The 72089-nt window shown below is 31.6% G+C and overlaps 2 protein-coding genes and 1 long non-coding RNA gene across 3 annotated transcripts; all 3 read left to right on the forward strand.

Annotated features, from left to right (window-relative positions):
• The first annotated feature begins 9796 nt into the window (after nt 1-9796).
• LOC139900162 (uncharacterized) lies at nt 9797-20828 on the forward strand. The gene is made up of 16 exons (XM_071882957.1): nt 9797-9925; nt 10026-10293; nt 10417-10522; nt 10611-10744; nt 11271-11494; nt 11577-11740; nt 11887-12007; nt 12090-12266; nt 12369-12446; nt 12655-12784; nt 18650-18745; nt 19188-19283; nt 19370-19513; nt 19607-19870; nt 20012-20045; nt 20129-20828. The coding sequence occupies exons 1-16, from the start codon at nt 9797-9799 to the stop codon at nt 20826-20828; spliced, it is 2865 nt and encodes a 954-aa protein (XP_071739058.1).
• A 27-nt stretch (nt 20829-20855) lies between these two features.
• LOC139900163 (uncharacterized) lies at nt 20856-28170 on the forward strand. The gene is made up of 7 exons (XM_071882958.1): nt 20856-21042; nt 21178-21745; nt 21890-22545; nt 23510-25152; nt 25312-25374; nt 27713-27733; nt 27823-28170. Exons 1-7 carry the CDS (start codon nt 20856-20858, stop codon nt 28168-28170), a joined length of 3486 nt encoding a protein of 1161 aa, XP_071739059.1.
• Nucleotides 28171-32209: 4039 nt separating this feature from the next.
• LOC139896446 (uncharacterized) lies at nt 32210-34972 on the forward strand. Its single transcript, XR_011776232.1, has 3 exons — nt 32210-32601; nt 32682-32714; nt 33086-34972. It is a non-coding gene; the product is annotated as an uncharacterized lncRNA (long non-coding RNA).
• Nucleotides 34973-72089: the final 37117 nt, after the last annotated feature.

Consider the following 72089-nt stretch of genomic DNA (forward strand, 5'->3'; position numbering starts at 1 on the left):
TATAAAGGGTAAAAAGGCAAATGAAACTCACCATACTGTATTTCGTAGTAAAAATATATATAACGTCATTGAACAAGTGCAAGGTTGGCCTCGGATTCACGAACCTAAATTAATTATATATATTTATGTGTTGGTCAATATTTGTCTAACAAATTAGGTCAAGTCATAGTGTACCACAATCCTAATGCTCGAGACTAATATGCAAAAGTCAACAAAAGTAAATTTGACTCAAAATAATTTCCAAAAATCTATACATGATTAATATATAGTTTAAATATCGTCGTTTTATATTTTTAAATATTTTTTAAAAGATTTATTAGAGTAAATAATATAATTTATTTATTAATAAATAAAATTTTATATTATATTTATATAATAAAATATACTTTTATATATATTAAGTAATAAAATTTATAGGGTTCATTTAATATTATAAAGATAATATGATAGGTATTATTAAAGTAAGTTATTACACGTAGTAAAATATGTTTGTATCAAATATTTATTTGATAAAATAATATCTATAATGATAGTAAGTAAAAGTTGTATTATTTTGTAATAATAATTATTATTATAAAAATATCAATATTTGTAATTACTAAGATGACATTATGATAAACGATAATTCTAATTATGATAACTTTAATATTTATGATAATTTTTAATATTATCTTTAAAATAATAATTCTATTTAAAATAATAATAATAATGATATTTTAGAGTAACAATGACATTTCTATTAAAATGATAATTTTTGTTAAAATGATAGTTTTAATACTAACGATAATTTTAATAATAATAGTAATGATAAAAATAATAAGAACGGTAATTTTATCTAAATTAATATCTTATAATATTTTAATTTCATCATGATACTCTTACCCATTATTTCCTAATCGTTTCGTTTAATTGCTTTTAATCGTCTTTTATATCGTGTTCGTAATAATGATAATAATAGTAATCAAAATAATTAGGTGTTACAAATATTTGTTTTAATTACACTAATATTAATAATGATAGTTACTATAACATTATTAACGATAATACTAATAATTATCTTAATGATAATATAGTAATAATAATATTAACAATAACAATAACCATTTTTAAATAATGATATATATATTAATAAAGATAATAATAATAATAATACCAATAATAATAATAATAATTAGATAATAATAATAATACTAATTATAACTTTAACGATAATAACGATAGTAATAATAAAAAAAAATAACAATTTTTTTAATGATAAATCCTTTTATTGATAAAGATAATAATAATAATAAGATAAAACTAGAACGACGATAATAACGACGATAATAATAATCATTTTTAATAATAATACAAAAATTCGATGGACTATAACTTCAAATCCGTTCATCGAAATCATTCGATATCTAAATGAAAAGTTCTTAATTTTTCGCTAGCTTTTCAACGACATGCATATCTTATACCTTATCTCAGTCGCATATATAACTAATTCAGGATTCAACATAACCTAACTAAAGGCAATATCAAAAGTACAAATATGCATAATCCTATATACTCGAGCACTAGTCAAGGATACACTATTAGTATGTAAAAGTTAAATTATGAGTACTCACGTATCAATATTGAGATTCAATATTGCAGGAAAGGTACGTAGACGCAACGGAGATGATAAACACTATATTAACCTCACGAGCATACCCATGAACCATACCCAATCACCTCCATAGCTATAACCCATAATTTCCTTAATCCAATCCCACTCGAAAAATAATTTCAAAATCACTCGGACAGCACTCTGACGTAATATTTTATGTATACTAATAATATCTTGAAATAATACGGAGTAAATATATATATGTAAATCGATTGAGAGAGTTTAGAGAAAAATATTTTCAAGTTTCTATGAAATAATGAAACCTATTGAATTCTATTTATAATAGATTTTTGAATTATTAAAGTGAATTATTAAAGTATGAATTATTAAAGTGAATTATTAAAGTATGAATTATTAAAGTGAATTATTAAAGTATGAATTATTAAAGTGAATTATTAAAGTATGAATTATTAAAGTGAATTATTAAAGTATGAATTATTAAAGTGAATTATTAAAGTTAAAGTAAAGTAAAAATAAAGTAAAGGTAAAGTTTAAGTATAGTAAAAGTATAAAACTATGTACGTATAATACGCGTATAAATATATATAATATTAATTTAAATCGTTATATATATTTAATAAAATAAAATATAAATATCGTTATCTTTATCATACTGGTTAAGTAATGAGTTGTCAAAAATGGTTCTAGAAATTTATAAAAGTTATATACGTTTTAATAATAAAGTTCTTTTTAAACTGAAAACGTTTTTGTACGTTTAAAACTAAATCAAATAAATATAATAATTTTGTTTTCCAAAACCAAATATATTTTTAAGAATCATTTTGTTTAAAGGTTAAAATAATGGAAATCGTTATATCATAAAATGTTTTAGAAAAGTAGAATCATATATATTCATAATAGGTTTCAAGTTTTTAAATTACAGTTTGTTGGTGAAGCATGAGATAAAGTTCAAAGGTTAAATAAACGTATGAAATCATCTTAATAAAAAATGTCGAGTTACTTAACTTGTCGATATCCAACATCTAAGTTATTTACACTTCACGTTCTTACTTATAAATCACTTTACCATTTTCCGAATGTTGTCAAAAAGAATAGATTTCTTAAATCACAGTGGACCTCATAACATAGACCCGTAATCATATCATAATGTATCTGATAAATCAACAATTTGATATTATCTTCTAATTCCATCGATAAACATATTGAAATAAATACGATCATGTAAAGTATTATACGTTTAATACTTTATTAATATTCTCAAGTTATAATATATATATATACATATATATACATATTTATTTATATATAACAGTTCGTGAATCGTCTGAATTTGGTCGAGGTTATAATGAATGTATGAACACAATTTAAAATTCTTGAGATTTAACTTAACAAACTTTGCTTATCGTGTCAGAATAATATAAAGATAAAGTTTAAATTTGATTGGAAATTTCCGGGTTGTCACAGTACCTACCCGTTAAAGAAATTTCGTCCCGAAATTCGAGTGGAAAGGTCGTGAATGATAATAAGTATGTTTTCATGATGCATACAGGCTGAAAATTAGAGTTTTATCATCAGCGAATAATTTGGATAAACAATCCATTTATATGAAGAGTACGAATGAAGCTAACATAGAAGAGTGAAATGAGTAAGTGTAGATTCATCTTATCATTTGACATAGATATGATTGATTTCCAGATTTCAAGGGATTTGAAGAAAATCTTTGTAATAAGATTTGATTCTCCGGTAACAAAAGGAATTAGGATCCGCTTTAAATGCGATCGTCCATTTTAATTGTTCTGTCGGAGATTTTCTTATAAATTCACCTCCTTCCTTTTCTTACAACTCACACCTTCTGTTGATGCATTTTATGCAAGTCCCTAGACATCTACCCACGTCCATTGTAGGTACAACAGTTTACAGGCCACCATGATCGTTCGTTATTATCCTATCCGTGTTTGTATGTGGTTACAGCAACTACAGGAATGAGATGTGGATGCTTGACAATGTTAGACTTAGTCAGACGTCCGAGTGAAGCCTCACTCGTACGGCTGATAGGCTCATACGCACGGTTGATACTAAGCTAAGTCACAATTACAACCTAAATGAGAAGACACAAGTGACTGATCACCCGTACGGCTGATGAAGCTAACTCGTATGTGTGATGGATGAATCGTACGGGTGAGTCAACAGCAGGGGTATATAAAGTCTTATGTTCATCATTTTAGGTTAAGCCTCTCATTTGTTACGCACACTCAGATCTGGTGAGCTCCTCCGATTCTCTCTCAACCCAAATCACCCAGGTGGTGAATAATAGCTCTAGTTGTTGATCTAATCACACTTGATTTAGTTATGGTATGACTAAATTAATCCCAAAAAGCTTAGCTTATTTACTAGAGGGTTTGATTCACTTATTCCGTCATTGTGTGAGTTAAATCTGTTGATTTCTAAGTTCCTAGTCATGTTTCATCACCTTCTATTCTTTCCCCCTCAACTCATATTTTAAAGTATTCATCAATATGCTCCATCCAGTTCTGATTCTCGATATACTTATAACTTTCATATCGGTCATTCTTCTTTTTCATCTATCACCGGAAGAATCTATTTACTTCTACTATACTCTTGGGTTTATAGTGTTTCTAGTTCTCCCGTGTCTTTATATTGCTATATGCATCGATATATATGGTTTATAATTTTTGGTTTGTCGTTGGGCTTTATATCTTCCCTTATATTTCAAAGTCTCTGTTTCTATCTTCTATAATCATTGTCATCCACAGTTAATGCTCTCTTTTATTTGCTGCAATTTATACCCCAATTTCTATTTCGGAGTTTTGTCCTTTCGTTTCTTCTTCTTGCGATTAAGCACCGCTTGTAATGGTCCAGAATTCACAAATATGATTTTCGGAATGAACATTGTTAATGTTCTAGGAAGGAAATTGTGATGGCACGATCTTGACTTGTCAAATTACTAGAATACCTTGGAAAAGGCCAAATCATCAAGAAATATTTTCTTGATATTTTAGAGGTTAAATAGAATACAAGAGTCGTATAACATGGCACATGATGATGTTATGATCTGTGAATCATCACGTTCCATTTAGAAACTCAGCATGAATTACTGTAATATAATCACGTTGATCAAGTGTCATTATATTATACTAACTCATGCTTCAGTTTCCAACACTACTTCAAAAACATTCATATTTTAAACTCAAAGGTTTACAGAGTACAGGAACTAAACAGTTTCCTTTTTGATGTAATACAGATAGCGCAAAGAGATAAATGATTCCAGATAAGAATAGTTATGGAAATATCTTCAGAAATATGGAGGATATTTATAATGAAAGATACGATGATATCTTAGAATTTCTAATATCAGAGGATGATGAAGAATATTGTCTGTAAGGGTTTAGTGTCAGGAGCAAGGTATTCGTTAATGACTTCAGCAGACACTGAATCATTTGGATTCTTTGAAGGCAGGTTCAGTCTTTGTGATTTGTCCACAGCCTCCTTCATACTTTGCTCAATCCGTTTTCCAGTTCCAAAACTTCTCTATTTCTGAGCTTTGTTAATACACTAATCTTTATCATCAAACTTTTTACTGCTAAGGTCGTTTACAGTTTTTGTTGCTTCATCAGCATTTCGAGAACTAGTTCGCGGTTCAGAGTGTTTTTCAGAAACTTCACATTCGAAGTATGTAAGCCTTGGAAATAGACGTTATGTATAACTGTTGGCGTCAACATGCTGTGAGATTTCAAAATACTGATTGCTAACTCCCAATGATTCGTATGACAATTCTCGTTACAAGAGGCAGATGAGTAAATGATGAGGTTTCGATAAATATAAAGATTCTTCGAAATGCCCAAGATCAGTGAAGTTGTTGGTAAGTTTATTGCTAATGTGGTGGAATATGAAAGGTTCTCCGGTAACAAAAGGGTAATCACATATATCAAAATTATGATAAGGCTACTCCGAATGAAAAAATCGAAGTTGTCTTGCTGGAGCTGTGATATAATTTGCTACTTTGCAAAGGAATTGCAAGGTTATTTTTGCTAATAAATGCCAAAAGATCTGACACAGATATGTGTTGAATTATGACTTTGGTTTCGAGAGCTTTTTAAGTACATAACTGTGGGTAATATGTGGTTGGATCATCATCTCGATTGCTCATTATTTGAAGTGTCTTCAGAGATTTTCGAAGGGTTTGAACACAAATTGTAATTGTTTGTATACATTTGATGTCCTAACACACTTTTGAAGTCAAAGTATAGCTTTGAAAGATGTAGGAATCTAAAAGTGATGGTACCGGTTATATCTCGAATTGAATTCTGAGATTTTAAAATCAGAATACTTAATTGGGTTTGAATGAGTATGGTTGTTTTGATTTCTATGAAAGAATGTATATTATTGTGAAAGTAGGAAGTATAATTGATAATTTGCTTAATCTGATTCGAAGAATGTAACATATTAATTGTGAATTTATATATATCTCTCGAGTATTACCTACCCGTTAAAAAAATTTCACAATTAATATTTTGTACATAAGAATTTTATTACAGTCTTTATGAAAATATATATGTATATATTCTCCTCAGATGTAACATAAATTTTAATGAGTTAATACTAAATTAAACTCATTCGATTTACGGTTGGAACTAGAATTGAATAATTTCTTGAAGGTTTAGAGGTTACATAAGTATTTCTTCAATAATATTGAAATTATGAATCAATACTTCATTATTTGTTGAGATGTGATGTTGGTTTTCGTTAAATTCTTGTGAACTTCACAAAGTACGAATGATGTTATCTGAAAAGTTTCAGTTACATCAATGATGAAGTGTAAAATCAAATATATACTTGATTTATTAGGAATTGGAATTTGTTGAATTGAGACAGAGATTGTAGTTAACGATGGTTAAGTCGCGGGTGAGGGACGTACATTATTGTATATTTGTAATATGAATTAACTGAGTAGTTAAGATTCACACACAATAGCTTAGCACGGAAAGATTTATTTTTTATTTCAAAATATATATATATATATATATATATATATATATATATATAAAATATATATATAATTTCTTCAGAGGGAATGAGTTAATTCTTCATAACTTGTTGATACAATATACACGTTATTGATTCGTAATGATGTCCACAGTGATTCTTGAACTGACGGAGTTTGTGATGTTATAGGTGTTGTTGATTCTGATGTTGACTGTACTGACGATGCTGGAGACGTTGACGGTACTGTTGATGTTGTTGGTAAAACAAGTTTAACTTGTTAATCACACACCATTTTTGTCAGGGTTTCTACTCTTCCTTCTATCATTTTGGTTCGCTTAACTGATTTATGGTTAGGGCTAGATTATATGTCATAACCCGTCCTTAACTATAAGAACGTGTTAGATAACGTATGATTTCATTGCGAGGTATTGACCTCTATATGCGACATTTTTTTAAAGAAAAACTGCATATATTATACATTACAAACCATGATCCTTATTTTTGATACAAGCTTTGGACAAAATAAAGATGATTATCGTTTAGCGATAATCTTCGACTTACAAACTTTACAAATGATAATAACAACCCGATTTCTAGCATATTTTACAACACAAGTTCTTGGATATGCAGTCTTATTTTTGACACAAATATGCGTACGCAAGATCCTGCTTAGATTCAACATGATGCAGCGGAAGCTTCTAATTATCACCTGAGAATAGACATGTTTAAAACGTCAACATAAAGTTGGTGAGATATAGGTTTAATGCCGGCAGCGATATAAATATAGACCACAAGATTTCATATATAAACATTTTAATAAAAATATTCTAAGTGGTTGAGCACTTGGTAACCATACTTAACATTTAATCACGTCGCATATTCCCTTTATTATGAAATCTTACTACACCGTACCAAGTGTAGTCACGAAACGAAGTACTGTGCAACCGTTGAATACTGGTCGTCCAGTCCGGTTGGGGTTGTCAGGCCCGATAGATCTATCAACAGGATTCGGGTTTACAATACCGCTGTAAATAACAGTTACCAAGCTACAGGGAAGTATGCCAGTGGTACAACTCAACGTAGAATATATTTTTCAGTTACTTGTGTCCATATCGTAAAACATAAAATACATGTATTCTCATCCCGAAATATTTAGAGTTTAAAAGTGGGACTATATACTCACTGTTGTCTTGAAGATATATATAATTTGACTTGGTCTCCGGTTGATATCACGAACCTATCCATATATAATATATCAATACCTTTTCTTTTTAAACAAACGTCACATATATATACTTGTTATACTTTTAATACTTTGAATAATTCCTTAGTCCGTAGTTAGCAGTTCGTTGTTAGTAATTCAATTTTAATGGTTCATTTTTAGATGTTTAATATACCTGCAATGAAATAAATAAAACCCCCTAACGAAATAAATAAAACCCCATCGTATATGTATTGGTCGAGATTAATCTTGACCCACGGTACCGGTGTTGTCAAATGACGTGTTGCGTACATAAAGTACCGTTGTTGTCAAATGACGTGTTGCGTACAAACATGGGATCTTATGATTAATCTTCTCGTGTTGTTTGCGGGTGATCCTGAACCATATAAAATTGAATTATAAGTACATATATATAAAATATCATGTTATCTTAGAAATATGTGATTTTATTTAATTTTTCCCAATTAATCCCGAAGTTAAACAAGTCTTAGATATCCGATCTCGTTTTGGTCATAGTTTCTTCGTTACAACTCCGTTTTCGTTGATTCAACTTGTCACTTCCTTGGATCGAGTCCCTCTTTAAGACTATGAACTGTAAATACCTTAGTTTGTATTCGAAATCACAGGTCATAGGTCAAACTTTAGTGAAACTTATGAAGTTAATCATTTTCCATCATGTAAACAACCTTAAATGATTATTTTTCTAAAAATATTATACTTTGAGTTAAATCATGATTATCATTATTATGATTATTCATTATTATCATCATTATTATTATTATTACTACAATATTATTATTATTATTATATTATTATTATTATTATTATTATTATTATTATTATTATTATTATTATTATTATTATTATTATTATTATTATTATTAATACTTTTAATTTAGAGTTCCGTTAAAAAATTAACGATACTCTATGTTTTTAAGTAAATCATATTGTTCTCGTATTGTATTTTGCTTGAATTCGTTTTCTTTTAAAAAGAGTTCTTATTTCTATACGAGTACCCGTTTCAAGAACAAAGGCGCTTTGTTAGTTTGTTAAAATCACTTCATTATTTTGGTCAGTATGTGTTTAGCTTTGATTAACGGCTTATACCATAAAAAAATAAAATAAAAATTGCTTCATTATTATGATTATTCATTATTATTTTTATTATCATTATTATTATTATTATTATTATTATAATAATAATAATATTATTATTATTATTATTATTATTATTATTATTATTATTATTATTATTATTATTATTTGTATTTGTATTATCATCTATACTTAATATTCAAACAGAAATCTGATGATGTCATCTAACGAAAATAAAACCCTATCTAAAAAAATTATCTGCACGTGGCATCTTCACAGATCCGGTTCATGATGTCATTACTATAACAATTTAAAATCACCGCATTTTTTTTTAAAACTACTACAAATTTTAAATGAGTGCAACAATGGTCCCAACCAAATAGTATAATTTAATCACAAATTCCTTTAATTAGATTGTGTATTACGGAGGAGGAGTAATCATCTCTTCTTCCATAAATGTTGTTTACCACTAAAAATTGAAATGATCTCATGGACCACATTACCTTTTCCATCATTACTCTCATTGTTAAAGGAACAATATTAATTAAACAAAAAACAATTTTATTTCAATCCCCCGTTAAATGTGTGGACATATTGCCTATTCAAATTCACTGTAACCACTAGAAATTCCATGATCTAATGGACCACATTTAACTTTTCCATCATTAATTTTCCTTTTGCATTTGTTTGATTAGCGGGTTTTTTCTTTCAAATTCAAAATAATCGTAAACAGTTCATGGAGCGAATTCATGGAGCGAATAACTCACTTCACCCTTTATTCTTAACTCTATAAATGAAAACATTATCAAAGCACAATTTCTCAAATTGCAATTCTTCAAATACAATACACCATTTATCCTACTATGGTGAATACACATTATAATTACATTCAAGATTTGAATGTGAAAAAAGATTCATGGATACTAAAAGTTAAGATACTTAGTTTTTGGAAGACAAATTGGAACTTTGAAATGATTATCATGGATGAGAAGGTATACGTATTATAAACTAACTACTATTTTTATTTAATTATCAAATTTATTTTGTCCATCCTTATTTGTAACTAATTAAATTTAACTCTCTTTACTATAGAATGACAAGATTCTTGCTACTATCAAGCATGAGTGGATCCACTCATTCGAGAAAAAACTACGGGAAGGATTTGTTGTAATCATAAGCAAATTCATGGTAATAGACAACATAGTTAAGTTTCCCGCTACCACGCATAAATACAAGATTACTCTGCTTCGTGGTTCAGTTGTCAATCAATGTGACAATTTTGAAGGTTCCGATAACGGATTCGATTTTTTTTCGTTCTCTGAATTAATGAACCATAAAAACGATGAACATCTTCCAGTTGGTAAGCAATTATAGTATTTCACTTTAATATTATGCAAAGTTCTGTATGTCATTTAAAAATGAAAATTGTTGCTAACAATGACTGACTAATACACCTTTGTTGACTATTTACTTGATGTGTTAGATATCATTGGATGTGTTGTCGATTGTGGTGATCTTACTAACTACAACAAAGACAAGGAAGGAAAAATTAAGGGCAAGCGTATTAATCTTGAACTTCAAGATTTGGAGTATGTTACCTACTTGCTTATCAATCTATTAGCTTATAATTACAACGTATTACGTTTTGAATTTAACTTGCTCGGATATCTTGTGTAGTGGCGTGAAGGTTGGGTGTACTTTCTGGGACAAATATGCGGAACGACTCCATGAACATGTGAACGCTGAAAGAACGGACAGCAACGTCTTCATTCTACTACAATTTGGTAGAATCAAAACTTGGGTAGAAAAAGGTATATATTATTTTTATCATCTTATAATGTGAATTTTAATTATGTCATGGATGTAATATATTATGATCAATGGCTCACAAAAAGTATGTTTTGATTTGTTACACAAACACATCTATGGAACTTTTAACCATAAATCAGTAATTCAATTATCATACTTTTTCTTAGTGTAGTTACTTTGTATATATATAACATACTCGGTGGATAGAATACATATACTCAATAGGCATCTTCAAACTTTTTAGCTAAAATAATATATTATATGAGTAGCCAACAGTTTCAATTTATCAACTTACGCAATCAGTATGTTTGTAAATTAATATAATGTTCTTTTTTATAACATCATATATATATATATATATATATATATATATATATATATATATATATATATATATATATATATATATATAGCACCATAGATGGATATATAATAACTTTTAATGATACTTATATTTCAATTAGTATATTAGTATATGCTACTTTTCAATTAGTATATGCTACTTCATAAGATCTTGAATACTACCAGGTGTTACCACTTTCCAAAATGCATTATTTGGAACTAAGTTGTGGACCGATGAGTGTCTTCCGGAAATAAAAGAATTTCGATCCAAGTATTTGACAAGCAATGGAGGTGCCTCTTCTAGCAATGGTAGTACAATACTGTCTAGCAAGGTGAAAGATTCAACTGTTGATGATTTCCTTAACAAGGATTTAAGGAAGACTATTGATGAAATCGTTGATTTAACCTCGGTATAACAATTAGTATTCATATTATTCCATACGCTTTTACTTATAAATAAGTTTGTTCTAAAGATGTTAAAAATAATACCAGCCAGGATATGCTGTTGTGTTAGCAAAAATCAGCTCCTTCCAAGAAGAGCATAGATGGAACTATATTGGTTGTAGAAGAGACAAAAAGAAGGTTATCAAGGGGTCTGTCATGGTTACTATTGACGACTTTGATGATGGGGAGAATAATGCTGCTGATGGAAGATTGTATTGCACAAAATGCAAAATATATACTTCCGCGGTGTGCCCATGATTGTTAAATTTAAATGTTTTTTATTCTTAGTTACACAATCAATCTAATTATTAAATTAACTGAATATTAGTTATTCGTTTATCTGGTGTTTAAATGATAGGTTTAAGGTTCATGTGAGAGTTCAAGATTTGCATGGTACTACATCCTTTGCATTGTTTGACACTGATATTGTGAAGTTGCTAAATGTTACTGCAGCCGACATCGTTGATAAGCAACAAAGGGTTAGTAATATTGCACATTTAATAAGAATGTATGACTTAAAGATGTCATTGATGACTTTCATTCGAAATTTGTCATTTTAAGGATGGCATTGATGACTTTCCTTCGGAATTTGTACAATTGGAGGAGAAGCAGTTTTTGTTCAAGGTTGAGGTGTCGAAATTTAATGTTGAAAATAGTTATCGAGTTTATACATGTCAGAAACTATGTTCGGATCCAGCTATTATTTCCGAATTCATTAAAGAAGATCCCAAATTCCAGGTAAACTTAATATATTCTCACTATTAACATCTATGGTTTTTAAAACATATTATTTGGGACATGGATTTTTAACCTTGAACATCTATTACTTTGAATTGGTAGCTTAATGAAGATGAAGAGTTTCATGGAGATCCTGTCTGTTATACCGATGTGCTACGTGATGAGAGAGGTGGAACAAATGTAAGTATAACTTAATTAGTAGCCTTGATGATTAAGTTGTATCAACATTAAAAAAACAGTAGTTCATTTTCATGTTATCATTACACTCAAAAATTGTAATATCAGCTATTTTACATTGCATTATATGAGTAATTATTGTTATACGTTATTAAAACCGCATTTAGCATCAAGGCTACTCACTAACATTATCAACATAACTAATTTGCAGTGTGGTTCTTCAACTAGGATTTCTGAAAGTGTAGTAGGAGATAGTTCAACCGGTTTTAGCCCTTTGAAGAAAACAATCAAGCAGGAGCCCGGGACTTCACCGATGTCGGTCAAGTCTTCTTCAACTAAGTGTAAGAAGTCAATCTTATCCGATTGATGCTCCTTCCAGTACTCGCTTTGTTGTTTTCCTTCTGAACTTATTTGGAGACGTTTGGTTTTTGCAAACTTTCTTTCGAATTTGATGGTGTGTATTTGTTTGGTTTTGTTGTTTGAAAGACATTATTTTGTTTTTACTTTATTATGGTAGTTTGGTTTTTGCAAACTTTGTTTCGAATTTGATGGTTTGTATTTGTTTGGTTTTGTTGTTTTCCTTCTGAAAGACATATTATTTGGTTTCTACTTTATTATGTTATTTGGTTTTTGCAAACTCTGTTTCAAATGTGATGGTTTGTATTTGTATGGTTTTTGCAAAGTTTGAGTCTTTCTATTACATGCATATTTACACTATAGCTACATGGTTATGTTGAAATGTCCCGTTCTTATTGATTAAAAACGTTCCATATTAATTGATTTCGTTGCGAGGTTTTGACCTCTATATGAGACGTTTTTCAAAGACTGCATTCATTTTTAAAACAAACCATAACCTTTATTTCATAAATAAAGGTTTAAAAAGCTTTACGTAGATTATCAAATAATGATAATCTAAAATATCCTGTTTACACACGACCATTACATAATGGTTTACAATACAAATATGTTACATCGAAATCAGTTTCTTGAATGCAGTTTTTACACAATATCATACAAACATGAACTCCAAATCTTGTCCTTATTTTAGTATGCAACAGCGGAAGCTCTTAGTATTCACCTGAGAATAAACATGCTTTAAACGTCAACAAAAATGTTGGTGAGTTATAGGTTTAACCTATATATATTAAATCGTAACAATAGACCACAAGATTTCATATTTCAATACACATCCCATACATAGAGATAAAAATCATTCATATGGTGAACACCTGGTAACCGACATTAACAAGATGCATATATAAGAATATCCCCATCATTCCGGGACACCCTTCGGATATGATATAAATTTCGAAGTACTAAAGCATCCGGTACTTTGGATGGGGTTTGTTAGGCCCAATAGATCTATCTTTAGGATTCGCGTCAATTAGGGTGCCTGTTCCCTAATTCTTAGATTAACAGACTTAATAAAAAGGGGCATATTCGATTTCGATAATTCAACCATAGAATGTAGTTTCACGTACTTGTGTCTATTTTGTAAATCATTTATAAAACCTGCATGTATTCTCATCCCAAAAATATTAGATTTTAAAAGTGGGACTATAACTCACTTTAATAGATTTTTACTTCGTCGGGAAGTAAGACTTGGCTACTGGTTGATTCACGAACCTATAACAATATATACATATATATCAAAGTATGTTCAAAATATATTTACAACACTTTTAATATATTTTGATGTTTTAAGTTTATTAAGTCAGCTGTCCTCGTTAGTAACCTACAACTAGTTGTCCACAGTTAGATGTACAGAAATAAATCGATAAATATTATCTTGAATCAATCCACGACCCAGTGTATACGTATCTCAGTATTGATCACAACTCAAACTATATATATTTTGGAATCAACCTCAACCCTGTATAGCTAACTCCAACATTCACATATAGAGTGTCTATGGTTGTTCCGAAATATATATAGATGTGTCGACATGATAGGTCGAAACATTGTATACGTGTCTATGGTATCTCAAGATTACATAATATACAATACAAGTTGATTAAGTTATGGTTGGAATAGATTTGTTACCAATTTTCACGTAGCTAAAATGAGAAAAATTATCCAATCTTGTTTTACCCATAACTTCTTCATTTTAAATCCGTTTTGAGTGAACCAAATTGCTATGGTTTCATATTGAACTATATTTTATGAAACTAAACAGAAAAAGTATAGGTTTATAATCGGAAAAATAAGTTACAAGTCGTTTTTGTAAAGGTAGTCATTTCAGTCGAAAGAACGACGTCTAGATGACCATTTTAGAAAACATACTTCCACTTTGTATTTAACCATAATTTTTTGATATAGTTTCATGTTCATAATAAAAATCATTTTCCCAGAATAACAACTTTTAAATCAAAGTTTATCATAGTTTTTAATTAACTAACCCAAAACAGCCCGCGGTGTTACTACGACGGCGTAAATCCGGTTTTACGGTGTTTTTCGTGTTTTCAGGTTTTAAATCATTAAGTTAGCATATCATATAGATATAGAACATGTGTTTAGTTTATTTTAAAATTCAAGTTAGAAGGATTAACTTTTATTTGCGAACAAGTTTAGAATTAACTAAACTATGTTCTAGTGATTACAAGTTTAAAACTTCGAATAAGATAGCTTTATATGTATGAATCGAATGATGTTATGAACATCATTACTACCTCAAGTTCCTTGGATAAACCTACTGGAAATGAGAAAAATAGATCTAACTTCAAAGGATCCTTGGATGGCTTGAAAGTTCTTGAAGCAGAATCATGACACGAAAACAATTTCAAGTAAGATTTCCACTCGAAATAAGATTGTTATAGTTATAGAAATTGAATTAAAGTTTGAATATGATTATTACCTTGTATTAGAAAGATAACCTACTATAAGTAACAAAGGTTTCTTGATCTTGGATGATTACTTGGAATGGATTTAGAAAACTTGAAAGTAAACTTGCAATCTTGGAAGTATTCTTGATTTTATGAAACTAGAACTTTTGGAATTTATGAAGAACACTTAGAACTTGAAGATAGAAATTGAGAGAGATCAATTAGATGAAGAAAATTAAAGAATGAAAGTGTTTGTAGGTGTTTTTGGTCGTTGGTGTATGGAATAGATAGAAAGGATATGTAATTTTGTTTTCATGTAAATAAGTCATGAATGATTACTCATATTTTTGTAATTTTATGAGATATTTCATGCTAGTTGCCAAATGATGGTTCCCACATGTGTTAGGTGACTCACATGGGCTGCTAAGAGCTGATCATTGGAGTGTATATACCAATAGTACATACATCTAAAAGCTGTGTATTGTACGAGTACGAATACGGGTGCATACGAGTAGAATTGTTGATGAAACTGATCGAGGATGTAATTGTAAGAATTTTTGTTAAGTAGAAGTATTTTGATAAGTGTCTTGAAGTCTTTCAAAAGTGTATGAATACATATTAAAACACTACATGTATATACATTTTAACTGAGTCGTTAAGTCATCGTTAGTCGTTACATGTAAATGTTGTTTTGAAACCTTTAGGTTAACGATCTTGTTGAATGTTGTTAACCCATTGTTTATTATAACAAATGAGATGTTAAATTGTTATATTATCATGATATTATGATATATAATATATCTTAGTATGATATATAAACAGTTAAATGTCGTTACAACGATAATCGTCACATATATGTCTCGTTTCGAAATCATTAAGTTAGTAGTCTTATTTTTACATATGTATTTCATTGTTAATACACTTAATAATATATTTACTTATCATTTAACATAATTAACCAAGTGTATCAGTATCTTAATATGATTCATATGTACCTAGTAAGACGTTGTTATAACGATAATCGTTATATATACCGTTTTCGAGTTTCTTAAATTAATAGTCTCATTTTTATGTATATAACTCATTGTTTAAATACCTAATGAGATACATACTTATAATAAAATCATGTTAACTATATATATAACCATATATATGTCATCGTATAGTTTTTACAAGTTTTAATGTTCGTGAATCACCGGTCAACTTGGGTGGTCAATTGTCTATATGAAACCTATTTCAATTAATCAAGTCTTAACAAGTTTGATTGCTTAACATGTTGAAAACACTTAATTATGTAAATAACAATTTCATTTAATATATATATATATAAACATGGAAAAGTTCGGGTCACTACATATGCTAGCATATTTACACTTTTGCTACAAGGTTAAGCAAACTTATGTATGACATGATTTCGATCATTTCATGTTAGCAGATAAGTAATGAAACTAAGTAGAAGGTTAAATGTTACTGAAGTGGCTTAAGTGGACCAAAATTTACCGCACCCACTACTAATCCTCTTTCTTAAACTACTAATCTAAACGTGTCATATGCTCAATAGCATTTCATAATGTCATTAACAAAATAATTAAAAAACAAGGCATGTAGCCACTTACCTCGCCAATATTTACTTCTTAGTCGTACTTATTGCTTTAAACCTCGCCAATATTTACACTTTATTCATAGTTATTGCTTTAAACCATAAACGTGCAAATTTTTATGGGAAAGTTGCTAAATAACAAAATGGGCAAGCGCATTAGATGTACCATCAGCACCCCCTATCTTGATGATGTTATTATAAAAAAAATAAAATTAAGGAATTAAACAAGTAATATTGGTCAAATAGATAATCACGGCATTTTTTAGATAATATACTGTAATAAAATAAAATGACAAATTTAATAGCAATAGCAATAAAAACTACCAAAACCCAAATCTGATGATAGAATATTAGTTTTGCAACAAATAAGATCAAATGTGTCTAAAGAACTAAAACAATTATTTAATTTTTCATGTTGATCACTTAGAAACTTATCAAACTAATTAACATTAAATAAGAGACCAACTTTAAAGGAAAAAAAACAAAAAAAAAAGCCACTCAATTATCTTAACCTCCCGCTGAATATGTTGGTCATAGGTTACATAAGTTCTACAATGCCATATATTACATATGTTCTTCACTATCATATGTACAAAATGGACCAGAGTCAAAGAAAAAAAGTTTTAGTATTTAAAAAATAAGAACCTTACCAGTTAATCATTAGTAGTCAATATTGACCAGAGTAGTTCTTACGATCTCGCTTTGAATCCATTCTTGCATGAGTGAAACAATGGTCCCAACTAAATAGTATAATTTAATCACAAATTCCTTTAATTATAGCGTGTATTACGGAGGAGTAGTAATCATCTCTTCTTCCATAAATGTTTTTAACCACTAAAAATTCCATGATCTCATGGACCACATTACCTTTTCCATCATGATTCTCATTGTTAAAGGAATAATATTAATTAAAGAAAAGAAAAGAACCATTTCATTTCAATCCTCCACTAAATGTGTGGACAAAATGCCTATTCAAATTCACTGTAACCAATATTTCACCTGTAATTACTCGTGAACTCGTGAATTTAATCATTCATCTTATTCTACAATGGACAACATTAATTCCAAAACAGCTAGACAAAATAGAATGAAAATTCGATGCAACAAGAGAATAAATGATTCATAAAGGAATGAAAATAAAGAGAATTATGTACCTGGATCATCATCATCTGCAAATGTCAGATCATTAGTAAATGTTACAACATACCCTGCCAATCGAGGTTTGTAATGAAACGTTAATTATACAGGATGATGATAACTGGTTTAGAACCCATGTTTCCGTTAATAATCCTACCTGTGCTATTTACACCCTCTAAACCACTTTAATGTTGTTTTACAGTAGATCTATTATCTTCTCATTAGCACTTTGATTTATTTTGCTGTAGATAGAAGTATATTTAGCTGTACAACTGATTCACGTGTTCAGGTTAACTATACAATTAGCAGCCAAATCATCAAACCTAATTATAAAATATATTAATTGATGAATCACTAACCTACTGTACACATTTTCTAGAACTGATTAATGAAATCTGGTGTAGAAATATCAACTGATGTAACAAGCATTACCCTACTGGAAATATAACAATTCATGAATCAGTATCCCATATGAAATGCAAAATGATGAAAGATAAATATGAATCAGACAAATAGTGTACATCTTATGCATCTAATTTTGGTTATAATCCAGAAATCAGTACCAGTCATAATCATAGTGCTGATGACAAATATACTAATTTACACCCGTTTAATCTTTGATGTATTGTTACTTAATGCTGATGCAGTACCAAGCTTTCCTAACATTTCTATCAACAACCAGAGGAGTCGTCATTCTACATTAAAAAGACCTTACAATTCTCCATTGAATGATATTACTAATGGTAAGCAACAATATTAACAACTACATATTTGATCTTTACTATTCAATTAATGTTGTTATTAGATTTAATTATCTATATCTAATATTTTATTACTATGTTACTTATCATTACATATCTTTATAGATGTATGTTAAAATTCATTACATATCTTTAATCTTTATAGATAGTTATGTACATGTTGAAAGATACATATAAATTAACCACATCATGCATTTCCGATCCTTTGCAGCCAAGTTCAAGTTCATTTTCTGTAATCAATGAAAGTTACTGTCCGTCAACTCTAATATCTTGTGTAACCCCTTCAAATACGGTTCAGAAACCATTACCTAGACATTATGATTCTTTTGGTATGATTATGGTTTAACAATTGTTAGTCAAGTTAAAGTAATAGTGCTGAAACCCTAATTGTTGTCTAATTAGTCATTCATGTAAATTGCACCAGGCTTAGATACTCCGCTTTCGGTATTGACACGTGAGATTTTTATATCTGGTTCTACATCAGCTAACGTTTCAACACCCAACTGCAACGAATATGACGGTACTACAACATAGTTTTAAACATGTTTATTACATAACAAACATAATACTATATAATTCAGGTTTATACTTTTCTAAACATCTCAGGACATATTGGTAGGAGAACATCACAGAATAATAAATGTAGAGCAAGGATAAATGCAGACATCGTGCCTCCGGTAATTCAAATCCCAACTGATGATGAACATTCTCATGTGTCCGAAATAAAACAGTTTTTTGGAATTTCTAAAGGTAAACCGGCACATGTAATACATAACATACTATTTACTTTTGGTACATAGTCTTTTTTTCTAAAGTACATTTTATCTTCATTTTTATATACAGATTATTTCGACCATGGTGATCCTACATTCATATGCAGTTACTGTCGTGCTACTCTGTGGCGTTCTGAGTCACTTACAAACAATCCAAATGGTCGAAAAACATCTTATTCTATGTGTTGCGGACAAGGGAAAGTTGAGTTGCCGCGAGTACCACAACCTCCACCTCTGTTTTTGCGTTTATATCAAAACAAACATTCATGCAGCAAGAACTTTATGAAATATATCAGGGCATACAGCAATATGTTTGCTTTCACTTCAATGGGAGGTAAAATAGATAAATCTATCAATAATGGCCGTGGTCCGTACGTCTTTAGAATGTCAGGAAAAAACTGCCATCGTACTGGCAGCCTCATTCCAAATTATGGTTGTAGTCCAAAATTTTCATAGCTATACATTTATGATACAGCAAATGAGGTCCATCATCGTATCAATTCAGTCAGGTCTGTTTATATCCGTAACTAATCAAATTGTGCATATTAGTTTTGATGCATATGTTGATTATTCTAATTTAATTTTGTTACAGAACTGGAGGAGCTGTTGATGATAATGAGCAACCACTAGATCCCTCACTCATTCAAGAACTTAAGATTGTTCTGGATGCTTGCAATCCTTTAGTAGAGGCATATAGAATGGCCCGAGATGGTTTTACAGAGAATCCAAACCAGCGTCTTAGATTAAGACTTATAGCAAGAAGGACTACTGATGGCGGAACTTATAACCTACCAATAATTTCAGAAGTAGCAGGACTAATTGTGGGTGACATTGATTCATCATTTGAGGCGAGAGATATTATTGTTGAAACACAAACAGGTCTACTGCAACGTATAAGTGAGTTGCATCCATCCTATTTGTCACTTCAGTATCCAATGATATTTCCTTTAGGACAAGATGGTTACAGACGCGGAATCAAGCATAGAAATGTTGATAATAATACCACCGGTCATACTGATTTAACCTTCAGAGAGTACTTTGCATATCATATCCAAGATAGGGTAAATACACATTCTTTGATGCACTTGGCAAAAAAACTGTACCAGCAATTTTTGGTCGACGCATATACTATGATCGAATCTAACAGGTTGACTTACATACGGTACCAACAAAAAAAGATGCGATTGACAAGTGCCAGTGACGTATCTAATAATGTCACGGAAGGAAATACAATAGCGGGAAACACAAGAAAGAGGATAATCTTGCCATCGTCATTTACGGGAGGTTCCTGATATCTAATGCAAAATTATTTGGATGCAATGGCGATAGTTCGACATTTTGGATACCCAGATTTGTTCATAACTTTCACGTGTAACCCTAATTGGCCGGAGATTGCTCGGTTTCTGAACAACAAGCAACAAAAACCAGAAGACAGGCCTGATATTATATGCAGATTATTCAAAATAAAGTTGGATAGTATGATTGAGGATTTGAAAAAAAAAGAACGTATTTGGAGAGATGGATTCATGTACGTATAACATTATGTATTAAATTACAAAACATATTTGATACATTATAATTAGTCACTGACCTATTTTTCTCTTACTTATAATTTGTATTGATCACACTTTCTTTGTGCAGTACTATATAGGATTGAATTTCAAAAACGTGGACTCCCTCACGCACACATTTGCACATTTTTGAAAGCATCTTATAAGTTAACGACCAGTCAAGACATCGATTCTATAATTTCTGCTGAAATTCCAGACAAGTCAACAAATTTGGACCTATATGAACTTGTGGCAGACTTTATGATGCATGGTCCTTGTGGTACTCAAAACCCGAAGAGTGCTTGCATGAACGAAACGACAAAAACCTGCACCAAATCATTTCCAAAGAGATTTCAAGAGCATGCGTCTGTTGATGAGAATGGATACCCTGTATATAGAAGACGTGATAATGAAAGTCGTGTTTACAAAGGTGAAGCTGAACTTCACAATGGATATGTAGTTCCATACAATCCTTTTCTTCTAAAAAAATTCCAGTCACATATAAATGTTGAAAGGTGTAACCAATCTGGTGCCATTAAATATTTGTTCAAGTATATAAATAAAGGATACGACAGAATAACTGCAGGTTTAGTTAGGAATGATGACAGTAATGGTGAAGTCGCTGGAAAACCCGTTATGGTGAAGTCGCTGGAAAACCCGTTGATGAAATCAAAGAGTATTACGACTGTAGGTTTGATAATTTACGATACATAATACATATTTTATTGTACTTGAAGTATTTATTCGTTGGACAAATACTTTTTATCTAACTCGGACCTCACATATTTATATTTTTTTTTCAGGTATATTTCAGCGTGCGAAGCTGCTTGGAGAATCTTTGGGAACGAGATTCACTATAGAACTCATGCAGTTGAAAGGTTATCATTTCATCTTCCAAATGAACAGCCAGTTACTTTTGAAGATGATGCCGATCTTCAAGATGTGATTGAAAAACCCTCAGTAGCATCATCTCAATTTACCAGTTGGATGGAAAGGAATACATGGGACCAGAATGCTCGAAACCTAACATATACGGAATTCCCTCAAAAGTATGTTTGGAATGCAGCCGATAGAGTTTGGACGGTAAGAAAAATAAAACCAAAGTTAGGACGAATCCATCACGTTCCTCCTTCTGCTGGTGAAGCATACTACTTGAGGATTCTTTTGAACAAGGTAAGAGGTCCAACATGCTTTGAAGATATTCGAACGGTTAACGGAAAGATATGTCCAACATTTAAGGATGCTTGCTATGAACTTGGTTTGTTAGATGATGACAAAGAATATATAGAAGCCATTCAACAAGCAAGTCAGTATTCAACTGGGCCGTATTTACGATCCTTATTTGTGATGTTGTTAGTTTCTAACAATTTGTCTAGACCAGAGGATGTATGGTCACAATGTAGTAACCTACTTAGTGAGGACATACACCATAAGCAAAGAAAAAGACTCGCGTTTCCAGGTTCATTTACATAAACATAATCTTCATTATTACAACACGTAAACATTAGTTATGCTAAAATCTTATATCCTATTTGACATAAGTACTGATATTTGCATGTTGATTTATATATATATATATATATATATATATATATATATATATATATATATATATATATATATATATATATATATATATATATATATATATATATATATATATATATATATATATATATATATATATATATGCATCACATGCACATGTCTTTTCAATTTATATATATAAGTAGTGTCATATATATAGATATGATGCATCAGCATATATATGTGTATAAACCAACATATCCAACATATTTACCTAATATTATACATATCAGTACTTACATAAAATGCATTGAGCAAAACCCTTTATTCTAAATAATTTGCATAATCAAATTTATAGCTGCTGGTTTATACATATATTTACAGTAACATCAAAACACTATATATGGATCATATGGACATGCCTTGGAAAAAGGTAATAAATCTTCAACTTTTAACACATATTTAGCCACAGGCTTATATATATATATATATATATATATATATATATATATATATATATATATATATATATATATATATATATATATATATATATTCATCACATGCACATCGACTTATTATTATTTGTGTTATTAGTATTACATACATCCTTTATTAATAAATTAGTATAACAACTATACACCTATGAATTAGATAGTTTCTTCTAATAACGTTCACTACAATATTTCAACACATACGATATTGACCTATGAAATATGCGTTAAAAACTACTGATCACATATGAGTTGTAATAATACAACATTAGATTATTGATGTAATATGCTCTAATTACATACTTTATTAGTACATTATCATAACCTTTACTCTTAAAATTAATATAACAACTACTCATATCATATGAATTTACTTATTTTATTTAGCTGATTTTTTTTCAGCATATACCATGGAACAAAAGGATATTGACAATCATGCATTGTATGAAATTGAATTACTCTTGCGTAATCAAGGTAGTTCGTTAAAGAAGTTTTCAGGGATTCCTTATCCATCCAGTGACTTTGTTATAGACACTACTAACAGATTGATTCACGATGAGCTACGGTATGATCGTGTCGCTTTGAAATCAGAACATGACATTTTGTTTAGTAGTTTGACTTCAGAACAAAAAGGTGTATATGATGAAATTATGTCCGCCGTTCATAACAATGTTGGAGGTGTGTTCTTTGAGTATGGGTATGGCGGTACTGGCAAAACTTTTTTATGGAAAACACTATCTACGGCTATTCGATCTAAGGGAAAAATTGTGTTAAACATTGCTTCGAGTGGAATTGCATCACTTTTGCTAAGTGGTGGTAGAACAGCACATTCCAGATTTGTGATTCCAATAAATATAAACGAGGATTCTATTTGTTCTATTAATGTTAACAGTCAACTTGCTGATTTGTTGAGGCAAGCTTCTTTAATAATATGGGATGAAGCCCCTATGATACACAAACATTGTTTTGAAGCTCTAGACAGGACATTGAGAGATATAATGCGACAAACGTCACCTGAGAATGAAGATAAAGTGTTCGGAGGGAAAGTAGTCATTTTTGGTGGAGATTTTAGACAAATACTGCCGGTTGTTCCTAAAGGTAGCAGACAAGACATCGTGAATGCTTCGTTGAACTCATCATATCTCTGGGATCACATTAAAATATTAAAGTTGACTATAAACATGAGGTTACAATCCAGATGTAATACGGAAGAAGTGGCAGAAATGAAAGCGTTTGCAAACTGGATTTTAGATGTTGGCAATGGAACTGTTGGAGGAGAAAATGATGGCGAAGTAGAAATCATCATACCAAATGAATTTCTAATTAAGCAGACAGATGATCCAATTACCTCTATTGTTGATTCCACGTACCCGAATTTAATTAATAACCTATATGAGTCGGCATATTTTCAAGAGAGAGCCATTCTTGCTCCTACGCATGAACATGTAGATAAGATTAATGATCGTTTGTTACAACTTGTGCCAGGGGAAGAAATGACTTACTTAAGTTGTGATGGTGTGGATGCGTCTGACAACTATATGACAGGTCATCGTGGTATGCAAACGCCTGAATTCTTAAACAGTCTCAAGTTTGCAGGTATTCCTAATCACAAGTTAGTACTAAAAATAGGTGTTCCGATCATGTTACTAAGAAACATCGACCAACTAAATGGTTTGTGTAATGGAACAAGACTAAGAGTTATTAAACTTGAAAAATCTGTGATAACAGCCAGGGTTATAACTGGTACAAATATTGGCTTTGAAACCTTGATTCCGCGCATGAAAATGAGTCCATCCGATAACACATTACCTTTTAAGATCACTAGAAAGCAGTTTCCAGTATCTATGTGTTTTGCCATGACCATTAACAAAAGTCAAGGTCAATCGTTGTCCCAGGTTGGGTTATATTTACCACGGCCGGTCTTTACTCATGAACATTTATACGTTGCTATTTCAAGAGTAAAGAATAAAAATGGACTGAAGATACTCATTTGTGATAAGGACGTGAATGTTTCCAACACTACAACTAATGTTGTTTACAAGGAAGTTCTACAAAGCTTTTAATACTTCATTGTTCAAAAGTTAAGTTTCTACTTTTTAAGTAAATTAGAAAAATATAACAAAGGCATATATGACCTTATTTTACAATTTAGTAATGGTGATATGCTATTTATTAATAATTGTTGATGATTTATATGTTAACAGATAGGTGCCGATTACAACATTTCGAATTTACGATGCTACAAAAAAATGGATATGGAAAATGATGTAAATTTCTTAATCCATTCTTCTTACTCTATTTATTTTTACTATGTATAGTTCTAATCATTATCAAATAATTTTAACATGTAGGCTGGCATCCTATATTGAATTTGGATGATGATGATGATGTGCACGTTAGAAAAGATTTTTACTTCCTTTTGTTTGTTCTGGAGTGTGATGTTGGTTGCAACGTTATTCAGGATCATTTATCTTAATAATTTACTTTGGGTTGGATGGCGTTCTTCATTTATTTGGAACCATTAGTGTTACAAGAACACTAACGTACAGACTCTAAAGAACATCAAAATCAGCAGACACATTTTATAACTCAAACACACACACACACACACACACACACACACACACACACACACATATATATATATACACTCTGTAACCATATAGATGCACACACACACACACACACACACACAAAAAAAAAAAAACAAAAACAAAATTATCAGATACACAATTACTATATAGGTGATTAACACATGAAACATACCTTTTGAAGCTTTCATATTGTACAATCAAGCTCTAATTCAATCATCTTCTCCTAAAGTACATAACCATATGTCAAAATCAATTGTAAATCAAGTGTAGATAATATACTGTAATTAAACACAAAATAAGACTGCCTTTCAATTCATAAAAGTTGCAGGATGACCATAAGCTTACCTTAACAATCAATGGATGAAAATTATCATTACAATCGAAGCATTCTATTAAGCGAATTATCATATTACAATCGAATTGATTATTTAAAATCAATTCCAAATGACATCTGTTATGATTACGCTTAAAGTCCTTGTAAATCAAGTAACATGAAGAGAGTTTGAGACTTTGAGGATTTCAAAAGTAATTTGAATTCTTTTTGTACTTTGGAGGTAGCGACCCAAAGAATTTTAGGTTAATCTTAAATTAGGGAAACTATGTGTAGGAAAATTGCAACTAATTAACCATTTAAATTAAATAAACCTATTAATTTTAATACACTTCGGCTATTACTGTATTAATCAAATTGAATTTATTAAACACTCTATATTTAAATATATGCAGATTAAATTTAATCAAATTACGATAGTAGTATTCGATACTTTTTACATCAATTTTTTACGATTTCATGTAATACGTTATTTAAAAAGGTTAATAAAATTTATTAACCTATGAAAATGAACTCTCTAAAACTTTAATTGATATAATAAATTTGTTTAAACTAAAAGCTCTAATGAATTTTTCTAACCCGTTTTATACATATGTGACGCTGCTGATAAGATGTTAAAAAATAAATTACATTAAGTTTTTTTTTAAAAACAAAAAAACACTTCAAACATTACATCTAATTTGTCGTATATTCCAAACAATCCATCAATTGTCAACATTAATATGAATATATCATTCAAAATAATATTTAAACTGACCCGTGGTTCCGCGGGTTGTTTAACTAGTTTGAATTAATTGAGAGAGTGAATTTGTTATTTCCTTTCCACCGTCTTGAGTGACAAGTCATCAATACATCATAACCTCATTTCACCATTCAGTTAGTTTGTTATTAACCACTTCACATTTCATTTCCACACCTGATAATCATCTATCTTCATCATTAGCTCATCACCATTACTCCATTAAACATCAACTTTTATCAGCAAATCAGGTGTGTGTCAGTTAAACTCATTCTCTACTTTCGATTACGCGGTAACAGTATTGTAGTCCTTTACGATAATTGTACGATTACACAGTATGACTGATTACGGCTGTTAGCGTTATGGTCTGTCTTCTATAATATTGTAGGATTGAGTAAACAGTTATTGCACAATTCAATTAGACAGTAACAGTTACAGTATTGTATTAGATTTTGATTAGATTGATTTATAGTTTTGGCGTTATGATCAGTCTTCTATAATATTGTAGGATTTCTCTGTTAACAGTTGTACAATTCAATTACAATAACAGTTATCGTATTAAATTGATTTGATTACGACTGTTCTGTCTTCTACTCCGTATTAAACAGTAACCGTTGGCGTCATTGATCTGTTTAACATTAAACACATTTCGATTGGATTATTGTACGATTTCTCAGTAACAGTACAGTTATTGTACTATTCAATTCGATTACACAGTTACAATTTGATTATATTATTACACTCTGCGTTTTTCATTGATCTGACTGCTAGTTGATTAATTTGTGATTAATGATTGAACTGATTACAGTATAAAGATATTATCTTATTTCTAATTTTTTATTATTTGATGTGAATTCTATATACTTGTGATGAATAATTTGTGATTAAAAAAGTATATTCGTGTCATTGATCTGACTTCAGAAATTTTTGGATATTTTTAGGTCAAAACATGGGGTACAAAGGTAAAAAGAAAGCTGAAAAAGAGCAGCAGCCGTCAACGAAAGAGCTAGAGCTATAGGATGAACTCACAAAAATGGAGAAATGATTCCAGCAATCTGAAGCATTTCGCAATGAAGCAGTGAAGCAATTAGAGAACTATGTGAACGCTACCAAAGACCTGAATAAAGAGTACGAAGACAAGATGGAGGAGTTAAAGGAAGAGAATAAAGCACTCAAGGTTGAAAACAGAGCGCTAAAGTCAGGAGAAGCATATAAAAACTTAGATAATAATTACAAAAATCTGAAAATTAAAGTCAACAATCTTAATGAATCACTGAAAAACGAAAAGGAAGGAAGGAGATATGAGATAGATGAACTAAATAGCAAACTGACTGAAGAGACAAGCAGATTTGAGTCAGAAAAAAGGTGCTACATGAAAAACTTGATTTGTGGAGTTTAGACTTTGACGGTATGAAGACTGAAAAGGAGAAGCTACAACTCAAACTTTTGAGTGCAGAAAGTTTAGAGAAGGAGAACAGGATGCTAACTGAAGAAAATAATCTTTTGAAAGGAGAGAAAGATAATCTGGTTATCAAAGCTGAAGAGTTTGAAAAGCAAGTGAATATGGCTAATGCTGAGATTGGAATTATGAGGAATGAAAGAGATGAGTTTGAAAAACAAGTGAATCTAGTTAATGCTGAAAGGGAGATTCTGAGGAATGAAAGAGATGAGTTTGAAAAACAAATCAATCTGTTTAATGCTGAGAGTGTAAATCTGAGGAATGAAAGAGATGAGTTTAAAAAGCAATTCAATCTGGTTAATGCTGAGAGTGCAACTCTGAAGAATGATAAAGATGAGCTATCAAATCTGTGTCAACAATTGGAGGCTAAAAACATAGAATTGATGGAGCAGTTAAGAAGCCAAAAGAGAAAGAGTGTCCAAGAAGATGAAAACAGTGACCTGGAGAAACAATATGCTGATAATGATAGGCTTATAATCACCCTGAAACAACAGATACAGAATATTTCATATGAAAATCAGTTGCTTCACCTGCATGTCCACATTAACAACTATGAACGAACGGATTATAAGAATCAACTGCAATTTTTGACTGAAGAAAACAAAAGTTTAAAAGGCTACTTCTTCCATACAGATACACATGAAGCAGTGTTTAGTGACATGGCATATAAAATTAGGGATCAGGCTGAACTAATCAGATCTCAAAGTGCCGAACTTGATTATTGGAGAAGGCGTCACACTTATAGATGCACAAACCGGATAAAAAACCGGATTCGGACAAAAAAAAAACCGGATTTTTTTGTCCGGATTTTTCGGAACCGGTTCCGGATCCGGTTCCGGTTCTCGGCGTCGGATTTTTTTCGGATTTTTTTCCGGAACCGGTTATTTTTCGGATCTCGATCGGATTTTTTCGGATTTTTCTTGGACTAGGATTCGATTTTGCGAATTATATTTTTACCGGTTCTATTTTTTTTAACGTTTGACAACAATAATATAATGAAGTTTGATCTTGTATCCTATCTACCCCATCCAAATAATCTTTCAAACATACACATATTTTCACAGCTTGGGGGGTAAGTTTTGACCTTCTTTCCGATATAATTCGACCACTCAAAGAAAAGGCCGATTCGGAAGCTACGGTTGAAGCTTGAACGGTAAATAAGTCACGAGCCATAATGCTTAATATTGGATATGTGTCTTGTTTTGTTTTCCACCATTTTAAAATGTCAAGGTTGTTAAATTGTTCTTCACTCATGTTTAGTGCAAAGTTTGCTATCTTATAATTTCCCAACTCGCTTGTGAGTGCCGATGTTCGTGCGCGTTTGGAAGCGTCTTCACGTACCAAGTTAAAAAGACTTATTTTGAGGTCTCGGCTCCTTCGAGAAGATGATCCGGGTTGGTCAACAATTGGGTTTGATTGTCGACCATATTTTGTTGCATAAATACCAAACATATTTTGAAAAAGCTCAAAAAAACTGCAAAAAAAAAAAAAAAAAAAAAAAAAACGGATCGGATCCGGATCCGGATCCAAACCGGATCGGACAAAATCCGGTTTATATCCGGAAAAAATCCGGTTTTCTTGAAAAACTGGATCCGGGTGGAACCGGATCGGATCTCGGATCCGGGTGGAACCGGATCGGATCTCGGATCCGGTTTTTGCTGTGTCCGGTTTTGCTTGGATCCGGTTCCGGATCGGGTCACCGGATCGGATCTGGATCCGGTTTTTTTGCCCATCTATAGTCACACTCGAGTGGATGCACAGCCAGCTTGGGGGACTGAAAGCAGTTATACATGGGCACAAGTTAATGCTGGTAATCTGGAGGCTGCACAACAAGAATCGAACAATGAGAAAGAGCATTGAGTGGCGTAAGATGTTATTAGACCTTATTAGACTACTTTTAGTTCGTTGCAAAATATGTGCTTTTGATAAAAACTAGTGTTCGAACACTCGCTTCGCGCCGGGGATTCGGTTTTCAATGTATTTTTTTTGCGTTTAGTTTGAAATTTTTTTTGTTGCTAACGATAATGTCGTTGAAGCGCAACTCGAGTCGAACTAAAAGAACCCGTGAAAGATTTAAATGTTATTTAAAATTAACAATATATATGTGTATCTCCGCGTTTCGCTATGGAGTTGTCGACTTTTAAAAATTTAACGGAGAGTTAACGTGTATGAAAAGTACCTCAAATATTTAGCGTTTTTAAAAAGCGTCTATTTTGCTTATAGCTACTGACATTGTGTTCCTAAAATTATTTCGAGTTTAACGATAGTGGCTGAAAAGTTTAACTCGTTGCGAGTGCGAAGATATGACCCAATGAATATTTGGGGGAGTTTGTTTAAATTTTTTTATGAGAATGCTTAATTAACACTTTACCCCCTGTTTGGGGGGTGGGTTTGATGGTTTGGATAAAGTGTGGGGTTGTTTGTGAGTGAATTTATAAAAAAAAAAAGGCAAAAAGTCAGAAATACCCCTGGTTACTATTCACTTTCCCTATGCCATTTAGAATATATGTATAATATAATAATATGAGAAAAAGGAATAGACAGTACGTTGAAAAATATGTGCTTTTGATAAAAATATGTACAAAGAGAAATAGTGTTGTGTTGTTTTAGAGTATTTTGTGTTTTGGGTCTAGTGTACGGAGAAAAGATTGGGTCTATTGTTAGTATTTTGTGTTTCATGGTTGATTAGAATTACAAAATTGTGTAAAGAGAGTAAAAATATTGAAATAAAAAACAATTTAAAGCTTGTAATTGAAAAATAAAAACCAGTATATAAAAGTAAAAATCCCAATCACAACTTTAAAACTTCAGATCTAAAGAGATATGATTACTAAAAGGCAGATCTACAAGTTTTGCTTTTATACAACCAAATATTTATTCTATATGGTTGATTAGCATAACAAAATCTTGCAAAAGAGTAATAATAATTAAATAAAAAGAATTTAAGGCTTGTACTTGAAACAAAAAATCCCGTATATAAAAGTAAAACTCCCAATGATCTGCTTAACAAAAGAGAGATCCTGCTTAACAAAAGGGAGATCTACAAGCTTTGCTTTTATACAACCAAGTATTTGTGGTTAAATTAGCATTACAAATTTTTTTTATTATTGGAATAATAAAATGAAAAACGATTTAAGGCTTGTACTAGAAACATAAAATCCAGTATATAAAAGTAAAAATCCCAATAATAACTTAGAAACTTCAGATATGAAGATTTGATTAAAAACAAAGTCAGATCTACAAGTTTTGCTTTTACACAACCAAATATTTATGGTTAATTAGCATAACAAAATCTTGTAAAAGAGTAAAAATAATAAAATGAAAAACAACTTAACATAAAAACAAAACAATTTAAGGCTTGTATTTGTTGAAAATGCAAAGGAACAGAGAGAGAGAAGTAAATACACATACTTGAAACATCTATCATAAGATGAGAGAGGTAGATAAAGTAGTAATTGGTTCAGAAACTAAAGCCGTTGACATAGTTGTGTGCAGGGTATGAGACAATGGTGTAGTTTATATAGTAAAACGTATAAAACCTAAGTTTGTAGGCTTTTTCTTCCTATGGGCTAACTTGAAAATTAACAAAATGGGAAAAAGCCCAACTTTCTTGTGGACTAAACCCACTGTCCTATAATCCTATTTGAGGTCCGAGGATAACAGCCACTCTTTTTTAAGAAATTAAAAATCTAAAATGTGGTACTTAAAATGTGGTAATTTTTTATCGCGGAATATTTAATATTTATTTATTTATTTATTTGGTTTCTAATTTATTGTGGTTCAAAAGTAGCATGCACGCTTCTCTTCTCTACAATAAAGTTACATCCAACGTGTCAGGCCGCTAATCACCCCATTAATGATGGTCGACGTGTTAATCAGTCTTTTAATCTAAATTAACTCTGTTAATTACATTAAAAATAATACGTGGCATCATAAAATTCGTCATCTCTACCCCGATTTACAAAATGTGCAAAGAAAACAGGACCTTCTTCCTCTCTCTCTTCAAAACTTGAAAAAACCCTTTCTTCAATCCGGCTACTACGGCCTCAGGCCGCCATAATAGAGGACGCCGGTATCACTAAATAATCCGTTGAGATTTTTGCAACGAAACGGTACAAATTTTTATAATATAGCCCATCTTTTTAAAAACTCGCCGGAAGGTTCATCATTTAGTAAATCGGGTTGCGCCACCAAATTGAAAAATCCAAAACACCCTAATTGATTCTACTCGCTAAACCTAATCCGTTCATTTAATCGGTTTCCGGCTGTTGACGATTAAAACCTATCTGGATATCCAAACACCGTGCGTGATTATGGATTTGGAATAGATCTGGAAATTAATTTTGGCTATCAAGAAATTATAGTTTTTTAGTTAAGTTTAAACATCAATTGATTTTATGTAGTTTCAAACCATCAATATCTTAATAACATAATATTTTCTAATTTTGCAGGTGTTACACCACAATTGAAACGGGTAGATAGAGGTATGTAATGGTGAAAATTAATAAAATCACACCTAAAATTGGCGATTCTGTAAATACATTTCATTAGGGTGTGTAACTCCAACTCTGTAAAAATTTCAAATTAGTTATATTAATTGATTAAAGTTTCAAAATTAGTCAAAAATTTAAAATAGGTTATTTTAATTCTTGCGTTGTATGTAACTTTAATTCTTCAATATTGATTAACCTACAATATGGAGGAGTTTTTTCTTGAATTTTCACTGTATAATTAAGCCTACGTTGATAAAGCCTTTATTTTTGATAGAAATTAAAAATTAAAAATATTGAATTTAGTTGCTTAAGCTACAGAAAAGGTTCGGTTGTTGAAAAGTATTATTATATTTGTCTATCAGCCTACTAAGGAGATAAAGATGCATAGGTTAATTATGTTTTACTGATAATTCGAGATGGTCAAGGAGGAGAAAGTGCATGATTGGTGCGCGGATCGCGAATACTACTTCAAATCGTGATAGAATTAGAGAAGCAAAAAATCAGGCTTTTGTTGTGAAAGATCAGTGTGGAGAGTGTACGTCTCCACTCTTACATTTAATGTCACTTTAAGAACGGGTCGAAAGTGGTTTGGGGTTAAAATGGGTCAAAAGCAAATTCGGGTATCAATGTGTCAAAATTCGTTCAGGTTGAAACGGGTCAAAAGTGCTTTGGGGTTGAAATGGTTTAAAAGCAGTTTCGGGTTCAATGGGTCATAATTAGTTCATGTTGAAACGGGTCAAAATTAGTTCATGTCGGTAAGGGTCAGATGTATTTCATCTCATAACGGGTCAAAATTAGTTAAGGTTGAAATGGGTCAAAATTAGTTCATGTCGAGACGGGTCAAAATTAGTACAGTTAAAACGGGTCATTTTAGCATGGGTCAGACTACAACAAGTCAGATTGACCCACAAACACTTTGAATTACATGTTAAAAAGTTTTAAAAATAGTTAATGCTTTAGTTAAAATTTCAAAAACAATATCATACTCCGTACTACAATGATTATTAATCTGTTTAAAATATTATTCAGGAGGTTTGAAATAAAAACACCTCTATTAGCATATTTGACTTGATCCACCCATTTGACTCGCTCTATTACCATTCTGAGATTAATCACAAACCAAGTCGAGCTAATAGAGGTGATTTTAAAGTAATTAGTTTGCTGGATGGATGGTCACTTATAGATTTTGTTGATGAAATTATTAACTTATGAAATTATGTTATCATTTAGTTTGACTACACTTTTAATGAAATTCATCCAAGTGATATATATGTATGGTTGATTCTATACTTTAAAGGGTGTTTTAGTAATATAATCTTTTTTTTTTCTAATAATACTTGTGATTTATACACATGGATATGTAACGTTAAATTTTCAGGTTTGGGAGAAAAAAACATTCGCTTAAGTTATTTTAAATTACTTTTTGTGTTTGATGATCCATAAGAATGTAGGTGGCTACACTATTAATGTTTGAGTGGTAGCAGGAGATTATAAGAATGTATTTTGTTATTTCTGACGTTTCTTTTTTGTTAGGCGACGATCAAATCTTTAGGTATGTGTTTTTGACCTTTTTACTTCATAAGGGAACAATCTGGGTTGTGTTTCACTTATCGGTCAAATGAGTGGAAAGAAGTTAACTACACTTCAGATCCATGAAAGTCGTCCGAAGTCTAATTTTAATATCCACTGATAGTAAACGGCTCAAAGTGTTAAAGGTTGATCATGTTAATGTGACGGATAAAATATGGGTCATGGAAAAGGGTAAGGATATGGATTATTTTGGTTTGGATCAGAGTGTTAAATGCTACAATTTTAGAATTTGGTTTCATTATTATTCTTTTGCAAAGCCTGCTCTTGGTCAATTTTTGATGCATACTGATGGGTTGACTTGTGCTGACATTTTGATTTTTAAAAGTCAACTGGCCAATTTTTTGGGGACTTTTTATTCTGTTTTTCTTTTGGTAATGTGGGTAATGGACTTAGTTGATGATACAGGATGTGGAAGTATTAAAGATTTTGATGGTGATACAAGACATAATTATCAAAGATGTTACTTTTTGGTTGATCTACCGTCCATATGCAAAGTTTTATGTTTATGGGTTTTGGTATAACTTATTTGACATTTGTATTATTTTTGGAAAATGGAACTGGGATGTACATTAATAATCCCTCCTAGGTTGTTTTTGGTCATTTTGTAGTTGTCATGTAATCGTCATTTTGTACTCTCTTTATCATACGGTTAAATGATATATAACATATATGTTTCCAATTTGTTTGATTAAGAGTCGTCGTGCAACGCACGAGCTCTTAAAGGCTAGTTTTATACAACAAAATGAAAAAGAATTAGATGGACAAGGCCCATCACCCGCGCATTGCGCCGGATAATTGTTTCGGTGTGTTAATGATGTTCGTGTATACATTTTTTGTTTTTTGACAAATATAGTAGTATATATTTTAAGTAATGGGTATCACCCGGTAAATTTTATTAATGATATAAAATTTTACAATAAAGTACAACTTAAAAAACGGTTACATGCTAGCATAAAGCCACGCAACCCACAGCCAAGCTCAAATCGAGCACCAACCCAGAAACTGGAAATAGACCCAACTAAACATTAAACATTCTTACGGAATCTTCCATCTATCTTTTAACACTCGCACCTGAGATGAGTCTTTAAAATGGAGCTTTAACAACTTGAGTCTATTGGTTGAGAAAATTAAATCAAAGATTTGATCACCCGACCATGGTTTACCTTTAAAACACCGAGAATTCCTCTCCTGCCAAATAAAATATATAGTCGCCGCAAATAAAAGTTTTGCAACCACCACCTTACTGACTTTCCTATGCGCAACAGGATTGACATTGTCCATGAATTCTCGCCAACCATCACTAGTAATAGGACAAAACATGAGCAGCTTGATTCTCGACCAAATATTGCTTGAAAAAGGTCATTGAAAAAATAAATGAGTATGCGTGTCCGGCTGCTGCGAACAGAAAAAACATGAAAGAGGACTACTGTAACGTCCTCCCAATAGGGTCTGGAAGAAACGTTACTAATATCAAATAAACCAACATATTATAATACGAGAACAATACTAAATGATAAAATTAACTGGAATGAGTACGCAGCGGAAAATGAAATGTCGTTACAAAAGAAATATGTAATTGTTTAAATGCAGTAGTAATAAATGCGATAATCTCTTGATCCTATGTCCAAGTAGCATCACATAAGCAGTAGATAGGAAAGCTTGAATTAAACATCACCTGAGACAAAACATGCTAAAGTGTCAACCAAAAAGGTTGAGTGAAGTTCATAGGTTTAACAAAAGTAGTTATCGTTGTTTTTAGACCACAAGATTTAGTTGTAAAGTTGATCTCCCGCAGGATCAAAAAGTAGATCTCGCAGATCCAAAAGTTATGCCAGTGCGTGATATTTAGACTAAACATTCAAGTTTGCCCCATGACAAGTTGTGTCTGTCCTTGTCGGTTTAATTTCATTATCAAGTAATACAAAGACTTAGTCAAATGTATCGGGGACGTTACTCCCGATAGGCCTACCCCCAATAAATAAGCATGCCGCAGCACTTAAAAATATCACTGTAGGGACTTAGTCGGACATAGCCGGGTATAGCATAGTTTTAACAGTTGGTACTTGTGTCTAAATTGTAAATAGTAAAAGCAGCATGTGTCTCACCCCAAAAAGTTAAATAAGTTTACTAGCAATAAAGAGTGGGGCTATGAATTCACCTTAGTAAGTAGAGAGAGAGTTATTCCTCGGAATAAAGAGTTGAACGAGTGAGCAGGAAAATCAACCTATTGACATTTAAGAGTAGTTAAGTGTTTTGCCCATGTTTAGGTTTAAGTATGTGTTTAAGTATAGTTTGTTTTACTAAGTTTCTATTCCTAGTACGTTACTATTTTTATAAAGTTTCCATTTTTAGAAAGTTTCTTATTTTACTAAGCTTCTATGACTAGATAGTTTCTACTTTTATGAGTGTTTTCCATTTTAGGATACTTGCCGTATTAGATAAGCTTCCAATCACCCCTTTCCCTTCGAATGGCTAATTTAGATATAGGGGCTTGAGCCATAGGACCCTTTAAATCGGATATCCAAACCCTCTGCCTAGAATCTCGTAGAAACCATTCGTCAAGAAAGTTCGAAGATCTATACATCTCTAATACATATCCCAAAATATTTTTGTGCTACAATATAAGTAGTAGGTTATAGGTGCTAGTAATAGTAATAGTGTATACATGTTAAGTACTAGTATAAGTAGTATTAGGGTTTAAGGTTTTAATATGTATATGTATATATAATTCGTATATGTATGTATATATATATAAAAATATTTTTTTACATGTATATATGTATATATAAATCTAGGTGTGTTTATGTATATACTTATGAATAACAAGTTTATAATATGAATATGAATTAACAAAGATTAAAGTTTATGTAAATAGTTTAGGGTTTATGTTATACCTTTGAAGATTCAAGATAATTAACAAGGAAAAGATGAACACGATGAAGATGGAAGATCAAAGCCTTGAAAATCTTGAAGAACTCCTTGAAGATTCTTGAAGAACACGAAGAACAAGCTTGAAGATTCGAATACCACAAGAGAGGGAGAGGGAGAGATTGTTTTTGAGAGAGGATTTTGGTGTGATTTGTGAATGAGAAACTAAGAGTCTAGGAGTGTTTATATAGTGCAAGTATTAGAGTGTTAGTCAACATAAGAATGTTCTAATTAATGATTTTATTTTATTTTATAATTTTTAGTCAACAAAAGGTGATACTAGTTTATAATTAGTCAACATAAGGATGTACTAGTTTATACTTTATGTTTAGTCAACATAAGGATGTAATTGTTTAAGATTCTTTAGTCTCATTATTATTACTATTATTATTATTATTATTATTATTATTTACATTTACTACATGATAAGTATTATTTTATTTTTACTAATTCATGACTTGTATTTATTTTTATTTAGTTCCCAATTGTTTTATTATTTATATAAATGTCACTTTTTATTTATTACTTATAGATTAATAGTTATAAATAATATTACTGAAATGCATAAATTTTAATTAGCAGTGAGTGTCGAATAAAAATTTATTATTTGGTCAACGTTAAATTGATTGTGTATATAACAACCCTTAAATAATTAATACGTATAGTCAGACAGTAAACCCTAGGGTCATTTCAGTAATTTCAGAAGTCAAAAAGTGAGGGTTGTTATAGTACCTCACCGTTAATAAAAACTTCGTCCCGAAGTTTTAGGTAGACTTCTCGGATGCATCAGCAGTTGAGAAGAGATGGGGATATTTCCGTTTCATATGGTCTTTGCGTTCCCAGGTATATTCGGGGCCTCTACGCGAATTCCAATAGACTTTAATGATAGGTATGTTGCTTTTACGCGTTTGTTTGACCTCTCCTTCCATGATTTCTATAGGTTCTTCAACGAAGTGCATTTTATCATTAATGCGAAGATCATTCAAAATGATGATGTTATACAAGTCATTTCCGTAAATTGGATACATGAAATGTGTTATGAATAGTATTGAGCTCATTTAAAACCTTGAGCATTTTATGCCACAATATTAGGGCAGACAAACAGAGAGGAGTTCGTGAAAATCACAGTCATGAAATTTGATAGAGATCTTCATTGTTTACAACAAGAATATTTTAATGATGAATATAAGTTGAAAAATAAAGTTTTATCACTATTGAATAATATGGATAAAACGATTCGTTTATAGGAAGAGTATAAACGAAGCTATCATAAAAGAGTGAAATGAGAAAATTAAATGTTCGCCTTAACTTTTGACGTAGTCACGATTGATTTTCGGAATTCAAGGAATTAAAGGAAATCTACATAATCTATAAGATTTGATTCTCCGATAATTAAGGAATTTGAGATTTTCTTTGATTAAATGCGGTGGATTATCTCGATTGTTGTGTTTGAAATTTTGCTATAAATTAGCTTCTTCCGTTTCATTATCTTCACCACTTCTATACTTTCTTCCTCAATTCAAACTTCCAAAAGATTAAGAAAATGCTTAATCCAGTTCTGATCCTGGTTATTATATTGACCATATATGCAGTCATTCTTCTTTTTCTTTTACCGCCAGAGGAATCTGTTTACTTCTACTATGCTCTTGGGGTTATAGTGTTTTTAATTATCCCGTGTCTTTATATTGCTATACGCATTGATATACACGGTTTGTAATTTCGGAGTCGTTATCGGGCTTTATATTTTCCCTTATATGTCGGAGCTTTATGCTTTTGTTTCTTCTTCCCGACTTCAAGTCAAGCGATTAATGGTCCAGAATTCATAGGTACGAAGTTTCTAATGATCATAATATATAAAGTAGAAAGGAAAGGTAATAGCACGATTTGATTTGTCATATTACTATAATATCCGGAAAAGACCGAATCATCAAGAAAAATATTTTCTTGATATGTTTAGAGGTTAAATAGAATGTAAGAGTCGTGTAACATGGAAAATGATGATTATAAAATCTATGAATCATCATCTTCCATTAAAAACTTAGCTTGACTTACTGTAATATAATCACGTTGGCCTGACGTTATTATATTATACTAACTCATGCTTCAATTTCCAACACTTCTTCAAAGCATTTATAATTTAAACTCGAATTTTACAGAATATAGAAACTAAAACAGTTTCCTTTATAAAGATATCGCAAAGAGATACTTAATTGCGGACATGAATCGTTATGAAGATATCTTCTGAAATATAGAGGATATTTATGATGATATTTTGGAATTTCTAAGTTCGAAAGTTGATGAAGAAAAATTTTCCGCAAGCTTTTAACATGACTTCGGAGCAAGATATTCTCTAAAGATTTCACCGGATCCAGAATTACCTGGATTCTTTGAATATAGGGTTTGGCCCATGTGTTTGTCCTTGGTCTCCTCCATGGTTAGCTCAATCCGTTTTTCAGTTCCAAATTTTCTTTTGAGCTTTTCCAACGTACCATTCTTTATTATCAAACTGTTGGCCCTTAAGATCATCTACAATTTTTCTGTTTCCTCTGCATTTAATGCAGCCATATTTGAATCATCGGTTATCAATCCGAGATGGTTTCAAGAAATTTCGTTTTTAGATGATTAAACGCTGATTGCGATCGTCAAGATTCAAAGGATGTTTTCAAGAATTTTTGAATTTGAAGTGTTTAAGCGTAAGATGCATCCATCAATGGATCTAACGGTTGACGAAGAAATGTTGTGATTTTCAAAAGTAAGGAATGGTAAGTTCGGTGGTTTGATGTGATAATTCATCATAGAATACCAATGAATATAATTCATGAATGTAGTGATCTTTAGGAAGATAACACTTGCTAAAGCTTTACTTAAGTTCCGATATGTCAAAATCAGAATATGTAACTGAATTTGTATGAAAATGGTTGTTCTTTGGTGAACATATACATATATCATGTGAATGTAAGTAGTATAGTTAACAACTGCTGAATCAGAATGGAAGAATGTACAATGTAACATATTTATATGAGATATGAATATCTCTCGGGTTTTACCTACCCGTTAAAATATTTTTCACAATTAACAGTTTGTACAAAAGAGAAGATATACGTTCATATATGTATTCTTCAGATGTAATCATGCTTTTAATGAGCTAATATAATATTAAACTCATTTGATTTGCTGTTGAAACGTGAATAAATAATCTCCAAAACCTTAGAGATTTCATAATTGTCGTGAAATATTTCGCTAATGATGTTATGAATCAATACTTCATCGTTCATTGTTATTGATATACTTCGGTATATGATGTTGGTGCTCGTGGAATTCTTGTGAAATTCATAAGGCACTATGATGTTTTCTAGAAAGTTTCGAGTACATCGAAAATTAAAGTAATCAATCATGTATTTGAGTAATACACTTGGTTTATTACGAAATGGAGTTTATTGTGTTGAAGCAATGATTAACGATTGTTAAGTTATTAACAAAAGATGTACATCATAGCATATTGTGATATGAATTAACCATGTAGTACATACTAGTTCAGATTCACACGTAATAGCTTAGTACGAAAAGATTTATTATTGTTCCAATCCATATATATAAAGTATACATATGTAATTCTTCAGGAAGAATGAGTCAATACATCTTAACTCGTTATTACTAATATTCCTTGGTATCTATGGGGTGTATGATGTTGATGTTTGAGGTACTGAGTGTGATGTTGAGGCGTGGAATGCGGATGTTGTCGTTGGTGAAGCTGGTGATGTTGGTGGTGATGCCGATGGTACTGGTGGTACTGGTTATGCTGTTGGTGCTGCTGCTGGTGTTCGTAGGTTTCGCACCATATTCTCTAGAGCCACTACTCGAGCGCGAAGCTCGTTGACTTCTTCTATTATTCCGGGATGATTGGCGGTTCGGACAAGTGGATGAATAAGATCTAAAATTTTAGATATTATATATTCGTGACTGGATATCCTGGAAATGAGGGTGAAAATAGTGTTCCGAACGGGTTCGCCAGTAAGTGCTTCAGGTTCTTCACCAAGAGGTGAATTCGGTTGGTGGAAGGGATTACCTTCTTCTTGTCTCCACTGATTAAGTTTACTACGAACCCATCCTCAATTCATCCAAAATAGATGATGGCTGATTGGTTCATTTGTTCTGGTTACGCTGCCATTGGAGCTCGAAGAGTTCGAGGAATCCATATTATGTGTTTGGAATAGGGTTCTTGATATGAGATTAGTGTTGAATACTGGATGATATATTCGTCTCCTCGAATACGTGTATATAGCAAAAAGATTTCCGTAATTTACGGAGGGAATTTAGGAAAAGTGTTAGACAAAATCTATTGGGATAGATACGATAAGATATAATAAGATATGATGTGTCTATACTTTAATAATGGCAGTATGACATGTTGAGATCATAAAGTGATAAGTATGTAATCTAATAATCTTTTGATTAAAGACTTTCAATTCGTATACTGTGATAACCCAATGATATTTTTCGATTCGCAAACTGATGCATAAAGGCATAAGGCATATAGGTACGTGATATAACAGGGAGTTATATACGTTTGAGTGTGAGTAGTAACAATTATAAGAGTTTCAAAATCATGGATAATATTTCATGTAATACATATGTAATACACATAACCATGATAGATGACTTATGACTGTCAAGAATTTCTGAAATCATTGTGTTGCATTTAGATGCGGTGGTGTAATTGGATAGTACTCAGGAAAGTGAGCAGAGTTCTTAGATTAGCTCGGCATTCTAAGATAAGTAGAGTTTCTAAAGTATAGTGTAGCACTTAACAGTTAAAGGCAAAAATTAAAGGCACTATGGTCAAGAAAAGTTGTAGTCCTACATTAGGAAAGAGACTTTGATTAGAATCTTTAATTCAAGTTTGGTAAAGCATGATTGTTAAGATTATAAGGCAATCCAAAGTGCTTTAAGTCTAAGGCAGGAAAGGTTATAGTTTCCTAGATTGCTAAGGCACCCTAGCTAGCAAGTAAGGCACACATAAAAATGCAATCCTGATTCTCTATAACAGCCTGGTTATGCTCTGATACCAATCTGTAACGTCCTCCCAATAGGGTCTGGAAGAAACGTTACTAATATCAAATAAACCAACATATTATAATACGAGAACAATACTAAATGATAAAATTAACTGGAATGAGTACGCAGCGGAAAATGAAATGTCGTTACAAAAGAAATATGTAATTGTTTAAATGCAGTAGTAATAAATGCGATAATCTCTTGATCCTATGTCCAAGTAGCATCACATAAGCAGTAGATAGGAAAGCTTGAATTAAACATCACCTGAGACAAAACATGCTAAAGTGTCAACCAAAAAGGTTAAGTGAAGTTCATAGGTTTAACAAAAGTAGTTATCGTTGTTTTTAGACCACAAGATTTAGTTATAAAGTTGATCTCCCGCAGGATCAAAAAGTAGATCTCGCAGATCCAAAAGTTATGCCAGTGCGTGATATTTAGACTAAACATTCAAGTTTGCCCCATGACAAGTTGTGTCTGTCCTTGTCGGTTTAATTTCATTATCAAGTAATACAAAGACTTAGTCAAATGTATCGGGGACGTTACTCTCGATAGGCCTACCCCTAATAAATAAACATGCCGCAGCACTTAAAAATATCACTGTAGGGACTTAGTCGGACATAGCCGGGTATAGCATAGTTTTAACAGTTGGTACTTGTGTCTAAATTGTAAATAGTAAAAGTAGCATGTGTCTCACCCCAAAAAGTTAAATAAGTTTGCTAGCAATAAAGAGTGGGGCTATGAATTCACCTTAGTAAGTAGAGAGAGAGTTATTCCTCGGAATAAAGAGTTGAACGAGTGAGCAGGAAAGTCAACCTATTGACATTTAAGAGTAGTTAAGTGTTTTGCCCATGTTTAGGTTTAAGTATGTGTTTAAGTATAGTTTGTTTTACTAAGTTTCTATTCCTAGTACGTTACTATTTTTATAAAGTTTCCATTTTTAGAAAGTTTCTTATTTTACTAAGCTTCTATGACTAGATAGTTTCTACTTTTATGAGTGTTTTCCATTTTAGGATACTTGCCGTATTAGATAAGCTTCCAATCACCCCTTTCCCTTCGAATGGCTAATTTAGATATAGGGGCTTGAGCCATAGGACCCTTTAAATCGGAAATCCAAACCCTCTGCCTAGAATCTCGTAGAAACCATTCGTCAAGAAAGTTCGAAGATCTATACATCTCTAATACATATCCCAAAATGTTTTTGTGCTACAATATAAGTAGTAGGTTATAGGTGCTAGTAATAGTAATAGTGTATACATGTTAAGTACTAGTATAAGTAGTATTAGGGTTTAAGGTTTTAATATGTATATGTATATATAATTCGTATATATATGTATATATATATAAAAATATTTTTTTACATGTATATATGTATATATAAATCTAGGTGTGTTTATGTATATACTTATGAATAACAAGTTTATAATATGAATATGAATTAACAAAGATTAAAGTTTATGTAAATAGTTTAGGGTTTATGTTATACCTTTGAAGATTCAAGATAATTAACAAGGAAAAGATGAACACGATGAAGATGGAAGATCAAAGCCTTGAAAATCTTGAAGAACTCCTTGAAGATTCTTGAAGAACACGAAGAACAAGCTTGAAGATTCGAATACCACAAGAGAGGGAGAGGGAGAGATTGTTTTTGAGAGAGGATTTTGGTGTGATTTGTGAATGAGAAACTAAGAGTCTAGGAGTGTTTATATAGTGCAAGTATTAGAGTGTTAGTCAACATAAGGATGTTCTAATTAATGATTTTATTTTGTTTTATAATTTTTAGTCAACAAAAGGTGGTACTAGTTTATAATTAGTCAACATAAGGATGTACTAGTTTATACTTTATGTTTAGTCAAAATAAGGATGTAATTGTTTAAGATTCTTTAGTCTCATTATTATTACTATTATTATTATTATTATTATTATTATTATTATTATTATTTACATTTACTACATGATAAGTATTATTTTCTTTTTACTAATTCATGACTTGTATTTATTTTTATTTAGTTCCCAATTGTTTTATTATTTATATAAATGTCACTTTTTATTTATTACTTATAGATTAATAGTTATAAATAATATTACTGAAATGCATAAATTTTAATTAGCAGTGAGTGTCGAATAAAAATTTATTATTTGGTCAACGTTAAATTGATTGTGTATATAACAACCCTTAAATAATTAATACGTATAGTCAGACAGTAAACCCTAGGGTCATTTCAGTAATTTCAGAAGTCAAAAAGTGAGGGTTGTTATAACTACCATTATATTCCCACGACTTCATCTTGTCTTGAGTTTTTAACCTTTCTCCCATGAGCAACCACACAATAAACGAATGACGAGGGATACATTGAGAGAACCACACTGTTGAATACCATGGCACTCTATTAGCCCGAGGTCTAATGGAATGCCACGCTATAGCAATCGAAAAATCTCGAAGGTCACCCTCATAATTCTTCCACTTGACACTGTCCAACTCATTTCTAAGAATAAGAGCTGAAATATGATTTAGTAATACATATTTATCAACCCAAAATTGAGGCCATTTCCACCTAGAGTTGTCCACTATGTCACTCACAGTGGATAGAGGAGTAAACCGAGCTGCACATATATCACGGTTTGAGATGAAACCAACAAGTGACCCCACATCGCACCACGTATCGTACCATGCAGACGTGTTATCTCCATTCCCCAAAATATGAATAATACTCGAACGAAAAATATCACGCAAACGCAAAATTTTCCGCCAACCCCAATTTGCATCCAGAGGAATCGAAACATTCCAAATGCTTTTTGACGCCAACCTATACTCATGTATCCATTTGACTCATAACGATTGACGATGTGTAATAATACTCAAAAGATGAAATGCCATTAGCGACATGTTCCACCATTTCAATCGTTTAATACCAAGACCCCCTTCTTGTTTTGGTAAGCAAACGTCGTCCCATTTTACTTTAGCTTTACCTGTAACACCCTGAGAATGGGCCTAGGTGGAAATGACCAAATTACCCTTGTATGGTGTTAATTAGTGATTTAATTAATTATGTGTTTATGGTTATTTCATTGTTTAGTTTAGACGAGTTCGTGACAAGAGTTACAGAACAAGTTTGTTTATTTAAATTGGACTCCGTTAGGACCACCTAATAATGTACAAAAGATATCAGATAACTGGTAAATACCCGTGTGTTGTGGGGTATGGGTTTTAACCCAAATATAGTGTATAATCAGCTCATTTCCTCATTTGGGATTCCAGAAACTTCACTTCACCTCTTGCACCTAACTTCATCTCCATTGCAAACTCTAGCTTGATCTTTGTGTGCAATTAGATTAATTAAAGCTTAGAATCGGATTTCTTGCATCATATATAGTATATCTCCAGGTTTGTATTCGATTACATGCTCCGATTCTTGTTAAATTTGGGTTTTTTGTGTACTTATGGGTTTTGGTTAGATTTTGCTTTAATCTTGATCTAAATGTGTTAGAAATTCTTGATGGATGTTATAAATAGTTTCTATATAGTTTATATCATGTTTTTGAAGTGGTTTCATAATCAGATTGAGCAAAAATCATGATTTGGGGTCAAAAAAGCGAAAACAGCGAGCTGGAGCTGTTCTTCAGCTCCCACACTTTTGACAGCTCAACCACGCGGTTAAACACGCATTTGAGGGCTCAAACACATGGTTGAGGACTCAACCATATAGTTGAGGGCTCAACCACGCGGTTGAGCACTTGTCAGCTTTTGGTAAAATTAAAAATGGCATAACTTTCAAACCGTAACTCCGTTTTTGATGAATAAACTATCGTTGGAATCGTATTGAAGAGTACTTTTCAATTCTAAACTTTTAAGAAGCTAGATAAAACTATATTTGGATCGTAAATTGAGGTTTTAACGTGTGTGTCTTGTTTTGCACGCACCCGAATGTCGATATTGAATGGATTTATGTTGTGGACTTATAATATGATGAATATACGATAATATGACCTAGTTTATAGTATGAATCTATTATATTATTGATAAGAACACTATACTAACTTTTTTTATGATGTTTCCAGGTGATCAGGAGAAGTGAAGACTCGAAAATATAAAACCTCTGAGTTCTTCTCGTGCTGGTATTCAGTGAGTAGGTTAATCTAGATGTTAAGGCATATAGTGACATGACCTAGACCATTGACCTAGTTGCTATGCTTTGAACCTATGTTGTTGTGTATTGTAGACTGTGGCCTCGCGCGTTAGTTGGACTGACCTTGCTTCTGATCAGGTCGGGAGAGATCAACCTTGATTATGATCAGGTTGGGCTCATTGATGTTTTATGATCATATAATTCGGAATCACGCGTTCATCGCGTGTGGAAGACTTATACTAGTAATACATGGTTATGAGTTTTCGGTAGACTCTAGTCTGATCAACTGGGGTCGTTGGCCCGACCAGGACGCCGAGTCTCTCAATGGGTTGCTTCGAATTACCCAGATGGTTACTTCTAATTGACCGTTGCTTGTGTTATCACGGTTGCTTTGGAATGACCGTTGCTGTAGATGTTTTTATGCTGCGGTGATCTTTGGATTTAGTTGATTGTTGACGGTTGTATGATATTGTGCTTATATTGTTGTTATGTTGTATGCTAATGGGTAAATTGCTCTGTTTCTACATGTTCTAGTGGTTGTCTGATTAACTGTCTGCCTGATTTGATGCTACGTGTTTTAGTGATTGTACATGTGTGATTTAGCTGTTAGATTATGTAATGACCCGGACTTTTCCATGTTTATATATATTAATTGAGATTGATATTTACATGACTAAATGTTTCCAACGTGTTAAGCAATCAAACTTGTTAAGACTTGATTAAATGAAATAAGTTTCATATAGACAATTGATCACCCAAGTTGACCGGCGATTCACGAACGTTACAAATTTGTAAAAACTACATGTTGTGGTATATATAGACATATATATATGGTTGACATGAGATTATGATGATTAAGTATCTCACTAAGTATATTAACAATGTGTGATATACATAAGAAATGAGATTACTAAGTTAAGAAACTCGAAATGATATATATAACGATTATCGTTATGATAACGACTACTAAATACATATGTATCATATTAAGATATTGATACACTTAATTTAACATGATAAAATGATATTTAAATATATCATTAAGTGTGTTAACAATGAACTACATATGTAAAAACAAGACTAGTAACTTAATGATTTCGAAACGAGACATATATGTAACGATTATCGTTGTAACGACATTTAAATGTATATATATCATATTAAGATATATTAATATATCATAATATCATGATAATATAATAATTTAACATCTCATTAGATATAATAAATATTGGGTTAACAACATTTAACAAGATCGTTAACTTAAAGGTTTCAAATCAACATTTACATGTAACGACTAACGATGACTTAACGACTCAGTTAAAATGTATATACATGTAGTGTTTTAATATGTATTCATACACTTTTGAAAGACTTCAAGACACTTATCAAAATACTTCTACTTAACAAAAATGCTTACAATTACATCCTCGTTCAGTTTCATCAACAATTCTACTCGTATGCACCTGTATTCGTACTCGTACAATACACAGCTTTTAGATGTATGTACTATTGGTATATACACTCCAATGATCAGCTCTTAGCAGCCCATGTGAGTCACCTAACACATGTGGAAACCATCATTTGGCAACTAGCATGAAATATCTCATAAAATTACAAAAATATGAGTAATCATTCATGACTTATTTACATGAAAACAAAATTACACATCCTTTATATCTAATCCATATACCAACGACCAAAAACACCTACAAACACTTTCATTCTTCAATTTTCTTCATCTAAGTGATCTCTCTCAAGTTCTATCTTCAAGTTCTAAGTGTTCTTCATAAATTCTATAAGTTCTAGTTTCATAAAATCAAGAATACTTCCAAGTTTGCTAGCTTACTTCCAATCTTGTAAAGTGATCATCCAACTTCAAGAAATATTTCTTATTTACAATAAGATATCTTTCTAATACAAGGTAATATTCATATTCAAACTTTGATTCAATTTCTATAACTATAACAATCTTATTTCGAGTGGAAATCTTACTTGAACTTGTTTTTGTGTCATGATTCTGCTTCAAGAACTTTCAAGCCATCCAAGGATCCTTTGAAGCTAGATCCATTTTTCTCATTTCCAGTAGTTTTATCCAGAAAACTTGAGGTAGTAATGATGTTCATAACATCATTCGATTCATACATATAAAGCTATCTTATTCGAAGGTTTAAACTTGAAATCACTAGAACATAGTTTAGTTAATTCTAAACTTGTTCGCAAACAAAAGTTAATCCTTCTGATGTCGTGCGAGGTGTATATAAAATAGCTTATATTTTTACAAGAAATACTATTAAATACGATACAATTTTACACAAGATATTTATTTATTTAGAGAATGGATATACTTAAACCTTGCTACAACACTTATAGGCAGTGTACCTAATCGTACAGTAGTGTAGTTTTTAGTAAGTCCGGTTCGTTCCACAGGGAATCTTTTTAAACAAAGCTTAACGCTATATTAGTTTACTTTTATAAAAATACAAATATATATATATAAGTAATATTATTATTATAAAGGGGGGTTTTTACCGTTTAATGACCAGTTTGTCGATTTTAAAACTTTAGTCGCAGTTAAAACCAAATGTAAAATAATAAATATAAATACAAGACTTAAATTAAAGCGTAAAGTAAATAACAATAATGAAATTGCGAATAATAAAAGTGCGATAAAATAAACTTGCGATAATTAAAAAGTACGATAATTAAAAGTGCAATTAAATACAATAACAATAAAAATGCGATAATTAGAAGTGCAATTAAATATAAAATAAAGGAAATTAAATATGAAATAAAAGAATTATGCTTATTTAAACTTCCGTAATCATGATGTTTGACGTGTTGATTTTAGTTTTATGCCCATGGGTTAATTGTCCTTTGTCCTGGATTATTTAATATGCCCGTCTGGTTTTTGTCCATAATAGTCCATCAGTCATAAATATAAAGTGCGAGTATCCTCGTCAAATTATCCTTATACCCGAAGTTAAATATTCCAACTAATTGGGGACTTAAACTGTAACAAGATTTTAATACTTTGTTTAATAATTACACCAGGATGTCGACTGAGTGTAATCCAAGGTTTTAATATTTTGTTATCAATTATACCAAGTGTCCTTGTACATAATTTCACCCCTGTTTTAATTATTCTAGTGGCTATTAATCCATTCCCGTGTCCGGTTAAATGAACGATTATTCGTACATATAAATACCCCGCCCATCGTGTCCGATCGAGTGTATATGGTAATTTATAGGGACGCCCAATTGTAAATCTTTATATTAACATTAACAAACTATCATTTAGTTAAACAAATATAAAGCCCATTAATAGCCCATAGTCTAATTTCCACAAGTGTCGTTCTTTTGTCCAAACCCCAATTATGGTACAAAGCCCAATTACCCAATTTTAGTAATTAGCCCAACATCATGATTACTTCGGATTAAATAAGCATAATAATAACTTAGCTACGAGACATTAAATTAAAAAGGTTGAACATAACTTACAATGATTAAAAATAGCGTAGCGTTACACGGACAGAATTTCGACTTACACCCTTACAATATTCGCTAACATACCCTTATTATTATGATTAAAATTAAAATTAAAATATAAATTATATATATATATATTTTACGTATATATATAGAGAGATGGATATATATGTTATGAAAAATGATCAGAATTCGGTTGGCTTTATAGGGAGTTTCAAACTTTGGGTCTCCGCGACTCGCGGCCCATTTTGCCTTCAAACTCCGCGAGTCGCGGAGTTTGTAAATACAGCTCACTAGCTTTTGGCTCTTTGTTTGCCGACGATTTATTTTATAAATATAATATATATATAATTAATATAATTAATTATATATTATATTATATTTATATATATAATTAACTTGTAATTTTTAGTCCGTTGCGTCGAGCGTTGAGAGTTGACTCTGGTCCCGGTTCCGGATTTTCGAACGTCCTTGCGTATAATTTAATATCTTGTACTTTGCGTTTTGAATCTTGTACTCTTGTAATTTCGAGACGTTTCTTATCAATAATTGGAACCTCTTTGATTGTCTTTTGTACTTTTGAGCTTTTTGGTCGTTTGCGTCTTCAATTCGTCGAATCTGTCTTTTGTCTTCACCTTTTATTATTTAAACGAATATTACTTGTAAATAGAACAATTGCAACTAAAAGCTTGTCTTTCTTGAGGAATAATGCTATGAAATATATGTTCATTTTTAACATTATCAAATATTCCCACACTTGAGCGTTGCTTGTCCTCAAGCAATATCGTCTTGAAATACTAGAATCACTTCTTTATTCTTCACACTTTGTACATCAGTGATTTCTATACGGCGGTATAAACAATGGTAGTAACGATATGGTTTACAGTCCCACATGACTATAAAAATTTAGATCCATTAAGGAAATTGGATCTTTATGAAAACATTTGATCTTTTGAAAATTAAATCTAGTTTTTACCCTAGATAAGTTTTCCGGAATAACCCTTCACCGGTGTTTGCAAAATATTTTTGTGGGTTTGGTGGGTTTCAGATTTGAAAATTTTAGCTCAAAACTTATGGTTTTGTGTCACCCACTTGCTAACCTTGTATTTGGAAAGCAACACGTCCAGTTTACTTGTCCCGTATATTACCTTTCGGTAAACTACCGTCCGGTTGTAAAGGAAAGCGTTGAACAAGCAACTGTTAAGGCAATGTCCCCTGACATGCTTTTAATTATGGTCTATAACGTTTCGGACGCAATTACTATCCTTGGTAGGAGCAATAGTAAGCTCACCCTTATGATTTTTCAGTCTGGCACAAGGTCCTGTCTTTGACCACTATGCAACCACCGTTCTTACGGTTGACACCCGATTTAGTTCAGGTGACCTAATGAATTCCAGGTGAATTCCTAGGATTTTACGTTCAATGGTAATGAACGCATTGAAAATAGGGTTTTCAGAAAACAAATCGGTTTGTAATTTTGATCAAAATATTTTCTCGTTCAAGCTCGAGTTTAGATATCATTGAATTCCATGAGTTTGTAATTCTCAATCTTTAAGGTCAATCTCAAGGATTGAGTAATATCAGGCTTAAAAGCTGATTTTTGATCTTTTAAGGAGATTATCCTTTCTGGGGATCTGATTCATTAGTCTTATCCAGCTAATTCGCATGGTGCCCCCCATTGTACGAGATAAATCCTTCTCATGGTTAGGATAAATCTGATCACTTGGCGACCCTGTTTAATGTTGAGGTCCGTGGATTTCCTGCTGATTTTAGTGATGACTTTTCAAGATTTTTCGTCAACCTACAGCTGGTCTGGACGACAACTTCATGACCTAAATCAAGAAGCGCGAGTCTCTTTCGGAAGACTTTACTTCCTTTTAATGATGGAATTGATTCATCGTGTAGATCCATCTTTTCTTTTCTTTCATCGAGTAAAACAGTTTAGTTTAGTCCAAAGCAAAAGTATTTTCAGTTATTTGTCACAGATATATGTGACATATGTTTAAGATAACTTGGTAAATTTTCCCACACTTGGCTTTTATTTTCCTTTTTATCGTCCTCTATTTCATTTTGAATGAATTTTAACATTTTGGTTTGTTTCTCAATTTATGTCCTTTCCGAGGTTACAATAATTTCGGTGTTAAAACCTAGTTTTATCGTTCATAAATATGTATAAACATGATTTTGAGTTCATTTAATTGAAAATTTTGAAAAATTTTACTAGAATTGGGTAGTCAGTATATAAGACTAGGGCTGTTCTTTATTATCAGAGAGCACTAGATTCTAATACAACTACTACTTTACTAGTATTTCTAATGGTAACCAAGTGTATAAAGTAAAAATTTTAAAATCCGAAAGAATTTAACCCCTTCCCACACTTAAGATCTTGCAATGCCCTCATTTGCAAGAAATCAGTAACAATTTAAATTATTGAGGGTGATTTGTGTGAAAATGATTAAATTTTACCAAAGTTTCCAAACATATTGGCGTTTGTTTGCTGAATGATAAATGGTGCACATCATTTGTTCATTCCGTCTTGTTGTTATTTCACATATATTTTGATCTTATCGTCAAAATTAGTTGCTTTTGCTGAACTTAATGCCAGTCTTTGAAAATGCGTTGTTTTACCCTGTTGTGTACATAAGATAAACTGCAAACATATATACATATTTTTGAAGTTTGGTATATTACCCCACATTCAAAAATTATTAAAATCTAAGAATAAAAGTTAGAAAATTATAAAAACTATTACAATATTAACATAAATATTAAACGTATCAACATTACAAATTACAAAATAAATAAAACTAAGTAGACTAGGGATGATATTGATACCAATAGGGGTTCCAAGCATAACCATAGGTGCTATAGAATGCTTCGACAGGGTTATACGTAGGATACGGTGGTTGCATCTCTATAGACCAGGGAGGGAATATGGGTTTTGGTGTAGGAATATAGTTTCTACCTATATGTTGGCAATGAGCTATGATTTGGTTTTGATGAACTTGCCAATCTTCAAATGCTCTCTGTCTAGCATTTTCGTACTCCTGTGAAGCTATAAACCTTTGCATTTCTTGCATTTCATTTCCCCCTCCTACATTACCTTGCTGTTGGTTTCTCTCAACCTGTGGATGTCTACCATGGTATTGTACTGCGGCATTATTTCGCCTCTTCAAAACTTTCGCACCATGGTATACATTTAAACCTATAGTATCGTGGGGTTCTGGTTCTTCGACTAATAATCCCCCCCGACTTATATCCACACCGAGATATTCAGCAATCAAAGTAATAAAAATACCACCTCCTATTATGCTATGCGGTCTCATCCCCCTAACCATAGCTGATAAATAATAACCCACATAATACGGTATACTTACAGCGCTTTGTGGGTCTCGAATACACATATGGTAAAACAAATCCTGTTCATTTACCTTTTCCTTGTTCTTACCTCTTTGTGTAATCGAATTAGCTAAAAACATATGAATCACTCTTAATTCAGCTCTATCTATATCCAAATAAGAGTAATTTCCCCCTTTGAATCGGTGATGGCTTGTCATTTGACTCCATACACTGTGTGTATCAAAATTTTTATCTATCTTTCTACCATTTAGTATCAACCCTCTACAATCGGTAGATGCTAACTCCTCAGGCGTATATATACGTAAAGCCTGAGCCATGTCTAGTAAAGACATGTGGCACATCGAACCTCCTAACAAAAATCTAATAAAAGATCGATCGGTTAAACTAGCTACCCGATCATTTAATTCTATACTACACAACAATTCTTCACACCATACTTTATATACAGGTCTACGCATGGTGAATAAACGTACCTCAACAACTTTAGAATTACCATACCTCTGTGCAAGTAATTTCCTAATTGGCCAGGCCAATTCTACAGCTTCTAATGGTCCCCATTCTATGACCCTAGGTACCTCAACAACTTTAGAATGAAGAGTATGCAAACCCCTTTGGTATTTTGGATAATCTATGCAAAGTCTGTCAAATCTCAGGTTCGGATGCAAATCTTCCAAGTGCATATCAGAAAATGTCATGACTGGATGAGGTATATCTTGCTTGTAGTAGTTATCCACCTCCTGTTGTTCCGCATTCTCAGCAGGAGCATTGCGAGCTTGGGATGAAGATTCACCCCTTTCAGTCTGCAAAACACATCAAACACAATTTTTTGTGCATCCAAATATGCATTAGTGTCAGCAAAATCATCAATCAAAATAATTACAATGACATGATCAATTTATATCAAACTTAAGCTCATTTTCACATTTTTATCAAATCTACACTTTTTCAAATAATCATATACGAAAATGTTCGCCAAGTTCATAAGCATTTAACTCAAATAATATGTCAAAATAATCATCACTAGCAATTAAACAAGTTTCAAATGGCATTATCTCTCAAAAATCAAGTTCATGAATTTTAGAATTGAAAAAGTCCACTTTAATTCTCAAAATCATGTTTAGGCTCAAAGTTTGGATCATTTAACTACCTAAACATGTTACACTACTTAATTTAGCAACAATTCATGACAAAAATCGGCCTTAACCTGTTTATATCAAAAAGCCCCAAATTTGCTCAAGAACACAAACCCTAGATTACTCAAAATTTGAAGTTTAAGGCTTCTAATCATGTTAAATAGCATTAATCTAGGTTATACAAGCATAATACATAAACAATTTAAGCATAATTACACTAAAAAGCATCAAAATCAAATTGGGGAAAAAATTGCTCAAGAACACTAATTTTCGGATTAAATGGTGTTTAGGTGTAAAAATTTACCGTTTTTCTTGAGTAATTCCTTGATAGCATCCTTCTCAACATGATTTTAGTAAAAGATTTGATGATTAACGGTTAAAAATTGTGATTTTGGGGGTGTATTTTCGTGTATTTTCGGCAGTTATTTCGCAGTATTGGTGTGTTTGTGGGTTGGGACTGATCTGTTCCAGCTCTTATATTTTTTTTCTGTAATTCGATATCTCCGCGAGTCGCGGTGTTTGAAACTTCAAACTCCGCGAGTCGCGGAGTTTGTTTTTTTTTTTTGTTTTTTTTTTATAAAATCATTAACTTATAAAACAATTAAGTAATTAATTTTTTAAAATTTTGTTTTCCTTGTTATTTAGGACGAGGTCGTTTCGGATCGATGTCCTAGTCCGTCCCTCGACAAAATTTTAAAATTTGTCTTTTTGTAGCGATTGTTTTAAAAGCTAAGATTTTTGGGTTTTTTTTTAATGTTTTTGGCATACTTTAATTCAATAAGATTAAAAATAATGATAATAAAAGTTCTCGTCCCTCCCTCGGGTAAAGCAATTTCGGTTCAAAGACCTAGTCTTCAACTTACGACGAATTTTAAAAATCATATTTTTAACTTAATGAGATAAAGTAAATTTTTGTTTTTAAATTCACACAATTTAAATATAAAATTCAAAATTAATATTAAAAATTCTCACCAAACTTAAAATTTAAAATGCATAAAAATAAAATTCATATTTTAAAAATTAAAAATTCACACCAAACTTAATTTAAAAATTCATATTATAAATTCAAACCAAACTTATATTAATTTTTCAAATATTTACAATTTTAAATATATTGATTTTACAAAGTTTACAATATTAATTTAAGATTTATATATTAATTTTAAAAACATGGTAAAAATATAATTAAAAATCTTTTTGGCTTTTTATCCCACTTTAATCAATCAAATATTATCAAAAATATGCGCCCCTCTTTTCAGTAAAGTAATTTCGGTTCCAAGACCTAATTTAACTCATGACGAATTTTTGAAATATTTTGGGTTGATTGATTAAAAATATTTATACCTTAAGAATAAATGTTAAATTTCGCAGTGATGTAATAAATTTTTGTATGATATCAATAATTTCGGTTGCCAAACCTAATTTTATTCAATACCAATTTAATACTTTATAGCGAACAAATTAGCGTTTATTATCAAAAGGTTAAAAATAAAAAAAAATAAAATAAAAACTGTACAGACATACCTGTGAAATAGATTTCTTAGTTATATGATCTATCCCATTCATAAGATAGTCGGTTTAATTGGTTTTCCATGGCTACATAGGCGTAACCTCGAGCATTCAGTGTCTTTTCTTCTAAACATATGAACGGTCCGTCTCTGCATAAAGTAACAAATTCGGTATTCGAATAGGTTTGATTATTTGAACATTTACCTCCATGTGACCATTTTCCGCATTTGTGACATCTTTCTAGGTGTCGTGCTCTTCTTTTCGCTGCGGATTTTGATTTTCCTTTACCAAATTGTAACTTATTATCTTCGCATCTGGATTCTTTTCTAACTCCGTCCATTCTTTCTCTGATTACTGATACTATTTCACTCGGAAGTGTGTCATTATTACGTTTAGTGATCAAAGCGTGTAGCATTAGACCATGGTTTAGTTCACAGGCAGTCTTCATTTCCTAAAAAAAAATAAAAATTCAGAATGGGGGGAGAAGACTAGTTCTTTAGGGTCTGCTAGGGAAAGACCATTCGGGTTCCATTTTCGAGAACTACACGAAAACAGACAATCTAACTCTAACAGAAATACATATTATCCTTTAAAGACTTGATTCTCCCCACACTTAGTTAGCTGTGGTGTCGAAATTGTGATTAACTTCGTTGTCGACTTCCATCGAACTATCTATGTAGTGTTTAACTCTGTGACCATTAACTTTAAATTCAATCCCATTTGAATTTATCAATTCTATCGTTCCGTATGGAAAAACTCTTTTGACTATGAATGGTCCAGACCATCTTGATTTCAATTTTCCAGGAAATAGCTTGAATCGTGAATTGAAAAGAAGAACTCTGTCTCCTTCTTTAAATTCTTTTGAACTTCTGATTCTTTTATCATGCCATTTCTTCGTTCTTTCTTTATAGATTAACGAATTTTCGTATGCTTCATGTCTTAATTCTTCTAATTCGTTTAGTTGACTTAATCGTAGACGTCCGGCTTCATGTAAATCAAGATTACATGTCTTCAAAGCCCAAAATGCTTTGTGTTCAATTTCTACTGGAAGATGACATGCTTTTCCATAAACAAGTCTAAAAGGTGTGGTTCCAATTGGAGTTTTGTATGCTGTTCTAAAAGCCCAGAGTGCATCCTCCAATTTAATGGACCATTCCTTCGGATTTGATCCTACGGTTTTCTCTAGAATACGTTTTAAAGCTCGGTTGGTATTTTCAACTTGTCCACTTGTTTGTGGATGATATGCGGTGGAGATTTTATGAGTTACTCCATATCTTTTAAGAACTTTCTCAAGTTGATTATTACAGAAATGAGTACCCCGATCACTTATTAAAGCTTTCGGTGTTCCAAACCTTGCAAAAAGACGTTTTAAAAAGTTGACTACAACTCGTGCATCGTTAGTTGGGAGAGCTTGTGCTTCCGCCCATTTAGATACATAATCAATGGCTACGAGTATATATAGATTATTATGAGATTTTGGAAATGGACCCATAAAGTCAATACCCCAAATGTCAAATACTTCACATACTTGGATGACATTTTGTGGCATTTCATCACGTTGACTTATTTTTCTGGCCCTTTGACAAGCATCACAGGATTTGCAAAGAAGGTGTGCGTCTTTGTAAATTGTAGGCCAATAGAATCCAGCATCATAAACTTTTCTTGCTATTAGTTGAGGCCCATAATGCCCTCCTGTTGGTCCTGTGTGACAATGGTTTAAAATTTTACTAGCTTCATCTCCAAATACACATCGGCGTATTATTCCATCGGGACAACTTTTAAATAGGTGTGCATCTTCCCAAAAATAGTGTTTTATATCACTGAAGAATTTCTTTCGTTTTTGGTACGATAATCCTTTTTCAAGGAATCCACAAACTAAGTAGTTTGCATAGTCTACAAACCATGGAATTTCTTTATAATCTATCTTCAATAGATATTCATCAGGAAAGTTGTCTTGTATGGCCGATTCATTTAGAACTTCTAATTCGGGATTTTCAAGACTAGAAAGATGATCAGCGGCGAGATTTTCTGCTCCTCTTTTATCTCGGATTTCAATATCAAACTCTTGTAAGAGTAAGATCCAACGGATTAATCTTGGTTTAGCATCTTATTTCGAAAATAGGTATCTAAGAGCAGAATGGTCGGTATAGACCACCGGTTTTGCTAGAACGAGATATGAACGAAATTTGTCAAAAGCAAAGAAAATAGCAAGGAGTTCTTTTTCAGTAGTTGTATAGTTCGTTTGTGCTCCTTGTAACGTCTTACTAGCATAATATATAGGTTGAAATCGTTTTTCAATCCTTTGTCCTAAAACGGCTCCCATTGCAAAATCACTTGCATCACACATTAGTTCAAATGGTAGATTCCAATTTGGTGTTATCATGATCGGCGCATTAGTGAGTTTTTCTTTAAGAATATTAAAAGATTTGATACACTCATCTGAAAAGATGAATGGAGCATCCTTTTCTAGGAGTTTATTCACAGGAGTGGCAATTTTAGAAAAATCTTTTATGAAACGTCGGTAAAAACCGGCATGCCCTAGAAAATTCCTAACTCCTTTAACATTGGTGGGATGTGGAAGTTTAGCAATTACATCTACTTTAGCTCTATCTACTTCAATTCCTTCTTTTGAAATTTTATGTCCAAGAACGATGCATTCTTTAACCATGAAATGGCATTTCTCCCAATTAAGTACTAGATTTGATTGTTCGTATCTAATAAGCATTCGTTCTAGATTAACTAGACATGATTCAAATGTATCACCGAAGACTGAAAAGTCATCCATGAAAACTTCCATGCATTCTTCTATCATGTCATAAAAAATCGCCATCATACACCTTTGAAAGGTTGCAGGGGCGTTGCAAAGTCCAAATGGCATGCGTTTGTAAGCAAAAGTACCATAAGGGCACGTGAATGTGGTTTTCTCTTGATCTTCGGGTGCTATTGGAATTTGAAAATATCCGGAAAATCCATCTAGAAAACAATAGTAACTATTTCCGGCTAATCTTTCCAACATTTGATCTATGAAAGGTAAGGGAAAGTGATCTTTTCTGGTGGCGTCATTTAATTTTCTATAATCAATACACACACGCCATCCTGTTACAGTCCTAGTAGGAATAGGCTCATTTTTCTCATTTGTAATGACAGTCATGCCACCCTTCTTAGGCACGCATTGAACTGGGCTTACCCATGGACTATCAGAAATTGGATAATTTAAACCTGCATCTAGCATTTTAATAATCTCTTTCTTAACTACATCTTGCATATTAGGATTTAGTCTTCGTTGGCGTTGCACATACGTTTTATGACCTTCTTCCATGAGGATTTTATGTGTGCAATACGAAGGACTTATTCCTTTAATATCATGAATCTTCCATGCAATGGCTGGTTTATGAGCTTTCAACACAGAAATGAGTTGTGATTTCTCATTTTCAGTAAGAGAAGATGATATTATTACAGGTAATTCAGATTCACCATGTAAATAAGCGTATTCCAAATGGTTTGGAAGTGGCTTTAACTCTAATTTCGGAGGTTCTTCTATCGATGATTTGTATCGATATTTGTCTTCTTCTTTTAGCATTTGAATTTCCTCTGTTGTTGGTTCATATCCATTAGCTATAAGTGTAGCTAACATTTCAGCTTCATCAATTAGTTCATTACCTTCTCCTAAAGAACATTCTCCTGTTCCTTGTAATTCTGGAAATTCTTCTAATAATTCTGCATGTGCATCTATAGTTTGAATATAATAACATGTATCATCTGCAGATTACGGTTGTTGCATTGCTCTATCAACTGAAAAGGTAACACTCTCATCCTCTATACTTAGGGTCAATTTCTTACCGAACACGTCTATCATTGCTTTAGCCGTGTTTAAGAATGGTCTTCCTAATATGAGAGGAACTTGAGAATCTTCTTCCATGTCCAAAACAACAAAATCTACTGGAAATACTAAAGTACCAACTTTAACTAGCATGTTCTCCATTATCCCTCTAGGATATTTTATTGATCTATCGGCTAGTTGTATGCTTATTCTGGTTGGTTTCAATTCTCCAAGGTCTAGTTTGGCGTATAGTGAATACGGCATTAGATTTATACTAGCACCTAAGTCTGCCAATGCTTCTATTGAACTAAGACTACCCAGAAAACATGGAATTGTGAAACTTCCTGGATCAGATAATTTTTCTGGTATCTTATTCAACAGCACTGCTGAACAATTAGCATTCATAGTAACAGCCGAGAGTTCTTCCATTTTCTTTCTATTTGAAATTAGATCTTTCAAGAATTTAGCATATCTAGGCATTCCTGAAATCACATCAATGAAAGGAAGATTTACATTTATCTGTTTAAACATATCCAAGAATTTGGATTGCTCGGCTTCAAGTTTCTCTTTCTTCATTTTACTCGGGTAAGGAAGTGGTGGTTGGTATGGTTTAACATAAGGTTTAGCCTTAACTGTGTTATCTTCATTAACCTTTTCAACTACTGGTTCTTTTTCCTTATCTTGATCAGGTTGTGGTTCTTGTGGAGTAGGAATAGCTTCATCAGAAGTTACATGTATTTCAGGTGGTTTAAGTGTTGTACCACTTCTTGTGGTAATGACTTTAGCTGTTTCATTCCGGGGGTTAGCATTTGTATCACTAGGTAGACTTCCCGGTTTTCTTTCACCTATTAACCTTACTAGGTTACTTACTTCTTGTTCCAGATTTTGAATAGAAGCTTGTTGATTTCTAAATGCTTGAGCATTTTGTTCATTAGTTTGTTTCTGAGATGTGAAAAACTGCGTTTGAGTTTCAACTAGCTTCATCATCATATCTTCTAAATTCGGCTTTTTATCATTGGTTTGTTGTGGTGGTTTGTTTTGAAAATTAGGTCTTTGCTGATTGTAAGTATTATTGGATACTTGTTGATTGCTAGGACCTTGTTGGTTGTTGTATGGAATATTTCGGTTATAATTCTGGTTTTGATTGTAAATCGGTCTTGGCGGTTGATAATTATTCTGATAATTATTTCCAGGCCTTTGGTTTATGTATGACATATTCTCTCTTTGTTCCATTGTTAATTCAATACTGAGACAATCTTTTGTCAAATGTGGTCCTCCACACTGCTCACAACTAATTCGTATTGAGTGAATATCTTTAGTCATCTTTTCCATTCGTCTCTCCACAGCATCTATCTTTGCGGAAATGGAATCTAAGTCATGGATAAAATCGGCTCTAGCTGCTTTAGATGATCTAACGATATCTTTTTCTTGGTGCCACTCGTGTGAGTGGGAAGTAGTGTTATCAATAATTTTGTAAGCATCAGTTTCAGTTTTCTTCATAATAGAACCACCAGCTGCTATATCTATGTCTTTCCTTGTAGTGATGTCGCATCCTTGGTAGAATATTTGTACTATTTGACAGGTGTCTAAACCATGTTGCGGACATCCTCTTAACAACTTTCCAAATCTTGTCCACGCCTCATATAGATTTTCATTCGGTTTCTGTGTGAACGTAACAATTTCTGCTTGAAGTCTTACGGCTTTAGATGCAGGAAAGAATTGTTTAAGAAATTTGTCAACTAAAACATCCCATGTATCGATCGCCCCTTCAGGTAACGATTCCAACCAATCTTTGGCTTCTCCCTTTAAAGTCCAGGGAAATAACATGAGATATATCTGTTCATCCTCCACTTCTCGGATTTTAAATAGTGTGCAGATCCTATTAAAGGTACGTAGATGTTCATTTGGATCTTCCTTCGGCGCACCACTAAATTGGCATTGATTAGTCACCATGTGTAGAATTTGTCCTTTGATTTCATAATCTGGCGCATTAATGTCTGGATGAGTAATTGCGTGACCTTGGCCAGTGCGTTTAGCTCTCATTCGGTCTTCCATACTTAAAGGTTCCAGATTCTCCATAATTGAATTTGTTGAATCGGAATCACTAGAGGATTCTGATTTAATGGTTCGTTCCTCAACAATCTCTGTTTGAATGATTGGTGGTTCCGGAGGAAAGTTTAGTGGTTCAGGATCTACGAATCGTTCCTGAATATTCTCCGGATTCTCAATTGTGAGGTCGGGTTCAAAAAATGGATTATCGGAAATTTGAACTGAAGTACTTGGTCGACTGGATGATGATTCTAAAGAGAAATCAACGGCAGTAATATTTGCTAAATGTCTTGATCTAGTTACAGGTAGTGAACGTACAAAAGGTGGTGAACGTCTTGCTCGGTGCATTCACTGAATATTCTATTAGTTTTTAAAAGGAAAGAAAAATTATAATAAGTTATCCAATCAATAGACTTTTCTGATTTTGCCCACGTTTCGAATAGCCAAAAGATGCAGCAGAGGGGCAGGATTCGTTTGGTCTCAATATAATTCAGGACTGTTTGGCTCCAATAACCCGGTCCACGTACAAATCCAACTATTACTACGAACCAGAAAATTTTGATGTCTATCAATTTAACCACTTAAAATAAATTTTTGTAATTTTAAGAAATTTAGATAAGAAGTAGAATAAAAATCTATGTCCTAAAAACTAGAATAGCGAGAAATAAGAAAGAAAAAGAGTTCGTCGGAAAAAGATCGAAAAAGAAAAATGGTTGAAAAATAAAAGGTGACGGAAAAATAAAAGAAACTTATAAAACTTAAAAATACTTGACTAACCTAACCTTATTACTACAACTAACTTAAAATTATAATCGCAAATTGAGATTACTAATTGGAATGATAATTGATACATAGGTAAAAGTCGTCTAAAAATATTAAAGCTTACAGGAAAAACTAAATCCCAAATGGAAATAACTTAAAAAGAAACTAAAACTTAAAAAGGCGTCACAAAATTCTAAAGCAACTAAATCTTAGTCTAAAGAAAAAGCACTTAAGGGATTTTACGGCAAAGCCTAAAAATCTAGAAATAAAAATAACTATGGCAAAAACTAAGTTTAAAACTAAATATGAGCTAAAAATACAAATATTATGCTAAAACAATTAAAAAAGAACAAAATATAAAAATATACAAAAAGTTGTAAAAAGTACAATTTTTATAAAAATATTATTTTTATATTATTTATTTATTAAACCTATTAATTTTACAAATTAATTAAACTAATTAAACTATATACATAAATTAATTAAAACTTAAATTAAATACTAAATTAATTAAATATTTAACCCTAATTACAAATTAATTAATAATAATTAATAATACTCCGTATTTAATGCAGATTAGGGTTCTGTGTGGCCCGTGTCAGATGGCTCCGCGACTTGCGGTATTCAAAGCATCAAACTCCGCGAGTCGCGGGGATCCAAAATTCAACTCAGGTACAGTTTAAAACTTGACGCGTTTTTTATTTTTTTTTATTTTCTGTTTTTATATTTTCTGTTTATATAATCTAAAATTTTTTATATAATAAAAAAACTTATATTTAAAAACTTAGAATAAAAATAGAACTACTTTATAATTTTATAAATAAAAATCGTAAAACTAGATTTATATATATATATTTTTTTCGGTTTTTTTTTATGTTTTAAATAAAAACAAAATACTTAAATAAAACTTATATAAAAATAAAGAAACTTTATAAAACTTAAATATTTAACAAAATCTTAAAAATACTTATATTTTTGTTTTTCTTTTTATATTTTCGAATATTTAAAACGTATTTTTATAAAAACGAATTTTAATAAAATTAAACTAAAAATCTTTTTTTTATATTAGCGTTGCGCTTTCGGCTTTTAAGCGATTCCCCGGCAGCGGCGCCAAAAATAACTTGATGTCGTGCGAGGTGTATATAAAATAGCTTATATTTTTACAGGAAATACTATTAAATACGATACAATTTTACACAAGATATTTATTTATTTAGAGAATGGATATACTTAAACCTTGCTACAACACTTATAGGCAGTGTACCTAATCGTACAGTAGTGTAGTTTTTAGTAAGTCCGGTTCGTTCCACAGGGAATCTTTTTAAACAAAGCTTAACGCTATATTAGTTTACTTTTATAAAAATACAAATATATATATAAGTAATATTATTATTATAAAGGGGGGTTTTTACCGTTTAATGACCGGTTTGTCGATTTTAAAACTTTAGTCGCAGTTAAAACCAAATGTAAAATAATAAATATAAATACAAGACTTAAATTAAAGCGTAAAGTAAATAACAATAATGAAATTGCGAATAATAAAAGTGCGATAAAATAAACTTGCGATAATTAAAAAGTACGATAATTAAAAGAGCAATTAAATACAATAACAATAAAAATGCGATAATTAGAAGTGCAATTAAATATAAAATAAAGGAAATTAAATATGAAATAAAAGAATTATGCTTATTTAAACTTCCGTAATCATGATGTTTGACGTGTTGATTTTAGTTTTATGCCCATGGGTTAATTGTCCTTTGTCCTGGATTATTTAATATGTCCGTCTGGTTTTTGTCCATAACAGTCCATCAGTCATAAATATAAAGTGCGAGTATCCTCGTCAAATTATCCTTATACCCGAAGTTAAATATTCCAACTAATTGGGGACTTAAACTGTAACAAGATTTTAATACTTTGTTTAATAATTACACCAGGATGTCGAATGAGTGTAATCCAAGGTTTTAATATTTTGTTATCAATTATACCAAGTATCCTTGTACATAATTTCACCCCTGTTTTAATTATTCTAGTGGCTATTAATCCATTCCCGTGTCCGGTTAAATGAACGATTATTCGTACATATAAATACCCCGCCCATCGTGTCCGATCGAGTGTATATGGTAATTTATAGGGACGCCCAATTGTAAATCTTTATATTAACATTAACAAACTATCATTTAGTTAAACAAATATAAAGTCCATTAATAGCCCATAGTCTAATTTCCACAAGTGTCGTTCTTTTGTCCAAACCCCAATTATGGTACAAAGCCCAATTACCCAATTTTAGTAATTAGCCCAACATCATGATTACTTCGGATTAAATAAGCATAATAATAACTTAGCTACGAGACATTAAATTAAAAAGGTTGAACATAACTTACAATGATTAAAAATAGCGTAGCGTTACACGAACAGAATTTCGACTTACACCCTTACAATATTAGCTAACATACCCTTATTATTATGATTAAAATTAAAATTAAAATTAAAATATAAATTATATATATATATTTTACGTATATAGATAGAGAGATGGATATATATGTTATGAAAAATGATCAGAATTCGGTTGGCTTTATAGGGAGTTTCAAACTTTGGGTCTCCGCGACTCGCGGCCCATTTTGCCTTCAAACTCCGCGAGTCACGGAGTTTGTAAATACAGCTCACCAGCTTTTGGCTCTTTGTTTACCGACGATTTATTTTATAAATATAATATATATATAATTAATATAATTAATTATATATTATATTATATTTATATATATAATTAACTTGTAATTTTTAGTCTGTTGCATCGAGCGTTGAGAGTTGACTCTGGTCCCGGTTCCGGATTTTCGAACGTCCTTGCGTACAATTTAATATCTTGTACTTTGCGTTTTGAATCTTGTACTCTTGTAATTTCGAGACGTTTCTTATCAATAATTGAAACCTCTTTGATTGTCTTTTGTACTTTTGAGCTTTTTGGTCGTTTGCGTCTTCAATTCGTCGAATCTGTCTTTTGTCTTCACCTTTTATTATTTAAACGAATATCACTTGTAAATAGAACAATTGCAACTAAAAGCTTGTCTTTCTTGAGGAATAATGCTATGAAATATATGTTCGTTTTTAGCATTATCACCTTCTAACTTGAATTTTAAAATCAACTAAACATATGTTCTATATATATATGATATGCTAACTTAATGATTTAAAACCGAAAAACACAAAAAACACCGTAAAACCGGATATACGCCGTTGTAGTAACACCGCGGGCCTGTTTGGGTTAGTTAATTAAAAACTATGATAAATTTTGATTTAAAAGTTGTTCTTCTGGGAAAATGATTTTTCTTATGAACATGAAACTATATCCAAAAATCATGGTTAAACTCAAAGTGAAAGTATGTTTTCCAAAATGGTCATCTAGACATCGTTCTTTCGACTGAAATGACTACCTTTACAAAAACGACTTGTAACCTATAATTCCGACTATAAACTTATACTTTTTCTGTATAGATTCATAAACTTAAGTTCAATATGAAACCATAGCAATTGGATTCACTCAAAACGGATTTAAAACGAAGAAGTTATGGGTAAAACAAGATTGGATATTTTTGATCTTTTTAGCTACGGGAAATGTTTAACCAATCTATACAAATCATATCCTAGCTAACTTATATTGTATTATACATATATTCTAATATATTATGTAATCTTGGGATACCATAGACACGTATGTAAATGTTTTGACATATCATATCGACCCATGTATATATATTATTTAGAACAATCATAGACACTCTATATGCAGTAATGTTGGAGTTAGCTATACAGGGTTGAGGTTGATTCTAAAAATATATATACTTTGAGTTGTGATCTAGCCTGAGACGTGTATACACTGGGCCGTGGATTGATTCAAGATAATATATATCGATTTATTTTTGTACATCTAGTTATGGACAACTAGTTGTAGGTTACTAACAAGGACAACTGACTTAATAAACTTAAAACAGTAAAACGTATTAAAAATGTTGTAAATATATTTTGAACATACTTTGATATATATGTACATATTTGTTATAGGTTCGTGAATTAACTAGTGGCCAAGTCTTACTTCCCGACGAAGTAAAAATCTGTGAAAGTGAGTTATAGTCCCACTTTTAAAATCTAATATTTTTGGGATGAGAATACATGCAGGTTTTATAAATGATTTACAAAATAGACACAAGTATGTGAAACTACATTCTATGGTTGAATTATCGAAATCGAATATGCCCCTTTTTATTAAGTCTGGTAATCTAAGAATTAGGGAACAGACACCCTAATTGACGCGAATCCTAAAGATAGATCTATTGGGCCTAACAAACCCTATCCGAAGTACCGGATGTTTTAGTACTTCGAAATTTATATCATATCCGAAGGGTGTCCCGGAATGATGGGGATATTCTTATATATGCATCTTGTTAATGTCGGTTACCAGGTGTTCACCATATGAATAATTTTTATCTCTATGTATGGGATGTATATTGAAATATGAAATCTTGTGGTCTATTGTTACGATTTGATATATATAGGTTAAACCTATAACTCACCAACATTTTTTTTTGACGTTTAAAGCATGTTTATTCTCAGGTGAATACTAAGAGCTTCCGCTGTTACATACTAAAATAAGGACAAGATTTGGAGTCCATGTGTAGTGACTCGAACTTTTCCATGTTTATATATATTAATTGAGATTGATATTTACATGATTAAATGTTTCCAACATGTTAAGCAATCAAACTTGTTAAGACTTGATTAATTGAAATATGTTTCATATAGACAATTGACCACCCAAGTTGACCGGCGATTCACGAACGTTAAAACTTGTAAAAACGACATGACGATATATATATGGATATACATATGGTTAACATGAGATTATGATAAGTAATTATCTCCATAAGTATATTAACAATGAGTTATATACATATAAACAATACTACTAACTTAAGGATTTCAAAACGAGACATATATGTAACGATTATCGTTGTAACGACATTTAAATGTATATATATCATATTAAGATATATTAATATATCATAATATCATGATAATATAATAATTTAACATCTCATTAGATATAATAAACAATGGGTTAACAACATTAATTGAGATCGTTAACTTAAAGGTTTCAAAACAACACTTACATGTAACGACTAACGATGACTTAACGACTCAGTTAAAATGTATATACATGTAGTGTATTTAGATGTATTAAAATACTTTTGGAAGACTTCAAGACATATATCAAAACACTCATACTTAACGAAAATGGTTACAGTTACTTTCCCATTCTTTTCTTTCATCAAGAATTCTAGTCGTATTCTTACCCGTATTATACACAGCTTCAAAACGTACTTACTATGGGTATATACCAATAAGAACTAGCATGGGATTCCACTCTTTATTATGTCATGTATGACTAATCAATTTTAACTTCTACCATGAGCTAGTCAACTAACTAGAACTCCTTTTAACCCCACTCACCACTCACCAATTACCACTCATCATTCACTCCATTTCACTTCCAATTCTCTTTCTAATTCTCTCTCAACACACACACACACTATTATGAACGTATTTTTCCAGTAGTTAATCATCATCTTCATCAAAAATCACTTCAAGAATCAAGCTATAATCATCATAGGAAGAACACTTCAAGAACACTTCAAAAATCCCTTCAAGTTTACTAATTTGCTTCCAAGCTTTCTAATCCATTCCAAGTAATCATCTAAGATCAAGAAACCTTTGTTATATACAGTAGGTTATCTTTATTATTCAAGGTAATATTCATATTTAAACTTTGATTCAATTTCTATAACTATAAACTATCTTAATTCGAGTAAAAATCTTACTTGAACTTGTTTTTGTGTCATGATCCTACTTCAAGAACTTTCAAGCCATCCAAGATTCTTTGAAGCTAGATCATTTCTTGTCACTTCCAGTAGGTTTACCTACTAAACTTTAGGTAGTAATGATGTTCATAACATCATTCGATTCATATATATAAAACTATCTTATTCGAAGGTTTAAACTCGTAATCACTAGAACATAGTTTAGTTAATTCTAAACTTGTTCGCAAACAAAAGTTAATCCTTCTATATTGACTTTTAAAATTAACTAAACACATGTTCTATATCTATATGATATGCTAACTTAATGATTTAAAACCTGGAAACACGAAAAATACCGTAAAACCGGATTTACGCCGTCGTAGTAACACCGCGGGCTGTTTTGGGTTAGTTAATTAAAAACTATGATAAACTTTGATTTAAAAGTTGTTATTCTGAGAAAATGATTTTTATTATGAACATGAAACTATATCCAAAAATTATGGTTAAACTCAAAGTGGAAGTATGTTTTCTAAAATGGTCATCTAGACGTCGTTCTTTCGACTGAAATGACTACCTTTACAAAAATGACTTGTAACTTATTTTTCCGACAATAAACCTATACTTTTTCTGTTTAGATTCATAAAATAGAGTTCAATATGAAACCATAGCAATTTGATTCACTCAAAACGGATTTAAAATGAAGAAGTTATGGGTAAAACAAGATTGGATAATTTTTCTCATTTTAGCTACGTGAAAATTGGTAACAAATCTATTCCAACCATAACTTAATCAACTTGTATTGTATATTATGTAATCTTGAGATACCATAGACACGTATACAATGTTTCGACCTATCATGTCGACACATCTATATATATTTCGGAACAACCATAGACACTCTATATGTGAATGTTGGAGTTAGCTATACTGGGTTGAGGTTGATTCCAAAATATATATAGTTTGAGTTGTGATCAATACTGAGATACGTATACACTGGGTCGTGGATTGATTCAAGATAATATTTATCGATTTATTTCTGTACATCTAACTGTGGACAACTAGTTGTAGGTTACTAACGAGGACAGCTGACTTAATAAACTTAAAACATCAAAATATATTAAAAGTGTTGTAAATATATTTTGAACATACTTTAATATATATGTATATATTGTTATAGGTTCGTGAATCAACAGTGGCCAAGTCTTACTTCTCGACGAAGTAAAAATCTGTGAAAGTGAGTTATAGTCCCACTTTTAAAATCTAATATTTTTGGGATGAGAATACATGCAGGTTTTATAAATGATTTACAAAATAGACACAAGTACGTGAAACTACATTCTATGGTTGAATTATCGAAATTGAATATGCCCCTTTTTATTAAGTCTGGTAATCTAAGAATTAGGGAACAGACACCCTAATTGACGCGAATCCTAAAGATAGATCTATTGGGCCTAACAAACCCCATCCAAAGTACCGGATGCTTTAGTACTTCGAAATTTATATCATATCCGAAGGGTGTCCCGGAATGATGGGGATATTCTTAAATATGCATCTTGTTAATGTCGGTTACCAGGTGTTCACCATATGAATGATTTTTATCTCTATGTATGGGATGTGTATTGAAATATGAAATCTTGTGGTCTATTGTTACGATTTGATATATATAGGTTAAACCTATAACTCACCAACATTTTTGTTGATGTTTAAAGCATGTTTATTCTCAGGTGAATATTAAGAGCTTCCGCTGTTGCATACTAAAATAAGGACAAGATTTGGAGTCCATGTTTGTATGATATTGTGTAAAAACTGCATTTAAGAAACTGATTTCGATGTAACATATTTGTATTGTAAACCATTATGTAATGGTCGTGTGTAAACAGGATATTTTAGATTATCATTATTTGATAATCTACGTAAAGCTTTTTAAACCTTCATTTATAAAATAAAGGTTATGGTTTGTTTTAAAAATGAATGCAGTCTTTGAAAAACGTCTCATATAGAGGTCAAAACCTCGCAACGAAATCAATTAATATGGAACGTTTTTAATCAATAAGAACGGGACATTTCAGTTGGTATCCGAGCGTTGGTCTTAGAGAACCAGAATTTTGTATTAGTGTGTCATATCGAGTTTGTTAGGATGCATTAGTGAGTCTGGACTTCGACTGTGTTTACTTGAAAAATGATTGCTTAACAAATTTTGTTGGAAACTATATATTTTTAACATGTGAATATTATGTGATATATTAATCTCTTAACGCGTTTGATATTATGTGATAGATGTCTACCTCTAGAACAAGTCCCATTGACTCACCTAATAATAATGAAGAGTCAAATGTAAATTGGAATGATTCGTGGACTGATTCACAAGTTCCCGAAGAGGAACCGGAAGAAGAGTCGGAACCGGAAGAAGAATCGGAACCGGAAGAAGAATCGGAACAGGATGAAGAAATAGAACCGGTGGGGAAAATAATAAAACGGTTAAGTAAAAGAAAATCCTCAACCAACCGACCAAGGTTAATTATGGTCAATGGTGTTTCCGCCAAGGAAGCAAAATATTGGGAGGATTACCAATTCTCCGATGAATCGGATTCCGACGAGAATTCCGATGATGTTATAGAAATTACCCCAACTGAATTTAAAAAGGCAAAAGAAAATAATAAGGGAAAGGGCATAAAAATAGAGAAATCTTATTCCAACCCCGATGAACTTTATATGTATCGTCAACCCCCGAAGTCCTTAAGTTGTAACAATGACCCGGGAACCTCTAAACCACCAGGTTTTTCTAAACCAATGTGGATAACGACGGCTCGTATTAGGGGAACATCATATATCCCTAGAAACTTGGCAAAACGAACCAAAACCGAAGAAGAAGAAACAAGCGAGTCGGAATAAGATAGTTGTATTCGTGTGGTGTAATATATGTAATATAGTGTGCTTATGCCTTATGATATATGTAAAAATTGCTTGTATTAATAAGTATTTTTTTATGAATCTAACTCTTGTTCTATTTTACAGTATAAAAACACAAAATGGATAGACAACCCAATATTTTAAGAGACCTACCCGGAGACATGATTGATGAAATCTTGTCTAGAGTCGGTCAGAATTCTTCGGCACAACTATTTCAGGCGAGATCAGTTTGTAAGACATTCGAAGAACGTTCCAAGAATGCCTTGATTTATAAAAGGCTTTCTTTGAAAGATGGGGGATATCACATTGGGAAATTCATAAGTTACGATGTGTTTACTTTGACGCATATATTGCGGGGAACCCAAATGCTATTTTACGCAATGGGTTAAGAAATTATTTTGACTCAATATATCCGAATATTGGACTTCGTGATTTAGAAAAAGCGGCTAACATGCAACATAAAGAAGCATGTTATGCTTACGGATTAGTAATGTTCGCTTCTCACCAAAGTGAGAACAAGAACATCGAGATACAACTATTAAACAAAATGTTCCCACAAGTGACGGAGTCAGTAATTGAGGTAAGAAATGAGGTTTTTAGATTGTTACGGGACTGTTGGACATTACGTAACCCTCGTCCCTTTGACGACGTTACAACACGCTGTCTTATCAACGGCCATAACGGTTATGTTCCACAAGACCAAGGATGGGAAGTAGTCCTAGTAAAACCAGAATGCATGATTTGTTTCTGGACGTATGAATTACGTGTCTTTATTGCCTTTGCTG

Source organism: Rutidosis leptorrhynchoides, chromosome 3 (genome assembly GCF_046630445.1).
Source record: "Rutidosis leptorrhynchoides isolate AG116_Rl617_1_P2 chromosome 3, CSIRO_AGI_Rlap_v1, whole genome shotgun sequence".
NCBI lineage: Eukaryota > Viridiplantae > Streptophyta > Magnoliopsida > Asterales > Asteraceae > Rutidosis > Rutidosis leptorrhynchoides.

What these genes read in the sequence shown, in the direction of transcription:
- LOC139900162 (XM_071882957.1), top strand. Translation starts at nt 9,797, where the DNA reads ATGGTGAATACACATTATAATTACATTCAAGATTTGAATGTGAAAAAA. An exon ending in CGATGAACATCTTCCAGTTG is followed by an intron (nt 10,294 to 10,416) that starts GTAAGCAATTAT and finishes TTGATGTGTTAG; the next exon opens with ATATCATTGGATGTGTTGTC. An exon ending in AAATCGTTGATTTAACCTCG is followed by an intron (nt 11,495 to 11,576) that starts GTATAACAATTA and finishes AAATAATACCAG; the next exon opens with CCAGGATATGCTGTTGTGTT.
- LOC139900163 (XM_071882958.1), top strand. Translation starts at nt 20,856, where the DNA reads ATGGCGATAGTTCGACATTTTGGATACCCAGATTTGTTCATAACTTTC. An exon ending in GTGAAGTCGCTGGAAAACCC is followed by an intron (nt 21,746 to 21,889) that starts GTTGATGAAATC and finishes TTTTTTTTTCAG; the next exon opens with GTATATTTCAGCGTGCGAAG. An exon ending in CTAATGTTGTTTACAAGGAA is followed by an intron (nt 25,153 to 25,311) that starts GTTCTACAAAGC and finishes ATATGTTAACAG; the next exon opens with ATAGGTGCCGATTACAACAT.